At 40.7% G+C, this 72089-nt stretch overlaps 1 protein-coding gene across 2 annotated transcripts; it reads left to right on the top strand.

Annotated features, from left to right (window-relative positions):
• The first annotated feature begins 39614 nt into the window (after positions 1 to 39614).
• On the top strand, positions 39615 to 49832 carry LOC110691178. Of its 2 annotated transcripts, XM_021868099.1 has the most exons (4): positions 39615 to 40134; positions 45270 to 45407; positions 45594 to 45795; positions 48151 to 49832. In XM_021868099.1, exons 2-4 carry the CDS (start codon positions 45318 to 45320, stop codon positions 48438 to 48440), a joined length of 582 nt encoding a protein of 193 aa, XP_021723791.1. In that variant the 5' UTR covers positions 39615 to 40134; positions 45270 to 45317; the 3' UTR covers positions 48441 to 49832. The 2 variants fall into 2 exon arrangements, with proteins under 2 accessions (XP_021723791.1, XP_021723792.1); XM_021868100.1 differs by lacking the exon at positions 39615 to 40134 and having other exon boundaries at positions 45226 to 45407.
• Positions 49833 to 72089: the final 22257 nt, after the last annotated feature.

Here is a 72089-nt window from a genome sequence, read left to right as displayed (position 1 = left end):
TGGGAGCTCCGCCTCCAACGGTCAAGTTAGTACTTGATTAAGGAGTAATTAATGCGGAAATTAAAGTGATTAGGTCTCTCTAGGTGAGAGTGTTTAATGTGAGTTTTTAGCGTAATCAGCCTGTAACTCTGTGTAATCAATGTGTTTTTTCTGTAATCCCCCCTTAATGAGGATTAAGGGAGGTATTTATAACCTTGGGAAACGTGCCAATCCTAGGTTTAGGTTAACCTAGGGCTGATTGGGCTTCCCTCGGAAGTTGGGCCTGGGTGGCCGGTTTCTCCATTAGGCATGGAGTATGTCACGTGTCATGACATAACAAGTCCAAGGTGGACGAATAAGCGTGTGCCACGTGGCATGCCCTGACAGTTCCATCTGGGGGACACTTGGCAGGACCTGATTGGCCCACGTGGCGCATTCCGATTGGTGGGAGCAAAATCCCCTAATCATTTGCCCCTCACAGGTGGCACGTGACTGGTCACGTGTTACCTGTGACAGGTGCCGCACTGTAACAGGCGACGGCCTGCTAGAGGTGTCAGTCGGCGAAAGGTCGAGAGATTTTCCCGCCCAAATTTTGAATTCTGAAAGTGACCCTTCGCCTTCTCACTTCGCCTATATAAGGGAGAGTTGTCTTGAGTCATTTTCACACTTGAGAACTTTGTGAGAGAACATTCGGACCCCTGAACTTGCTCTGACATTTTGGACCTTTTCTGCCTACCGCCTGTTCTGACAAGCCGACTGCACAGGATTTTCAGCACTTCATCAATCGTCACTCGTTCAGGTAACTGTCGGTTCTCTTACTCTTAATTTTCTTTTTATTTTTTGAAATGGCACCACGGAAGCACACGACACGACCTAGGTTAGTGATCAGCCGGTCACCGGGGACGGCTGAATCTAGGACTAGGAGTGCCGCCTGCCCTTTTCCGGACCCATCTTTGCCCTTTATACAAAGTCCGACTGTATCTGTGTCTATGCAGAGCAGGATGGCCAGAACGAAAAAGACTGCTAGGATCTCAAATTCAGACGGCTCCTCCCACAGGGTGCCGATTAGTGAAACATCTGACCAGGCGCCAGATGTGGAAGTGAAACAAGGCGGCCTGAAAGCCGGCAATTCTGAGGGAGGAGTCATAGTGACCCCTTCCCATTTAACAGTTAACAATTCTGCTCCTTTTCAAAGAGAGGAGGCGGGCCCCTCCGGGAGAGGGGAGGAGTCGTCCTCTTCGGACTCGTCAGAGGGCGATTCCGAGTCTAGCTCTTCTGGCCATGCTTCTCTGGACACAGAAGAGAAAAACAGCCGCCTGCAAGAGGCGAGGCTTTCTCACGCAGTTGAGAAGGGGGACAATTGGGCGGAGCCATCCGCCTCTTACCGAGAGCAAAATACCCCCTACTACTGCACGGTACCTCGGGGCCGGATCACAGTCATGCAAGAGAAAGTGGAGAGCTTTATCGCAAACCACACAATGGGCCCCGACTTTTTAGTGTTTGTGCCGGATCCAGAAGACACATTCGTCTGGCCGGCTGGTACAAGTTATGATAGCGCCTGCTTTGGCTGCTACGAGGCGGCCATCAAGGCAGGGCTGCGCTTCCCATTACATCCGGTTGTTCAGCGGATCTTGGATGGGTATGAGTTGGGGTTATGGCAGTTAGCCCCAAACTCCTGGGTCAACGTACTCGGCTATGTGGCCGGGTGCGAACTGCATGGGGTGGAGCCGAGCTTCGAGGCTTTCGCCCATATGAACTATCTCAGCCGGACCCCTAAGGCAGGCGGTACCGGCTGGTATCAATTGACAAGCCACAGGGGCTACCTCATGACGAGAGGTAAAGCAAACAAGTGGAAGGACTGGCGGAGCACCTTCCTCATCATTGAGAGTTCAGACACTGAGCTGAACAAGCGCTTCAATAGGTGGAACAGGAATCTGCCCCTTCTTGCAGGCGGCCGTAGCATGCCGCCTGTTCCCCCTAAGGCTAAGAAAGAGATCCTTGATAAAGGACTCTTTAAAGTAGAGTCGAGGGTCGACTCTACTTCAGGGGTACGAGAGCAAGTACCCCTGCACTGCGTCCCGAGCTTCAAATGGCTCTACGACGAGTACTTTTTGGCCGCCTGTGGCCTCAGCAGTTGGTGCTCAAGAGGTAGTCGGCCTGTCGAATACTCTGTTGTTCAATACATTTCTTGTTATGACTTTTATTAACTTTGATGTTTGTTTTTGCAGCTGACGCCATGAGCAAAAGTACCGCCTCCAAGACTGCGGCGGCCATGTTGCGGGCCTCCATCATGCAACAAGCTTCAACCGACTCCCCCAAGAAGGGGGCACCCTTGGTGAGCTCCGAACCTTTCACCCTCTTTTTGGAGTTGTGTTTATGCATATACTGACTTTTTTCTTCTATTTTAGACGGGTGCTCCGAGAGCTTCATCTTCCCAACAGCCGGACCCCAAGGCCCGGAGGACGACTGTTGCGAGCTCTCCTGGTTCTGCCAGGAAACATGTGGCGGCTGAGAAACAGCCGGCCACTTCTTCTAAAACTCCAACTGGGCCGCCTAGAAGTATGAAGTTGTCCTTGTAAATTTTAGACTTACTCCCTTTTTTACTAGGTCTAATCCGTTTGTTTATGCTTGATGCAGCCGGCCCTCAGGAGCCTGACTTGGTAGAGGTGGCCAAGTCTATGATCAGGGTCGTTCCTCCAGCTGAAAGGGAGGCGGTCAGGGGTGTCGGCACCCTTGACCTAGACGGGATTGCAGGGGTCCTGAGGGCCGGTATACTTAGCATATTTTTGAGTATTTGAATTCCAGGACGCCTGTTTTCTTTTTGTTTCGAAACTGACGCCTGTTCCTTTGTACTTAGGCCCTGCTCCGAGTGAACGGCCTTCGCAAGCCGCTTGACCGGAAGAACAAAGAGGTAAAGGCTGCAAAAGCTATGGCAGCCTCTGACTGTGATAAGGCAATGTTTCAAATTGCCCAAAATGAAGTTCTGACCATTGATATTCTTTATTATCAGGCGCAGGCTACCGCCGTTGTTCGGGCTCATTTAGAGGCGGCCCAGAAGAGGAATGGCGAGCTGGAGGCGACCATCACCAATCTCAAGGCCGAGCTGAAACCTCTTCGCCTAAAGATGTACTCATACGAAGCCTTGGAGAAATCCTTGGCCAACGTAAAGGAACGCCTGGTGACCCAGGAGAAGAGTCTTACTCAGGAGCTCTCGGAAAAGGCCGAGCAAGAGAAGAAAGAGCTGGTCCGGGAGATGATGGAAGACTCCGCTCAAATCCAGCGCATGACTTGGGGCCGCCTCTTCCCCAATGCCGACTTTGCCTCATGGGAAAAAACGTACCGCTAGTGTTCTGATACATATAATCAAGAGATCCTAGCGGCTGCTGAGGAAGAGGCGTTGGAGGAAGCGTTGGAGGAGGAGGAGCCGGTAGTGGCGCTTGTGCCGCTTGGGGGTAATGCATCAAAAAAGGATGCAGCTGAAGCCGAGTCCAGCAAGAAGAGTGCTGACCAGGCGGCAACTGCTAATATTGAAGATCTGCCCCCTTCTTAAGCTTTATGTATTCTTTCCACGGCCTGCGTGCCGTTTGTTTTGTATTTACCCGGCCAGGGGGCCGGGGCTTTGAATATTTTGCCGGTCTTTAATGACCGGCTTCTTTTTAATGAATTTTTGTTTTGCTTCAAATTTGTCTGAGTATTGAATATTCTAATATCCAATTGTTCACTAGACCGACTGTTTTACATGGCCGATAGTTGCAGACAGGTACGGATAGTTAGTCACGCCGCCTATGCCCCTGGACGACTGGTTGTCTGTTTCCAGGATAGACGATAAGTCGGCCATTTATCCAATCGGTATTCGAACTATTTTAAAGACTGGATCCTTTTTAGGCAGGCGGTCCTGTCATTTGTAAATTTAACCAAGTAGGAAAGGGGTCTGACCAAGTGAACATGATTGTTACTTAGTTGCCAAGGAACTTAGTAGAGGTATCAAGCGGTGGGTACCGGTTGTTCCCCTTTATTCGCCAATGTTTGTTGGCTTTTAACTCATAAGTTGTTAACCTAGCAGGAGTAGTGGTTGAGAGCCTCTGTTTGCTAAAAACAGGCGGACGACTCATACCTTTTAGGCTCCATACTAAGTTTGAGGGGGTGACCATAAGTTAACATAGGAGTTACTTAGTCTCCGTCACACTCTAGATTGAGTGGTAGAGGTACCAGGCGGCGGAGGCCGGCTGATCCCCTTGATTCGCCAATGTTTGTTGGCTATTAACTCAAGAGGTTACCTAGTAGGAATAGGGGTTTGAGTGTCGTTGTTTGCCAAAAAACAGGCGGTCTACTCAAACCTTTTAAGTTCCATACAAAGTTTGAGGGAGTGACTATGAGTTAACGTTGGTGTTACTCAGTCGCCGTCACTCTTGCTTGAGTAGTAGAGGTACCAGGCGGCGGAGGCCGGCTAGACCCTTGATTCTCCAATGTTTGTTGGCTATTAACTCAAGAGGTACCCCCTGCATTTATCCCAAGTAATTCAGGCGGTCATCTGGCTCAGATGTCAACTGCTACCACTGGTTTGGTTAGTGATAGAGTTATCCTTGTCTCAAAAACGGCTACGTGGTTTCCCTTGGGGACAGTCGTATAGGTGCCGTGTAATTAGTTTATAGAGCAATGTTCCACCCAAAAGGGAGCTGCTCTCTGCGACGAATTTCATCCGGAGGGATGCCGCCGGACGCCTGCTATGATGTTGGGACAGGTCGTATTAGTTTTGAAGATTGGATCAGTTGGCTTAGCGCCTGGTCTGATCATTCGGCCTGTGGCCTTGGTAAGTTCTTGGTGAACGTAGGTGCTAAGTAAAAGGAGGGTAGCCGCCTGTTAGGCACAGGGTCGGCCAGGTCCTAATCTTTTTAGCTAAGATTGGAACCAGTCGGCCCTCTTCTATGGAGAGTAGCCGACTATATGTCCAGACGGCATGCCCATATGGTGAGAAAATGGAGAGTAGCCGTCTGTAAAGGTACAGACGGCATGCCCCTCTGAAGATAGAGTGAAAAACTCAATGGAGAGTAGCCGACTGTAAAGGTACAGACGGCATGCCCCTCTTAAGTAAGAATTAAAATTAAACATGGAGAGTAGCCGACTATTTGTTAGTAGGCGTGCCCCTCTTAGTACAAAATTGAATAGTAAGTATGCAAACTTTTATTAAGTAGCTCTTGACTATTTACATCATTCAAAAGAAGTATTTCTTAAGATTGTCTACATTCCAATTTCGAGGCAACGGTCGACCGTCTGGTGTTTCCAGACGGTAGGTACCGTCCCTGACCTCTTCACAGATTCGGTAGGGTCCTTCCCAGTTGGGAGTTAGTTTGCCAGACTCATTAGCCCTACCAACTGCTTCCATTTTTCTAAGTACAAAGTCCCCCACTTTGAGTGGACGCCTGTGTACTTTTTTGTTGTATGATCTAGTCATTCTCAAGCGGTAAATTTCATGGCGCAAGACAGCATTGCCCCTCCTTTCAGGAAGTGAGTCCAATGCCAGGTGCATGGCTTCCCAGTTTGCCTCTTCGTCATATAGCATTACTCGAAGAGTCGGCTCGTAGTGTTCTATTGGAAGAACAGCTTCCGCACCATATGTTAGGAGGAATGGAGTTTCTCCAGTCGCCCCTTTTTCAGTCGTCCTAATGGCCCAGAGAACATGTGGTAATTCATCCGCCCATAGGCCGCCTGCTCGTTCAATCTTTTTCTTGAGACCGTCTGAGATGATTTTATTAAAGGCTTCTACCTGGCCGTTTGCTTGTGGACGGCCGACAGATGCAAAGTAGTTTGCAATTCCTTGGTCACCCAACCAGCTTTTGAGAACAGGCGTCTCAAATTGGGGACCATTATCAAAAACCATAGACATGGGAACCCCGAACCGAGTGATGACATTTTTCCAAATGAATGAAATTACATGTTTCGTCTTGATTCCCTTTACAGCCTCCGCCTCTACCCATTTAGTGAAGTAGTCAACGGCAACAAGTATGTACCTCCTTCCTCCTGTAGCAGGCGTATATGGACCTAGAATATCCATGCCCCACTTAGCAAACGGTAGTGGGCTATGAATGGTAGTGAGGTCAGTAGCCGGACGGTGAATTAGTTTGCCAAACCTTTGGCACTTGTCACATTTTTTCACCATCTCCATTGCATCTGCTTCTAAAGTAGGCCAAAAGTAGCCCTGCCGCCTTGCCCGTTGAGCAAGCGTCCTACCGCCTATATGAGAAGCACAGTAACCAGAGTGAAGATCGTCTAGTATCTCTCGTCCCTTTTCTGGAGTAACACACTTTAAGAAGGGTTGAAGGTACCCTCTTTTGTGAAGTTCTCCCTTTATCATTTCAAAACAGGTGGCTCGTTTTTTCAGTGCTGCCGCCTGTTGATGATCATCCGGCAGTGTACCGTTTGTCAGATATGCCTTGATTGAATCCATCTAGGTTGAGCTTCTGTCTAGGATTCCAATAGGGTCTTCCTCGATGCTTCTCTTCTCCATTACTTCCCAAAAAACAGTTCGAGGAGTATTAGAGGAGGCGGATGATGCTAATTTTGACAGTGCATCCGCCTGGTTGTTTTCTGATCTCGGCACTTGGATCAGATGGAAATCCTCAAGGGAGCCGACTGCTTGTCGTACCGCCTGTAAATACTTGATCATGGCCGGATGGGTTGCTTCGTATTCGCCATTGTACTGACTCACTATCAATTGTGAATCGGAACAGGCGTCTATTTTTCTTGCCCCTGCCGCCTTGCACATGCGGATCCCGGCTAGTAAAGCTTCATATTCTGCCTCATTGTTTGAGGCCTGAAAACTGAAGCGTAAAGCATACTCGTACCTGTCGCCCTCTGGCGACTGACATATGACGCCTGCTCCACAACCATTTGAAGTAGAGCTTCCGTCAACATATACCTTCCAGACTTGGTCTGGAACTTGAGAGTCAGGAGGACGAGTCATCTCAACAATAAAGTCAGCAAAGGCTTGCCCCTTCATTGCTTTTCTAGGCTCGAAAGTAACTTCGAGGCTCTGTATTTCTATGGCCCATTTGATCATTCGGCCTGACGACTCCATGATGGTCAGTGGCCGCTTGATAGGTTGGTCTGTATACACGACGACTCCATGTGCCAAAAAGTAGGGCTTCAATTTTTTAACAGCCATGAAGAGTGCAAGACCAAATTTCTCCACTAGGGGATACCTCAACTCGGCATTTTTCAGTACATGACTGACAAAGTAGACCGGGAGCTGACAGCCGTCTCTTTCAGCAAGGAGAACAACGCTTAACGCATGATCAGAGACGGCCAGGTACATGTAGAGTACTTCTTTGGGCAAAGGGCTGACCAGCCTCGGCAAGGAATGCAAGTGAACTTTCAATTTCTGGAAAGCGGCCTCAGCATCCGGCCCCCATTCAAACCTTGCCTTTTTCTTAATTGCCTGGAAAAAATATAGGCATTTGTCGCCTGATCGGCTTAGAAATCTTCCCAAGGCCGCCAGACAACCTGTTAACTTCTGAACCTCTCGGATGGTACGAGGCGACTGCATGTCAATGACCGCCTGCACCTTCTCAGGGTTCGCCTCTATTCCTCTCTGATTGATAAGGAATCCGAGAAATTTCCCAGACTCTACCCCAAATACACATTTCTTGAGATTGAGCATGACATGGTGCCGCCTGAGTGTGGCGAAAGTTTCTCGGAGGTCCGACAGATGATCATTCTGAAGTTTAGTCTTGACAATCATATCATCAATGTATGCCTCGACATTTCTCCCAATCTGATCAAAGAACACAGTGTTTATCATTCGCTGGAAGGTAGCCGGGGCATTCTTAAGACCAAACGACATGACCATGTAACAGTATAACCCCTGATCAGTGACGAAAGCCGTCTTCTCCTGATCTTTCTTCCACAAAGGAATTTGATGGAAACCAGAGTAGGCGTCCATAAAGCTCATCAAAGCATGGTCGGCTGTTGAGTCGACCAGATTATCAATTTTAGGCAGAGGGTAATTGTCTTTGGGGCACGCCTTGTTTAAGTCTGTGTAGTCTACACACATTCGCCGGGTGCCATTCGGCTTTTTAACAAGCACCACATTTGCAACCTAGTCTTGGAAGTAACATTGCCGAATGAACCCTGCATCAAGTAATTTTTTAACTTCGGCGGCTGCCGCCTGACTTCTTTCTTCGCCATGGTTCCGCTACTTCTGCCGTACTGACTTCTTTTTCGGATCCACGGCCAGTTTATGTACCGCCAGATCAGGACTAATGCCTGGCATTTCATGGACTTCGAATGCAAAGATGTCCTTGTATTCTTTCAATAGTTTGTGAAAGTCGTCACCAAGGTCTCTCAGAGCAGTCGTCCCAACTTTGACTGTTCGATCAGGACGTGAGTCGTCTAAGATTAGGTCCGTATGCTCACCAGCCGGCTGAGGGCGGAACTCATCCGACCGCTCCTCTGCCAATGATTGCTATTTTCTTTCTTTTCTTGCGGCCCCTGTCTGGGATGCCTTTCTCTTCTTGCCGCCTGCTTCTTGAACAGGCGCACTCTCCTTGACTTTGTCAAGGTCTATTTTCCAACCAGTCGACCCAGTGGCCATAACAGTGGGCTTGACATCCGAGAGATAGCACTCTCGGGCCATCCTCTGATCTCCCCTTAGGGAGCCGACTGTTCCGTTATCCCTCTCAAACTTGAGCAACATAAGAGATGGGATTATAACAGCCTTGGAATTATTCAGGGTTGGTCGACCTAGAATCATGTTGTAGGCCGAGAGTTCTTCTACTACCAGGAACCGGACTACCATGTGTCGTCCTTCCCCTTTTTCGCCTAGGCGGATGGGTAAATCCACTCGTCCCAGTGGGTGGACGACTCCTCCTCCAAACCCTACTAAAGGGTGGGAGGCCGGATGTATGCAATCAGTCTGATATTTTAGTTTCGACAGACATTTGCTACTGATGAGATCTGAGGAGCTTTCGGTATCTATGAGGATTCGGCCAACTCTCTGGTTAGCCACTTTACATTCAATAACGATAGGGTCGTCATGCGGCCCTCTTACCCCTCCTAGATCTTCTTCAGTGATGACAATCTTAGGAAATGAATATTTGGACGACCGTTCTTGGTGAACGGAATTTACATCTAACCGCCTGATATTGTCTTTGTTGCCCCTAATAGTGGGGCCGCCTCCTGAGAAGCCTCCTGCAATGGTGTAGACGACTGCATCATCAGTATCGGAGCTGTCGGCCTGTTGATTCTTTTTGGCCGACTGCTTTTTTGAGGAAGTGTTCCCCGTAGATTTCTTGACATAAGTGTCAAGATCACCTTGTTCAGCCAGGCGGTCCAGATACCGCATGAGACTGATGCAATCATTGGTGTGAGGACCAACATCTTCATGATAAGCACAGAATTTATCTTGGTTCCGGTTGTTTGCAGAACCCTTCATGGGGACCGGCTTCTCAATTGAGATCCGTCCCTTGATTTCTTTTAGGATAAACTAGTTATCCTTGTTAAACGCATACTTTGGGGAGTATGGTTTGAATTCTTTTTTCTTTTTCTGGTCCGGCTGTTTAGAGGAATCAGCCGCCCAGACCTCTTTTCTTTTCTCGTCTTTGTTGGACGACTGTTTCTGTCGTCCTTCTCTTTTGTCGGACCTTTTACCGTCCGACTGTTTTCCCGTACTACAAAGATCAGTCGCCTGTATATAGGCTTCCGCTTCAATCAAGGCCTCTTGAAGAGTCGCCACCCTCTTTCGGACCAAGTCAAATTTGAAGGTCGACCCATCCTTGAGACCTCTGAAAAAGTCAGTATAGGCTACCTCATCCGGTAACCCTTGAATCTGTATTCTCATCAGGTTAAACCGCCTGATGTAAGAACGAAGACCCTCCTTCTCGCCCTGCTGAATTGTTCCTAAATCAAGGGTCGTATTCTTCGCAGGGATGTTCATGGCGAAGTTGGAGGTGAATAAGTAAGCAAGCGTGCTGAAGTTATTTACACAACCAGTCGGCAGGTTGCCGAACCATTGTTGTGCGATTCCTTTGAGAGTCACTGGGAAACACTTGCACCAGGTGGGATCATCCAACCCTTGAAGATACATCAGGTTGGTGAAGGCCATAAGATGGTCTTCTGGGTTAGTAGTGCCGTCATAGGCGCCTACTAATACATTTTTCACTTTGGTCGGCTGAGCGGCTTCAGTAATTTCCTTGGAGAAGGCCGACGGCTGTTCACCAAGTCTAAGCAACCGTAGCTGCCAGTCCATAGGTTGGACGTTTTTTGCTGCATGTCCACCAAACGGAGGTGGCTGCAAAAAAAAATGTTGTTGCGGCACAAACGGTAAGTTTGGTACCGCCTGGTCGCTATGAAAGCCGGACTGACGGGAGGTACCGCCTGACTGACTCTCTTGATACGACTTCGTATGCCTCATTGAGGTATTTCGCAGACTGTCTTGGAAGTTTGAAGTAGAGGCCGACTCTGACAATCGGTCACTCTTCTTCTGCTCTAGCAGTAGCCGAGCGTCTGTGAATGTTTGCTTCGACCCGTCCGCCTGAATATGACGAACAGGTTTCCTATTTCCTGTAGGAAAACGGAATTTTGTGAAATCAAGGGCAGGTGGCTCCCGCTTCCTAGATTTAGGATGAGGAGTCGCCTCTCGCCCTTGAACTGGCTTCCTCTTCAGTGAAGTGGAGGGTTTCTTAGCCGACTGCTCCTTGATTAGAGCAGGCGGCTTCTGGTTGATCAACTCCTGAATCTCTCCCTTGAAGTCCCTCATGAAGGTCATGAGTTCGTTCCTTGTGATGGGAGCAGACCCATCAGTCGGCTGCTGCCGAACAGGCGGTGCGCCTGCTGGCTCGTTTCCTGTATGAAGATGTTCCCGTTCCCTCCTTTCGGAATGACGGGTACGTTGGGCCCTTAAGGTCCCGTCTGAAGCTGTGTGAGCTTCAACTTCAAGTTCATCCTCAGTATCGTGGTCCGACTGTACTTGAGGGTCGTCCAGGGGACGCCTCTCTTCAGGAGTCGGTACAGACTTGGATGCCATCTCAGAAGTACTCTCCCCATAGACGGCGCCAAATGTTTCGGGGTTTTCTGATGTTCTGCGGGAGAGTTACAATTCCGAGACTGGAACCGGACGCCTGTACCTGCAAAACAACGGAGACTCCTGGTGGTGGGAGCTCCGCCTCCAACGGTCAAGTTAGTACTTGATTAAGAAGTAATTAATGCGGAAATTAAAGTGATTAGGTCTCTCTAGGTGAGAGTGTTTAATGTGAGTTTTTAGCGTAATCAGCCTGTAACTCTGTGTGTAATCAATGTGTTTTTTCTGTAATCCCCCTTAATGAGGATTAAGGGAGGTATTTATAACCTTGGGAAACGTGCCAATCCTAGGTTTAGGTTAACCTAGGGCTAATTGGGCTTCCCTCGGAAGTTGGGCCTGGGTGGCCGGTTTCTCCATTAGGCATGGAGTATGCCACGTGTCATGACATAACAGGTCCAAGGTGGACGAATAAGCGTGTGCCACGTGGCATGCCCCGACAGTTCCATCTGGGGGACACTTGGCAGGACCTGATTGGCCCACGTGGCGCATTCCGATTGGTGGGAGCAAAATCCCCTAATCAGTTCTTAAGGAAACTGCTTCACCACGCTCTTGCGGTTAAAGCAGAATTCATTCATCGAGGAGTTCCGATTCTAGACGTATCCTGTGACCTCTGTCGTTCGGAACTGGAGGATTTACAACACCTTTTCAGATTGTGCTTTAATGCACGTTCGGTTTGGAGGGGTGGATGCCTTGGCACTCGCTCAGAATTTAATGGTCACCTTTCTCTCTCAGATTGGATCCAAGATTATATCCGACTTTTTATCAGTCAGGATGGTCTTTCTAGTACTCGCTTAGGTACCTTTGTCGGTACGCTTTGGAGCTTGTGGTTATGTCGTAATTCCAGAATTTTTGGGGATTCTTCTGTGTCGCGGCCTTTTGAATCTCTGTTTCAGGAGGTAATGGATAATCATTCAGTTTTTGTCAACTTAGATGCCCCTTCAAGTATCTCTACTATTACGACGACAGATGGCGGAGCCTCTTCTCCGCCTGGGTTTTACCCATGGCTTAGCTTGGCCTGACTCCGCATGGGGGCGCTTTACTATCTCTTCAGATAGATGGATCTTGGTTCAAAGATTCTCGACGAGCAGGAATGGTTTGGTGCTTGGATAATGATGAACCTCTGGATGCTCGGGTTAGGGGAGGTAGTAACTTCGGGGTTTGTTCTTCGGCTTTACATGCGGAAGCATTGGCATGCATGTATGGGCTATAGTGGGCGTTTGAGCAAGGGTTTCTGTCGCTTGTGTTTTTTTACCGATTCCCATCTTTTGGTCTCCCTGCTTTGTGGGGAGGGGCAAGGTTATATCGCTTATATATGGCTCATTCGAAGGATTTTACAATTTGCCTCTAGGTTTCGGGTTTGTCGTATCCATAAGGCGGATTGACAGCGCGTCCACAGAGCTCACCTAATTGCTGGAGAAGCGGCGGCTGACTCTATTTGCTTTAGTATTAATATGTAATTTGTTGTTTGTATCCTTTGTCAAAAAAAAATAATAATAAAAGAAAAGAAAACGGTCGTTGAACTTGTGTTGTGGATATTCATGCATTATCTCTGTATTATTTGGCAAAAATCAAAATTTGATATATATAATGTGATAATATAATAAACCATTGATAACAAAGGATTTAAGAGGTGGAAGTCTTGATATTCATGTACAGCCAAAGTGAAAAACAAATAACACCCATGAAAGCAACAAAACACACAGCTATACTTAGGGCCTGTTCTCATTGACTGAACTCAGCTGAACTGAAATGAACTGAACTGAATTGAGCTGAACTGAACTGAACTAAACTGAATTTCAACGTAAGAGAATAGACCCTTAATAAATCATAGAATAACTAAAAAAAATTAGGGTTTAAAAATATTTATAATTGATTAAAAAAAAAAGATAATAAAATAAATATATATATTTATATAATTTTATCAAATAAAAACATACTCCCTGCATTTTTAAATATTTGCTCCACTTTCGTTTTCCGGCCGTTTTAAAATACTTGCTCCATTTCCTTTTTCGGAAATCTTTTACAATATTTAATTAATTTCACACACTTGGTGGACCCAACATAATATTCTCTCTCCTCCTATTCTTCCATTACTTTTGTCGTTTACAATTTTTTATATTTTCAACTACCCCACTACCTCCATATTTTATTACTTTATCCAATTTCTCCCAAAACTCCGCGCATGAAGAAATGGAGCAAGTATATAAAAAAAGGATGGAGTACAATTAAAATTATACACAAACTCTGATTTGTATTTTATACTTTATAATCACAAAATATATGGGTATTACAAATCAAGTCTCTAACCTTGGAAATTCTAGGGATAACAGTAGAAGAAATATTGCTGCCATGTTCGTCAGCCACCCAAGCATCGCCTTAAATATCAATGCTCTCACCATTGCCCACCTTCCAAATCAACCCATCTCTCAAGATAGACTTTGAACTCCAGATACTCAACCAGGAATAACTTTCGAACTAACCAAGATAGGACCCCCAAAAAATCAGATTTCGGGTAATATTTGTGTGCAATGACTCTACCAAATAATGAAGAAGGGTGCTTCAAAAGTCTCCAAGCTTGTTTCCCAAGGAGAGCTAGATTAAAAAACCCCATATCCCAACCCCATTCCCCCCCAAGCATTTAGGAGAACAAAGCACATCCCACTTAATACAGTGAACCACTTTCTTTTGATCCGAACTTCCCCACCAGAACCTTGCAGTCATGGAACGAATCTCATCAATGACAGAAATCGGAATTTTGTAAACTCCCATTAAATAGGTTAGAATGGCTTGGTTAACTGATTTGATGATCACCTCTTTGCCTGCTCTTGATAAAAGTTTCTCTTTCCACCCTTTCAACTTTTTCCAGAGTCTATCCTTCAAAGCATTACAAATTTCCCTCTTTGTCCTTCCAATAATCGCCGGAATCCCCAAATACTTCACATGTGCCTCCATCTTTTTCAACCCTAAAAGTTCAACAAGTTCCTTTTGCTTCAACTCACATACGCCTTTGCTAAAAGAGACCTCCGATTTCTCATAATTAATTTTTTGTCCGGAAGCTACTTCATATGTGTTGAGAATTTCAACTATTTTTGAGCATTCCCGTCGGTTGGCTTTTGCAAAAAGAAAACCGTCATTAACAAAAAGGAGATGTGAAATACTCGGCCCACTCCTTTTCTTCATAGTGTGAAAATTTTCCAGAGTGCTTTTGTACCAGGGAGACTAATTATAAACAATTCTTTAATATCACACAAGTTTTAATAAAGGTTATTATGTTAAAAATAAGGTTACTAATTTAAAATTAGGATCACTATGTGTAATACTCCTAATTGTAAGGAGTATAACGTCTGTTACATGTAGACTTGGAATATGGGTCATTCAATTTCAGGTTGGGTCAGGTAACATTTAGGTTGGGTCATTTCAGGTTTCAGGTATGATTCGGGTCAGGTATCGGGTCGAGTTTGGGTCAGTTCATTTCAATACGGGTCAGGCCATTTTCGGGTCAAGTATGTTCGGGTCATATTCAAGTTGGGTCAAAATCAGGCCAAGTAATGTTCTAGTAGTTTCATTTTTGGATCAAAATCAAATCAATAATTTTATATTTTGTTATTGTTATAATAAGAACTATCAATTCGGTTTATGAGATTGACTATGGTTGAAGATGATCAATTTGAGTTATTTTTGGCACCAAACATTTTTAATTTAATTATGAAGTAATTTTAGTTCAAGACATTTCGATATCAGGTCTGTTCGGGTTAATTTTTGGTATCAAGTTTGTTTAGTTCAAGTTCGTGTCAGGTCAACTCCATTTTTGGGTCATGTATGAGTTGATGTTATTGGGTCAATTTCGGGTCACGGGTAGGGTCATTCGGGTAGTGTCATCGGGTCTGGGTTAGAATTGTCATATCTAGTTACATGTGTATAACCCTCAAATTCAAAATAATATTATAACGGACTAGGTACACACAAGCTTTTTTGATCCAATCTATTAACTATTACTTAAACATAAGTTGCTGACGTCATCATTGCACACGTGTCGCTCTCTTAATAAAAAATTTCCCGCCTAAATGCAATTATGATGTCATCTCTCTCTCATTTTTTTTCCTATCATATTTTACATTTTTGAAATTTAAATATTAACATTACAAGTAAAACCTATCAGTTTATCATTGGAAATTAAAACAGTTTTGAATAGCACACTAATATATGACCTCATACATTGAAGTATGAATTAGACAACGTTGATCACTATATCATAATTTTGATGAAAATAAAAAAAATTAAAATTACAAAATGTACGTAATTCTTATTTACATTCATCTACAATAGTGATTTATTTTTGAAATGTACAAATTAAAAATAGATTTTATATAAACCGTGCACCGCACGGGTTCTAACCTAGTTAAGCTAATAAATATGGCAACAAAAAAATAACGTTGGACAACTAGTGATATTAACAATTAATATTATATGTGGGCTTGTATGGAAATTTGGCTTTGCTTTGGGCCAAAATGGTTGATCCATGTTTGCCCAAACACTAAATTTCTTTTACGAGTAGTAATTTGTCAGACTTGTCAATTTGCCATTATACTCTATAAACCAAAATAATTATACTCTATAAACCAAAATAATCCCGCTCTATTTGCATTTCCTTGACTGACTGTTGACTCAAGTTCCCCCCCAAACAATCAGTCATACTCGCGATCCGTACACCACCTCTTTTTCTTCCCGCTCTCTCTTCCTTGTTGAGCAAGCTACTACCACTCACGAAACATGGTGATTTTTTTGATAATCTTTGCGATTTAACTCTGTAATTTCGTTTTCGGCAATGATTCTAATCCATTTGTGTTGGTTTTAATTTTAGGTTACTGGGGACAAGGGGAAGAAACAGGTCAGTGGAGAAGAAACTCTTCCTGTGGTAAATTTCTTTTTTCGTTTTAATTTTTCGTTGGATTATTCTGTTTTCATGTTGTTGAAATTAAATAGTTTTGGTGTTATTGATAAGTGAAATGTTTTATGGTTTGATTCCATGTAGTGATATATGTATTTCATTAAATATCAATAGTGTATGATCATGTTGTAATGGTATTCACGACACATTGAAATGCGACATTAAAATATTATGTGTGATTTTATGAGTAGAGACATGTTGTCGTGGTGATTGTGAATTTTATACCGTTCAAAATTGTCAAGTTATGTTAATTTAGTATGCTGGGCTAAAATTGCAAAAAAAAACTAGCTAGGATAAAACCCCGTGCAATAGATGCACGGTTATTCAATTATCATTTAAAATGAATTTTTTTTCTAAGGTGACATGTAAAATAATACGAAGTTTTTTTTGTTTTTTTTGTTTTTTTTTTTTGAGAGCCACATATAAATTGAATTTTAGAAAGTTTGGTTTATATTTTATGTAAAGCAAATGTAGTCATTGCGACAAAATCTTTTCTTAAAGTAATAATTTTCTTTAAGCAACTATTATTGGAGGATTTTTTTTTTAGCAAGTGTTATTTGAGGAAAAATATTTAACACAATGTTGCGAAGTGTCTTTATTGATTTCGCCTTTAGTAATATGTAATAGATTTTGGGCCCTGTTCAACTTTTTAAAATGGGGCTTTCTAGTTCATAAATTTATTACCTAATTTTTATGTGAAATCCTAAAAATTCCAAGAAATCACTTTAAAAGAGTAGCTCTTCTTATATGTTTTGTAGCAAAGTTATCGATGACATTCTCCATATCGACTTCATTTAAAAGATCAAATTTAATAGCCATTAAAGCGAGTGCATTTACTCTTTCTTGTGACATTGTCGAAGTACGATTTTAGCAACTTCAACTTTGAAAAACTCTGTTTTGCGGAAGCAACAGTAATAGGAATTGTTAGGAATATCCTACATGCAATTGTTCCATTTGGGAAGCAAGTATATCGTTTTAAAAAATTCAATAAATCAATTGCTCCCATTTTCACCTTATGTGAAAACTCTCTAAACCATGTTAACTTAACAAATAAATCCTCTCCACAAACATCAGAAACCTCACCTTTCTTAAGAGCATTTTCAAAAGCTAAACAAGAAGATAAAAGTTTCTCATCATCCATTGAATGCAACTTATCAGAATTAAACAAAAAGCCAAAGATATTCTCATACGATTCATAATGTTCAAACCTTTTTTTCCAATGATGCAATAGTTTGATCCACAATGTATATAAAATATTGGATTCTAAATGATTCCTCAGGAGATAATAGTGTTTGATCACAATCTATCTCATCAAATTGTCTTTTTCTACGTATTATACGTCTTTGAGGACATACAAGATCAATGCCAATTTCAATAGCTAATTTTTTTGCAATATCCATGGCCTTTGAAAAACCATTCTCCCTATATTTTTTAAAAAAGGAAATCAACCCTTTAATCTCACCAATGGCGATATCAATCAGAATATCCTGGGATTGTAATTGTGTACTAACAAAATTTACAGCACATAAAATTGCATACCAAATGATTGTAACAAGATGATCATTGTCAGCATCAGCTACTTCAAGTAATGCTTCACATATCTCAGGTATTTGAAATCTGATTGCTTAAATACTTTCAACACGACTTTCCCATCGAGTGGCAGATAATGATTTAAGAGTTAACCTGTAACATTTTCTTTTAAAATATGCCATCTCTTGGTAGAACCAACAAATATAGTATAAATGCATTGGACTACACCAAAGAATTCCTTTGCTTTAGGAGAAGCATTTGTAATGTCACTATAGACACCTAAAAATGTCTCCCCAAAACCAAACCCGATGATAAAAAACCTTTCACCGCCACTATTGGTCAGATTTAGTATTTAATCCCGAGAGTGCGTAAAAAATCGTATTTTATTAAAATCATACTTTTGAACGGTCCATGGATTAATCTTGATGTTTGGTAAAAGCATAGTTTTTATTTCAGCCCAATTTATTTTAAGTCCAAACCTTTTTTTGGCCCAAACCTCTTTATTTAATTATTTTCTTATTTTAGCCCGAATAATAAAAGCCAGAAAAAGCCCGAAATTATCAATCGGCACGTAAAAAGCCGAAAGAAATTAGGGTTAAAAATGAATTTAGACGGAAAAATGGACTGAAATTTCCCGCGCCTCGGCAGACTGCCACCGTGTCACTGGAATCCTTCCCGTCTGACGGTGGGACTTCCCGTGACACGGGAGGTCTACCGTGACACGGGACGTTCCGTGTCCTTTCCGCGTAAACCCTTAACGCGTTTTTCATCCCGTTTTCTGAAAATTTCCAGCGTCACTCCAAAACTGTACCGTGTCCCGGGAAAGTGTACCGTCAGACGGTACAGTCTGACCGTGTTACGGTACAGTCTGACCGTGTCACGAGATACTTTTTTAGGGTTTTTATCATTTTAGGGTTCCGTGTGCTCCCTCAGCACTTTTTTCCTATAAATACCCCCTCATTTCTGATTTACGGGGCACCAAGTAATTCTATTATTTTATTTTCTCTCTTCTATGCTTTAGCCTAAACATTAGCCTACCCTTTTCACTTCAAAATTCCTCCTTCAAGCACTCAAAGGAGTCCATATTTTACTCGAGGATCTGCCCTTAAACCAAGGCGTGAAAGGTAGAACTGTTTGAGGGTTTGACCCCAAAATCAACTTTATTTTATTTTATTTAATTTAGTTATTGTTTTATTATTTCCCTGAAGTTACTAACTCGTTTATTATTTTGCAGTTGCAAACAAATAGAATCAAAGTAAGAGTCATGCTCCTTTTATTTATATTATTTTTCTAGCGATTTTATGTTGTTGGAATTGTGATTAATTGGTTTTAGTATTAATTTTGTTCTATTATATTTATTGATCACCATATTGCATGTTTAAAGGGAATATGTAATTGAAAACCACGCCTAATAAGATAATTTGGACAACCGGTTTAGGATCCTTTTAATCTTATTATTAATTGAAGTGATCACCAATATTTTAGAATTATGTGTGCATTAATATTCAACCAATTTAATTAGCTTAATAATAGTTTGGAGCGAATTGAGTTATTGTTTGTATGCCTTTGAGATCACAGAAATGCTTTTCAATATAAGAATCGAGTAGAGGCCAATACGGGCGAATGTGACTCCATGACTCACTTCGTACCATCATCCCCGATCCTCCTTTCGTGGTTCCGAACCATATGGAGTTAGTAATCTCATGGATTATGAATGGGGTGTAACCTTCACGGGTCAATCGTTGTTGCCTTCGTTGTCCCTTTATTCGTGGTTGCCTTTTATGATCCGTGAACGGTTTACAAGTTCCTTAAAAACTTGTTGGCGGCTCCCTACTTTATTTGTCCCTAATCGTTGTCCCTAATCGTAATGTCAATTACCACTTCCTATGAGTGCCAAGCATATTCACAACATGCTTTAACGTAGTCGCACTTCGAACGACGCCTATAATTTGGCGACTCCACTGGGGAGGACTCTTAATTATTTATCGATGTGAGTGATCGGTATTTAATTAAGATGAGTGGATGAGACTTGAAAGATTCTTGAAAAAATATTACTGTGATTAATTTGGCATTTTTGCATTTGCATAGACGTTTTAACGTCGCATTCAGGTCTGTCCCGTAGGAAAAATTGAATAACTTGGTTGCGCGCGAAGGAAAACAGGGCACCAGTCAGATCTTCTGACTGTCGTGCCACGACAGAATCTGTCGTGTCACGGTACAGTGTACTGTCTGACGGTGCATAGTACCGTGGCACGGGAATTTTTGCCGTGTCACGGCAGTCCTAAAATCTGTCTGGTGGCTTATTTTCTTTTCTCACAGTTGACTTCCTTCGATTTTTTTGAAAAAACGTATGTGTTCTACATACGTCTTAGCTCAGGGGATTTTAGCTCCATCGACCCAAAAACGCTCATGGCAATAAGGGTTCATCCGAGTTATTAAATCCACCCAAACCATGGAGTCGAGTTCGATTTCATCACGAACTCGCGGAGCCGCCTGTTGGCATACACCCTCAAGGGAGGCTGCCTTGCTAACGCGTCCAAACTCTTAACCATGGTACCCTTTTGACACCCAAAGCTTGACCAATAGTTGAACATAGATCTCTAATCTAGGTTGCGAACTTTTTTTTATCATCGTACCTAAATGCTACGTTGTTGTTTGGTGCTAACCCTCATGTGTTTGCTCTTTTGTTTAACCCATGACCGGGGTTTTTATCCTTACATAGTAATTAGTACGGACCTAAAATCGATTAAAATCTGAAAAAAATCACAAAACTGACCTAGAACTGCGCACCATGTCACGGCATGTTCTGCCGCGCCACGGTGAACAGTGCCATGACACGGGGAAGTCTACCGTCTGACGGCAGACTGTACCGTGTCAGGACAGTCTGCACCGTGACACGGTGCCAGGAAAGTGTCCTGTCAGTCTTTTTTTTCGATTTTCGTGCGAATGCTGTGTCCAGTTTTGTGTCGTGTCTAGCTATACGGTCAGAATACGCGTCTATAACCTCACCTAATCACTCACATATCATGTTCACACACTTTTTTTAGTCGTGCACCACTTTTTGACCATATTTTAGGGAAGTCTCGTTTTTGTGTCGTTTTTTTTTTCGGAGTAAGTCGGAGGACTAATAACACGATAACTCCAATGATCCAGTTGTTCAATCAATTGGGACCTGTAATAATTTCGAACAGAGGAGGGCGAAACATTTTGTACAATATTGCCTTTTTCATTTATGTATTGAACCTCACTGAAGAAAAATGACTCATTTAATAAAAGGTTTCGTTTATCAAAAACCCTTATAATATCTTTTTGAAATAGAATGATTAGAAGTGTTACAGATAATAATGATCCGAATAAAAGAGCTGCATAACCCAATACCATCATACTTACATGCATCATCAACCACTGGGATTGGAGAGCGGGTACTAATATTCTGTATCCTCCCATGTTTTTTTTTTAAAAAAAAAAATTAATAAGTAGAGTTTCAAAATTATAGATTTTTAATAAAAAAAAATTTCCTTTTTTTAATCCGGATAGGTTAAGGTTAAGTTTGGTCATTAAAGGTGTGTTTGTTTCGGTGTCACAACACTTGGGCAAGAAGCAGGGGTAGATTGTTACGATTCGAGTCCATACCTCAACAACCTCTTATACCAAAGAGGCGTACAAGGAAACCACATCCATCATCTCCACAAGATCCATCTCCAGTCTACTTTCAACCAATGGCCACTAAGGAAGACATTGAGAACCTCAACAGGACAATCGAAAGATTGTCTGACATGATGCAGACACTCACCACTAGAGTCAGCACTGTAGAGCAAGACAATCAAAACAATGTCACTACCGCCGAAATGAACAAGATCAAGGAACAGATGAGCAAGACTTCTGAAGAGTTCACTTATGTGGAACAACCTGTCGCCTCTTCGTCCATAAGAGAGAAGCTTCCTGAGAAGTTTTCCACTGCTGACATTCCCAAATTTAAGCCTACTGATAATCCACTTTTCCATTTGAAGGCTTTTTCTGCAACTATGGTTCTTAAGGGAGTAGATGTGACACTCTTCCCTACGGTGTTTCCTCTTTCCCTAGAGCATGCCTGTCAACAGTGGTTCTATTCTTTAGAATCCAAACATGTCGCGACCTGGAAGGATGTTGCTGAAAGCTTTATGAATCGGTACAAGTGTAACATCCAGGCCAAGACTTCTGAACGTGAACTCTCCATTCTCAAACAGAAAGAGAATGAAGGCTTCACCACTTACTGAAGCAGGTGGAGAGAAAAAGCTGTGCTCTTGGTGGATCCTCCCAAGGAGAAGGAAATGGTTCGCTTGTTCATTGCCAATCTGACTCATAAATACAAGCAACACTTGAAGTTTCTGCCTCTAAGTACCTTTGAAGCTGTATACGATATTGGAATCAATATCGAAGATGAACTGATGAAGTCTGTTGATAGCAATAATAACAACAGCACTTGGAAAAACAAGAAGAACGACACTCCTTCTTCTTCGTCTTCTAAGGCCAATAATGCTACCAACAATATTAACATCAATGATGTGTTGGTCCTTAATGCTCCTCCTCAAAGATTCCAAAGGAAAAGGAGGGTGTATACGCCTTTGGGAATGACTTATGATGCTGCTTATGACCGTTTGCATGGTCAGGGACTGATTATGCCAATCGGACCATTTCCAGAACCTCGACATGAGAATAGGACCGCTAGCTATGACCCCAATGCTTATTGCAAGTTTCATCAAGGCAAGGGTCATAACACCAAGAAGTGTTGGAGGCTGAAGGATGCAATCCAAGATCTGATCGATGCTAATCAACTTCCTGTTCCTCCAGGGGGCAAGAAGCCTAACATTCAAACAGGTCCTCTTTCTGATGCTTTGGCTATCATGGGAGATGAAGTCTCCTTTGATCCGTCGATACTCATTCAACCTGTGAATGAACCTCTACCGGAAGTTGTATTTATCTCAAGTACTGAAGAAGTGAATGGAATTTGGGATAGTGATGATGAAGACGTCTATCTCAAGGATATAGCCTATTCATCTCTTGGAACCAGTAAAGACGTTTGGGGGGACTTTGAGGTCAAGGTTCTCACTAGAATTTGACGGTTGCAACAAACTAATCCACCTCCACCTCCACCACAATCACATCCGATATTTGATCCCATCGACCCTGTGAACAGCGATGTGGTCAAACAACTGCAAAAGACCAAGGTGGAGATGAATGTATGGAAGCTTTTGGCCACTTCCCACGAGCATCGAAAGGCTGTGATGAATGCTCTGGTGAAGATAGGAGTTGATGATGACATGACTTCTCAAGGACTGGTCAACTTTCTCACTACTGAGTTGCCAAGTACTAGAAATCTGATTTCGTTTTCTGATAAGGATCTGCCCCCGTAAGAGGATCAACATAATAAGGCCTTACACCTCACTGTGGTGTGTAGTCAAATGAATGTTCCCGTGAGCCTAGTTGATAATGGCTCTGCAATCAATGTGTGCCCACTCTGTACTGCAAAGAATTTGGGCATAAAGAATGAAGAATTGACTCCCTCCACTCAAGGGATTCGCGCTTATGATAATACTCGCCGTCAAGCCGGGGGTTCTATCATACTGAATATAACTACTGGGGCCATTGAACGTCGCACCAAATTTTAGGTGGTGGACATGGCCTCTTTCAATCTGTTGTTAGGACGCCCTTGGCTTTATGAGCTAAAGGCGATTCCGTCATCGCTACACAAGAAAGTGAAAGCCATAGTTGGAGGGGTTCCGATTACTATCGATGCTTCTCCTATGCGCATTCAAGTTATTGATACTCCTATCGTCCATGTTGAACATGACGAAGAAGATGAAGACCTTTGAGGGTTTTCATTAAATGATGTTCTCGTGATCGAAGAGGAGGAAATGTGCCATCTCGACTTCAATCCCGATTCAAACACCAGTATCAATGCCATTCTGAAGAAGCAAGGTCATTTCTCTGGAATGACCCTTGGACTCAAGAATAAAATGGCTGAATCTTGGGGCCATCCTTTTGCGCTCAAGAAGGATACTTTCGGCTTGGGATTCAAGCCAACAAAAGAAGATCTGAAACAAGCTGCATTGTAGATGAAGGCTCGCAATAACGCTCGAATCACGAAGACGGAAATGGCCATGGATCCGTATCCGTTCACCCTCAATGGCCAGTACATCAAAGAAGGGGAAGACTTCCCATGCTATGAATTCCCTGAACCATTTATCCATGATGGGATCCGTGAACCAAGATTCGAGGTGTTCCTCGATTATGACTTCGTTGACGAAAACGAAGAGCTCTTCACAATCGAGCAGCCAGCTAGCCTGAACTCTGATGATCTAGGAATCAACCTTCTTTTTGGAATGGAGAAAAATGAGCCCAACACGATCCGCAATGATAACTCCGAGCTCGTTCAAGCTGTCATAGCGAACAAGGATTTTGACCCCTCTGAGTTGATCGTCCAAGCTGACAACATTTCAAGAGGATGGCGCAAGACATTGAGAATCACTACGCCGAGTGGAGAGAAGATGGAAATAACCGCTGGCGAGGGTCCTATGTTTGATGAGTCTAAGTCGTCTGGGTCCGAGTCCGAGTCTGAGTCTAAGTCTGTAGACAAGTCCTTAGAGTCTGAGGCCGACCCTCTTTCTGTTATAGAGTTCAACCCTAAGTCTCTTGTTGAGTCCTCTCTTTCTAGTCCTAATAATTCTGGTGAGGTCGCAGCCGACCTTGCCTCTCTTGATGTATTAGCCAGTGAATTCAATAAAATGAGTACCTTTGCTTACGATACGTGCCATTCTCCTAGCCCTGATCAATATTGCTTTGCTAATGATAAAAATGACAAAGAAATAATAAAAGCAATGGAAGAACACGAAAATAAAACAACAGTTATTGAAGATACAGAAACAGTTAACATTTCCAATGATACGACTATTAAAGAAGTAAATATTGGATTAACACTAAGTCAAGATGAACGCAAAGACCTAATTAACTTGCTTAGTGAATTTGTTGATGTATTTGCTTGGTCATACCAAGATATGCCAGGAATTGACAGGGATATAGCTCAGCATACGATACCACTCATTCCAGGTATGAAGCCTGTCAAACAAAAGCTGCGCCGAATGAAACCAGATGTGGCTCTCAAAATCAAGGAAGAAATCAGGAAGCAATTGGCCGCAGGTTTCATCAGAGTATCCAAGTATCCGGAATGGATAGCAAATGTGGTTCCAGTTCCAAAGAAGGATGGAAGGGTCAGAATGTGTGTTGATTACAGGGATCTCAATAAAGCAAGACCAAAAGATGGGTTCCCTCTACCTCACATTGACATTCTGGTCGATAATACAGCAAACCATGCACTCCTATCATTCATGGATGGTTACGCCGGATATAATCAGGTATTGATGGCCGAAGAAGACATGGAGAAAACCACATTCATCACGCAATGGGGTACATATTGCTATACGGTAATGCCATTCGGGTTGAAAAACGCGGGTGCCACCTACCAAAGAGCAGCTACAGCATTATTACATGACATGATGCACAAAGAGGTGGAGGTCTATGTCGATGATATGATAGTTAAGTCTAAAGATCGCCCAGGCCATATTGTTGCACTTCGCAAGTTTTTGAAAGACTCCGTAAGTACAACATGAGATTAAATCCAGCAAAATGTGCATTCGGAGTCACGTCAGGCAAATTACTTGGATATGTGATCAGTTCTCGAGGGATTGAAATAGATCCTTCAAAAAGCAAAAGAGATCATGGCCATGCCACCACCAAAAAATGAGAAGGAGATTCGAGGCTTCATTGGAAGGTTGCATTATATAAGTAGGTTCATATCAAAGCTCACATCGATATGTGAACCTATATTCAAGAAGCTTAAGAAGAATGTCCCAGTCACATGGGATGATGAATGCCAAAAGGCTTTCGACAAGATCAAAGAGTATTTGGCAAACCCACCTGTGCTAGCGCCAGCAATACCTGACTTTCCTCTTCGACTCTACCTTACGGTCACAAGAGAAACGATGGGGGCAATGCTAGCACAAGAGGTCGAAAGCAAGGAGAATGCAATCTATTACTTGAGCAAGAAACTTCAAGGATATGAGACGCGATACACACCACTCGAGAAGTTGTGTCTCGCACTTGTATGGGCCGCACAGAAACTAAGACATTACATGCTCACTCATATAGTGCATGTCGTGTCCAAGATGGATCCTCTCAAATACTTGTTCGAGAAAGCAACACTCAACGGAAGATTATCAAGGTGGATAGTCAATCTAGCTCAATTTGACTTGAGATTTGTGCCACAAAAAGCCATCAAAGGTTCTGCAGTTTCTGATTTCTTAGCAGACTTCCCGCTAGAAGAAACTGAAAAAGAAGAAGATGAGTACGATTTCCCTGACGAATATTTACTCATGACCAAAGATGATAGTTGGACGCTCTATTTCGATGGAGCTTCAAACCAAAAGGGATGTGGTGTAGGATTCTTTCTCGTATCACCCAATGAAGAGCACATCCCAATTTCCATGAAGCTCGACTTTGATGTCACCAACAATGCCGCAGAATATGAAGCATGCATTTTGGGGTTAGAAATAGCTGTCGCCTTGGGAATTAAGAAACTCATAATCTACGGTGATTCTTCACTAATCATTAACCAAATCTCCAAGAGATGGAAAGTGAGAAGTGAAAGTCTCACTACGTATCAAGCTCATTTAGAAACTTTCACGGAGCAACTAGATGAAGTGGAGTATACGTATTTACCAAGAGAAGAAAACGAATTCGCCGACGCACTAGCTAAATTAGCATCAATGGTGAGAATTCCAACTGATACAATCAAAATGCCACTGACCATAAAAAGAAGATACGAGTCGGCTTATGTTCATGCACTTGACGATGAACAAGAACCACAAGAAGAAGATGAAGAGCCATGGTATACGGACATCCTTAATTATGTGACAAGAGGAGAATACCCTCCTAATACTGATAAAAGGGCACGCCGTGCTTTGAGGCTCCTAGCCTCACAGTATGTGCTCATCAGGGGAGAACTCCACAAGAGAACTGCAATGGGAAGAAATCTCTTATGCATAGCCAAGAAAGAAGCACATTAAACCATGGAAAACCTTCATGCTGGTATATGTTGAACTCACATGAATGCAACGATGTTAGTCCAAAAGATTTAACGACAAGGTTACTATTGGACTACTATGGAGAGATATTGTCACGAATACGTCAAGAAATGTATGAAGTGTCAAATCTATGCAAACTTACAGCATATTCCACCTTCGCTTCTCTACACGTATACTTTTCCATGGCCTTTCTCCCCTTGGGGCATTGACATCATTGGAAAAATAACACCACCAGGAAAAGGGGGGCATGAATTCATTCTCGTAGCAATCGACTACTTCACCAAATGGGTCGAGGCTGCCTCATATGCCAAGCTGACGGCAAAACACGTAGCTCAATTCATTGAGAAAAATATCATATGCCGCTATGGGGTACCACATGAGATGATCAGTGATAATGGAACACATTTCCAAGCCGAATGCGTGGAATTATTAAATAAATATCATATCAAACATCACCGATCATCACCTTACAGACTACAAACAAACGGAGCAGTCGATTATCACTGGTCTTGCTTGATGAAAAACGCTTGGCAGCTTTGTATCATGTCCAAACCTACCAACAGCGTATGGCACGACATTTTAATAAAAAAGTCAAGACCAGAAATATCAAAGAGGGTAACCTAGTGCTTAAGGCACTTCGTAAAAATGTGTTAGATCCAAGAGGAAAATTCAGACCGAACTGGTCAGGCCCGTACATTGTTAAAGCCATCCTGTCTGGCGGAGCGGCACAATTGGTAGACATGGATGGTAACGGCTTCCATAATTTAACCAACTTGGATCAACTCAAGAAATTCAATGCCTAGTCGCATGGGTTCATGACCCAATAGAGCTACGTTTGGTCTGATTCCTTTTTAGGATACGTAGGCAACCCCTCAAGGGGGCCCGACCACTTTAAAATAAAAAAAAATCCGCCCTCTGTTGATCAAATACGCGCGTTAGTTCAGCACTGCGTCACGACAAAAAAAAAGGAATTTCCGCGACACGGGACATCCTACCGTGTCACAGTACTGTTCACCGTGACACGGTGGGGCTGAACGAAAAAAAAAGGAAAGAGAAACTCCCGTGACACGGGAATTTATCCCGTCTGACGGGAGAAGTTCCCGTGCCACGTCACCCTCTGTCAGCAAAAAAAAAAATTGTCGTGACGCGGGAATTTTTACCGTGTCACGGGACCCTTTCGCCGTGACACGGTGGAATTTCAGTTTTTTCCATTTTACTTTTGGAATATTGGCGCATTCGTTGCGAATGAATTGTTCGAGTTTTTATTTTCGTTCTTCCATTGCGTCCGACTTCTTGACTCGGATAAATAAGTAATAAATAAAAGTCATTGTAATTTTTATTTTAAGGCTGAAATAAAGGTGCTATTATTAAAATAAATGCGACTACAAGTATTGGCATCATATGCCTTATTTTAAATAATAATTATAAATCATAAAATGCAAAGCACTATTGATCTAATCTCTCTTCTCTTTAGGAACATCCTTCTCTTGCTCAATTAGGTCGGCCTTCACCATTAATGTGTCTTTTGTAGCCCGAACGTCACATCCCTAGTCGAACTTTCACCCCTTTCACCTCTCTTGAACTTTTTTGGTTGTTTCTCCCTATACACCATTTTTTCTTTACCCTTCCCTTTCAGATAATTCTTCTTTCTTGGCATGATAGGAGTCTTAAACTCAATTCCTTGTGTTCTCGGACCTAGACGATCTTTAGGAGGAGCTTTCTTATTTCCAAGACGACTCTTCACATCAGACTTGCGTTATCCGAATCGTTCCCTCCTACTTCTAGGGTTCAACCATGCCTTGTATGCACTAGATAAAGGAGGAGGAGCTTGGTCACTTGCAGAAAAATTCCACAAAGGTCTTCTAATCCAATAAGCCTCGTACTTGTGAACGTTACTCTCATGCAACGATACTTCACGAGGACTATCGTTATAGCGTGGGATTACTTGTTCAAGTCCATACTGCCGCATCAGTCGAGAAGGACAGTAAAAGGTCAGTTTAGAGATACTTGGAACACGTCAATATGGAGTTTCATTCGTGCCAAACATCCTAGTAATCCTCCACCAAGGCACCACCCAACGAATGGAAAATTCCCTCTTTGCAAAGAAATTTTTCCAATCTTCATACGACATGTTCGCAGAGTAATTCTTTTTCCTACGGACTAGGTCGTTAGGGCCATATTTTTCAATATCGTCGGGGGCTTCAAATAATTTCAAACGCTCCATCAACCAAATCTGCAAAACAAAAAAAAAAAAAAATATTGCAGATTCCCGTGACACGCCAGTTTTAACCGTGTCACGGCTGACACCCACCGTGACACGGTGCCTGTTTTGTGTCACGGGGGCTATTCGGAGCGTGTTTTTACCTGCAGTAGTACCAGAGAGCCCTTCTTGATGGCTTTCTGGTCAGCTTTTGCCTCGTCAAGACCACAAAATGTTTCTCCAAGGCACGTCGGCATAGGAGATCTTCCGGATTCAACATGCTCAAGTACAGACGCTAGACAAGCATGTCCTACCCTACCGTTTGCAAATAGTAACTTGCTAAACATGCAAAAAATATATGCCCTTCTACGGTATACATGATAAGACTCAAAGATAGGGCGATTAAAATATAAATTAGCAAGTTTTTCTATGTCTACTTCATTACCACAAACAATTCTATTTAAATCTGGATCTATTAGATTCAGATGGCGTTCAAAATCTTGGTAATAATATTCACGTAGGGTAGGCATGGCAATAAGATTTCTACCAGGAAATCCAAAGATTGCACCAAATACCTCCGGCAGAGGACATATTTCATCATAATCAAACTTGAAACAGTGTGTTTCTGGACTCCAATAATCTAATGCTGCCCTAAGAAAATCGTGTTCAATAGCTACGTGTCGCAGGGCTAGCAAACCCCTGACATGAAACAATTCTAACTCTCTTTTTTCAGCATTGGTCAAAGAATATGATGAATAATTTGAAATATGAAATTCTGAGACATGATTATTAAAATATGAAATTCTAAATTATTTTGTGTTTCGTAATTATGAATATCATGAATAATTTGGTCTTATTTATAGCAAAAGCTCAATAATACGCGTCCCGTGACACGGGAAGTTCTACCGTGTCACGGGAACCTTTGCCGTGACACGGCAAGCCCTGCCGTGACACGGTACACAGTGCTGTGTCACGGCACTTCACGCGTTCTCCTTTTTTCATCTTTTCCCGCATCTATCCGGATTTTTTATAATATTTTATCTTCACCGTTTATTTTTCAGTTTTTTTTTTTTTCTGAGAGTTTTATTTCTAATAAAATTCTCACCTTTTATATTCTTAATTTTATCTTAATTTTATTTATTTTAAGATTTTATTTCTTTATCATATTATTTATATTTTGTCTTGGGGAAAGTACTTTCATTTATTTTTATTTTTTATCATTTGGGGAGGGTAATTTTATTTATTTATCATTTTATTTTTATTTTTATTTCTCTTCTTTTGGGGAAAGTAATTTTATTTTGCTTGTCTTTTTATTTCTCTTTCTTTTGGGGAAGGTCGGTACCCTCCATTACTCCACTTATGTTTTTTCGTCGTGTCGTTAATAAATACACAATCACACACAAGGAGTCTCAAACACCCACTAACACACAATAATAAATACATAGCCGTAAATAATGTACAAAGAGTCATAATACATAAATATGTCAAGTGTCATCATAGTATGTACAAACAAAAACCCTCGGTCAAAAGTCCCTAGAGCCAGAATCAGTCTCATCTCCACCCTGTGCATGTGGTCCATCCTGTGCATATGGGAACGGCAAACCGAAGAGTCCCTCGACCATCCGAGTACGGGGAGTAGCGTCCCTACTAGTCCCCGTAGCCCCAACAGTAGCCAAGCTCAAGGCAAGACCCGTCCAACCGGAAAACGGAGTAGACTGGTCCAGAGACACTGGAATCGTCAGTGAAGGCATCGTCCCATACAGCGGAACTGAGAATAAGCCCGACACCGGTGGAGGAATCCCGGACAATGGAGCTGAAAACGAACCAGGATCCAAGGGAGTCAAAACAGACCAAAACTCAGGCCGCGGAGGCTGCGAAAATGACTGTCGCACCCCCTGACTCTGGCCCGGAAAGCGCTGGGAAGACTGAGGCTGCTGTTACTAAGCCTCCTGAGTAGTCTGAGGCTCTCGCTGAGAATGAGAACGCCGGCGAATCTCAGGAGATCGTCTACCACGACCAAGCTCCTCCTCGTCCGAGCCTCTAGGCCTCGAGCACGAGCGGGACCTCCGTCGATCCTGAAAGATACAAAATCAAAAGGTATCAACAATGCAAAATAAAACAAACAGTAGAAGTAAAAAATGAATGATACCTCAAGAACATCGCTAGAGCTTCGACAACTCGCACCACGCCGAAGCTTGATGATGCAATACTTCAGGGCGTCAACCAGCTTCATGAGTCCCATCATCTCCGGGAGGTTAGGCCGAGGATAAAACAAAGAAAAGTCAGTAACAAGCAGTGTTAAAAAGGTGAATAATGCATCGAAAAAACTCACCGGCTCAAAGACCTCGGGCAGAGACTCCTGCGCCTGTCTGTAACCCTCTGGCGCGTCAGCAATATGGTCCTCTGTGATACCAATCGGCCTTGGATAGCGAACAGACTGAGGAGGAATCTCGATCCTCCCCACAGGGCGAACAATCGTCTGAAAATTTGATCGAATAATCAAGTTATTCGACTATTTAAAACAGAGATTAATAAAGAAGATCCTCTAAAGAAATCATACCTCAGGAAGACGGGGTGGAGGAGCCAGAGAGGGAAGCAAATCCCGCGCATAGTCACTCTCCATGTGTACAAGCTCCTGCCATGGAAAAGTATAGCGCTCTCCCCTATTGATCAACTCTCTGATCAAGCGTGAGTCCAGCATCGACTCTGGTGGAGATGAGGGCACCACAAAGCGATCGCCGCTATGCTGACGAACGACTTGCTCCCCCAAATACCAGACAAAGCGTCCGGTACCAACCAAAATAGTGTGGTGCGCAGAAAGACGCAAGGCCTCAGGTAGATCAGCCATCCCGACCCAAGGACGATATTGGACATCAATGGCAACCTGAAAACCATAAAAAGTCGGCGTGAAACAACAGAAACAACGTCAGAGGGAAAATAACAGCAACAAAACTGATTCTTACGCCGACAGACTCCATTGCAGGGACAGACTCCACGCATTGCAGGGACAGACTCCACCCGTGACTCTCCTCGATCACGCCAGCTGGCCCCGACAGGGAAATCATGGACCACTCCACGACGCCGGCGAGGAGCCAAGCCTGGTAAGTACTCGTAGAACCATAGCTGCGATGAAAAGTAATCTTTAGCACATGAGTCGAACAAGTTAAAGTGAAACAAAAAGGGAAAAGATCATCACCTGTACGACTCTCCAAAGACCATAGACGGTGATGGGAGATTCGTCATTAAGCTGCCGACAGCCATGACGTAGCGATAAGAAGAGATCGGCGTATCCAAGGCTGGCCCAGCTATAGGATCCTATCTCATGGATCCTGACCAGAGCGGGGAGGTAGCAAAGGAGTACACGTGAACTCCTATCGAGAGAAAGGGTAATAGAAATCAGGATCAGGATGAAAATCCGCACTCGCTGCTCAGCCGTCGTATCTTCCATGTCAAAGCGACGAGCTAAACCTGAAGCCAGCTCCAATCGTCCGCTCCTAGGACCACCTCGAGACACTGGTCGGGACCTGATGTACTGAACGATCGGACCCAACAAATTAGCTGTCTCAGCCGATTCCCAAGAAAGATTAGCCCGGTCGGTGAAGCGCAACCCGCTGATCATACTGAAGTCTAGGGGGGTCACCGTCATCTCCCCCCAAGAAAAATGAAAAGTGTTGGTAGTATCCCAAAAATACTCCAACAATGCGCGAACGACCGTCGCACCGCAACCCCGGGGGCTGCGAAACCCTACAACCGCCGTATAGAAATCTACTAAACCACCCGATTCCCATAGGGCGCTCGTAGCAGGATCCCTCGTAATGATCTGGTGAAGTCGAGGGATCAAATCGCCGGCTCCAGAACCGTGGTGGCGAAGCTTGCCATCGACTATGCGGGAGAGTGAGCGATGAGAGACATGGTTTTCACGGTAAAAAACCAACTGGTCTGGAGTCTACGGAGGTGGAACCCACCTACCTCTACTCGCGGATGCCCGAGGCTTGGACTCTAAAACATCGTCGTCCATACCCTCAGGAATGGTGGGAGTGTCCTTCCGAAAAGCCCGACGCCGGCCGAGGGTAGAAAGATCGCAATCTCGTCGCCTAGGCATGCTATTATAAAAATCTAAATACTTAGCATCATTTCCTAAGATATTTAGTTATTTATTGAATTATACGCTAAATTTTTACTTCCAGGCTAAAAATTGGCAAAATTATGGTATTTAGTTTCTCCATGACAAACTAATATTACAGTATTCCTAGCCGCATGATACTATGTTCTCCTTGACAATATAGTACATATGCAAAATCTCCAAATTGATTTTTAAGGGTTTTTTCAAGAAATTACTTATGTGAGGCAAATTCAAGACAAAAATCAAAGGAGACTTACATGGATGCTTGTAGAGGGTCGAAAATGAGAAAGATGGCAAGAAATTACAGCAAAATCGGCGAAAATTCAAACTCCAAAAGCTCGAAAAAAACTCCGGCCACCAGCGGACCGCCGCGACACGGTCAGCACAATCCGTGACACGGCAAAGCTGTCCCGTGTCACGGTACGCTCAAAACTCGACGGAGCTCTGGAGATCTCGACGACAGCTCCGGCGGAAGACATCGACAGAAGCAGCGAACAACAGCAGCAAAAAACCGCAGCAAAAATAAAAAAAATAAAAAAAGGAAAAAAGATCTGCACAATCGCCGTGTCACGCGTTTCCGATTACCGTGTCATGGTAAGCTTCGACGGCCGTCGGTTTTTCTTAAACGTGGCGCGGCGTGGTGTGTGCGTAAAGCAAGAAGTCAAAATGGAGAAATATAGAGGAGATGTGAAATGGCGAAGATGTGAAGCAAAAATGTGATTTTAAATCAAAAAGTAACCGTGCAACGGACCCCGTTCCCCGTGCCACGGTGACCGTTATTGTGTAACGGTACAATTCCACGTGGCACGCTGGAATTTGCGGGTCAAAAGCTTAAAAATCCACGCGTTGAATGATTCAAAAAGCAAAAAAAAAAAGGGAAACTGTTCTCGTGACACGGGATTTTGTCCCGTCAGACGGGAGTTATTCCCGTGTCACGGCGAGGGTTTGACGTGGCACGGCAGGATCTGCACATTGTCAGCGAATATTCCTGGTGTTTTTGACTAGTTTGACTGATTTTTCGAGATTATTGAGCAGTTAGTTTTTGCTAGAATTACGCGGAAAATTCTAAATATACTTAAAGGGAACTAAAATTACCATTTTACCCCTTGCAAGCGTCAAAGTCTATTTTTCGGCATTTTAAGCATTTAATATGGTAAGATAATCGGCTTAAAATTGTGAATCATATGCGGCCAACGTTCGGGGATAATCGAACCATCATACACTTACCAATTTCAGCAATAGTCGGCTTTCCTCAGGCTTGGAAGGCGTTATCGGTGGATTTTTCTTCAAGTATAGAAAACCGCCAAGTCGGCTTTCCTCAAGCATGGAAAGAGTTATCGGTGGATTTTTCTTCAAGTATAGAAAACCGCCAAGTCGACTTTCCTCAGGCTTGGAAAGCGTTATCGGTGGATTTTTCTTCAAGTATAGAAAACCGCCAAGTTGGCTTTCCTCAGGCTTGGAAAGCGTTATCGGTGGATTTTTCTTCAAGTATAGAAAACCGCCAAGTCGGCTTTCCTCAGCCATGGAAAGCGTTATCGGTGGATTTTCTTCAAGTATAGAAAACCACGAAATTCCTTTGTCGGCTTTCCTCAGGCATGGAAGGCATTATCGGTGGATTTCTTCAGGCATAGAAAGACACCAAGTTCTTTTGTCGACTTTCCTCAGGCATGGAAAGCATTATCCGGTAGCTTTCTTCAGGCTTAGAAAACTACCAAATTCTTCAGTCGGCTTTCCTCAAGCATGGAAAGCGTTTCAACAAATGTCACTCGGTGGATTCCTTCAAGCTTAGGAAGCTGCCAAATTCGTTTGTCACCGATACACTGGTACCAGATATGTATTCTATCCCGTTACTCTTTTATCTGTGGAATTAACATTTTTTTGCAGGTATCGACGTATGCAGAATGGTTTAGGATCGCCAAACGTCTTAAATCATTCTCCGTCCCTATCGGCTACTTTGACTATCGTTTTCGAAACTGACGTTTCTACAAACTCAGTCAAAGTGGGGGCTTTTATAGACACCAAAAAATGTCTCCCCAAAACCAAACCCGATGATAAATGACCATTCACCGCCACTATTGGTCGGGTTTAGTATTTAATCCCGAAAGTGCGTAAAAAATCGTATTTTATTCAAATCATACTTTTGAACGGTCCATGGATTAGTCTTGATGTTTGGTAAAAGCATAGTTTGAATTTCAGCCCAATTTATTTTAAGTCCAAACCTTTTTTTGGCCCAAACCTCTTTATTTAATTATTTTCTTATTTTAGCCCGAATAATAAAAGCCAGAAAAAGCCCGAAATTATCAATTGGCACTTAAAAAGCCGAAATAAATTAGGGTTAAAAATGAATTTAGACGGAAAAATGGACTTGAAGTTCCCGTGCCACGGCAGACTGCCACCGTGTCACGGGAATCCTTCCCGTCTGACGGTGGGACTTCCCGTGACACGGGAGGTCTACCGTGACACGGGTCGTTCCGTGTCCTTTCCGCGTAAACCCTTAACGTGTTTTTCATCCCGTTTTCTGAAAATTTCCCGCGTCACTCCAAAACTGTACCATGTCACGAGAAAGTGTATCGTCTGACGGTACAGTCTGATCGTGTCACGGGATACTTTTTTAGGGTTTTTATCATTTTAGGGTTTCGTGTGCTCCCTCAGCACATTTTTCTTATAAATACCCCCTCATTTCTGATATACGGGGCACCGAGTAATTCTATTATTTTATTTTCTCTCTTCTATGCTTTAGCCTAAACACTAGCCTACCCTTTTATTCGAGGATCTGTCCTTAAACCAAGGCCTGAAAGGTAGAACTGTTTGAGGGTTTGGCCCCAAAATCAAATTTATTTTATTTTATTTAATTTAGTTATTGTTTTATTATTTCCTTGAAGTTACTAACTCGTTTATTATTTTATAGTTGCAAACAAACAGAATCAAAGTAAGATTGATGCTCCTTTTATTTATATTATTTTTCTAGCAATTTTATGTTGTTGGAATTGTGATTAATTGGTTTTATTATTAATTTTGTTCTATTATATTTATTAATCACCATATTGCATGTTTAAAGGGAATATGTAATTGAAAACCACGCCTAATAAGATAATTTGGACAACCGGTTTAGGATCCTTTTAATCTTATTGTTAATTGAAGTGATCACCAATATTTTAGAATTATGTGTGCATTAATATTCCACCAATTTAATTAGCTTAATAATAGTTTGGAGCGAATTGAATTATTGTTTGTATGCCTTTGAGATCACAGGAATTCTTTACAATATAAGAATCGAGTAGAGGCCAATACGGGCGAATGTGACTCCATGACTCACTTCATACCATCATCCCCGATCCTCCTTTCGTGGTTCCGACCCATATGGAGTTAGTAATCTCATGGATTATGAATGGGGTGTAGGGATGGCAATTTAAACCGAGTTCGATTCGAATCCGATCCGATCCGAAGGAAAAAATCCAATTCGAATCCGTTTAAAATTAGTCCGAATCCGAATCCGATAAATTAGATCTGAATCCGAATAGGAGGTGGATCGGAATTGGACTCTACACAAAGTCCGACGGAGTCCGATCCGAGTCCGAATCCAAGAGTTTAAGCATATGCTCTATAACTTGGGACAATTATTTGCTTGTTTTGTAGCAAAATTTTGTTATGTAACTTATAATTGAAATATGTTATGTTTATACTTTAATTAGTATGACAATGCAAGCAATTATAGGTATATGACATTACAAAAAGTAAAAAATAAAAAAATATTCGGATCATTTCGAAGGTCCGAAAAAACGGACCGAATTCGGATCCGAAAATTACGAGTCGGATCGGATTCGGACTTGGATTCGGATCCGAGTCCAGGGTCCGTTTACTAAATGGATCGGATTCTGACTTAGCCACATCCGACCCGAATTCGATCCGTTGCCATTCCTAATGGGGTGTAACCTTCACGGGTCAATCGTTGTTGCCTTCGTTGTCCCTTTATTCGTGGTTGCCTTTTATGATCCGTGAACGGTTTACAAGTTCCTTAAAAACTTGTTGGCGGCTCCCTACTTTATTTGTCCCTAATCGTTGTCCCTAATCGTAATGTCAATTCCCACTTCCTACGAGTGCCAAGCATATTCACAACATGCTTTAACGTAAGCGCACTTCAAGCGACGCCTATAGTCACACAAAACTAAATTAAGACTATGACAACCACATGGAGAATAAAAAGCTCTAGGATTCAAATCCAATAGTCTCTTTTGCACACCTTGATGTTTACCTTTTATGTTAGAACCATTATCATATCCTTGTCCCCTAATATTATCTATGTCAAGATCATGAGATATTAACACATTTTCTAACACTTTAAACAGTCATAGACCAGTAGTATCATTGACTTGTAAGAACTCAATAAAAATTTTATTCACTTTATAAGAATTTGAACATTTGTCAACACACCTTAAAATTAAAGTCATTTTTTCTTGATGACTAGCATCAGGTGTACAATCCAACATCAAAGAAAAATATTTTGCTTCTTTTATTTTCTTCATGATAGCATTATTGATTTTAGAAGCAAATAAGAGTATAAATTCATTCTGAATGTCATGGCTACGATAATGATGATTAATAATCCCATTCTCAATACGATGAACATGCTCAATAATCACAGGATCAAATTCAGCACATTTCAATCAAACCTAAAAAATTTTCATTGCTATTTTGATATAACCTTTCGTGTTTCCAAGGAAATGCAAGGTTATTTTTACCAAGGAACTTCACAATAATAATTCTAATAATGACAATTTTCTACTACTCCTTTTCTTTTTGAAATTGGTCTTAGGCAACTTTGTCTATTGTCTCATTATTTTTCAATCTATTTGTTAGTTCACACCAAGCACCCATGTTCAAAACGTGATCAACACTTGTTTCATGTTCTTTAAGTCTATGACTAACATGTGACCAATCATTATATCCTTCATTTACCAACTTGCCTTTCCCGATACCCTTTTTGAAGATTTTACAACAAAAACAAAATACTTTGTCAATATCTTTAAAAAAACAAGCCAATCTCTATCACAAGTTTCACCATTAAGCAAATACCTAGTATATAAATTTGAAGTAAATCTCCTAGATACTTTGTCTGTAGGGCCTTTCACTATGGTTAAGTCTCTTTTAGGGCCATTGAGAGCCAAAATATCAATCGATATCTGATCAAGAGCTTCCCATATCCTTGGATCATATATGTCACGAGAAACAAAATCATTTTCTTCAACATTGTGAATATTATGGTCTGAATTTTCTTCCACATTGTCATTAATCACATCTACATTATCATTGTCAACATTAACATTATCACCACCAACATTATCATTTTTTTCTTTTAACTCAGAATTAATAGGATTATCATTTGACTGTAGCACTATTACAAAAAAACTTATCTAAAGCACCTTTTTCTGATTGAATGAATTGATCTTCCTTCTTTTTTTTTATTGCGTTTTTATGCCCAGATGGATACTTTCGAAACATATTAAATACAATTACACAAAATATTTGATAGAGAGGAAAAATATCATCGGTAAAAAGCTTGTAACAAGCCAACGATTGAATTCGACAGATCCGAGATCGCTAATTGCTGTGTATAATCCAATACTCCATCAAAACCATTCATCAACCGTTGTAATCAATATAAAAAAATGAAAATAAAAACTTATCAATAATTTATACATAATAATTGCTAAAATTTAACAAAAAAATTAAAAAGCATAATATTATCAAACATTAACATATTTAACAGGAAAAAAAACATATGTAACACATACCGTACTCCGTAGGCGTATCCATATCCATTGTCGATTCCAAAGAGGTTTGTGATGAAATTCTTTCCAATTACTAGATTTAACTGTTGAAATTATGAATAATATGGGCAAAATTATTTTGGAAGATGAAATATTTGTGGGTTAATTGAATAATTGAAAATACTAATAAAAAGTAAATTAAAAATGTTGAAAAGAAGATGTTTTAATAGTTAAGTGTAAAATAAGGCTTGAAACTGGATCTCATACACAAAGCATAAGTGTTCTAACCACTACTCCAACTATAATCTTATGATATTATATCCAACTTAATTAGATATATCTGAATTTTGGGGCCCACTCCGGCCTAGAACCGCCCCTGATTTTGTATAAAGTTCTGATGGGATGAAGATTTAAGCCCTAAATTAATTACCGGTGAAGAAAACTGAATTCAACGTCTAGTACAACGCTAGATCTTGAATTCAATGAGGATCCAACTTTACTTGGTGATTTGAAGCACTATATTTATTAATATATCCCAAGGTTAGTGCTTAGTATTGCAATGTAAAGAGGTTGAAATTTATTTCTTAATAGACTTTTGAGAGGTTGCTCATATTGCAAGAGCATGTTTATATTGAAAGTCTATCTACATGAGTAAGAAGTTTGGCCGCTTCACCAACTTAAGCAAATTGACTAATTTGTATTAAAGTGACAATACAAGGCAAAATTGACTAATTTGTGCTTCACCCTGGCTGCTGTGGGGAGAGCACGAGTAAGATAGTTAATTATCTCAATTTCATTGAGATGTTGCTCACGCCCGGTAGGGCAGCATTGCCCGGTGTGCTTTGTGAAAGTACATGTCCGTTGGATATTAACTACTCTTCATATAAATTCTATAAATAGGAGTTTATATGACATACATGATGGATGAGAAAAAGAGATTATCATATAACTTGCTTATTTTGAGAGAATTTATCTATAGTATTTTCTCTTAATTGGGTTTACAAACACTTGTTCATAAACTTCTTGTAGATTGATTTTGATAAACAACCAAAATCAATTGTCTCTTCTTTGTATCCCAATAGTTATATCGTGTTAACCCTGTTGCTTTGTAGATGATCGATAATAAACTATTAGGAAAGCGGCTATGATATGTGCCTAGAAGAAATATCCGGTCCCTCTTGCTAAATTTTGTTCTAACATGTTCTTCATTTTCTTGATTCAGGTTGGAAGTTCATCGCAAGGAGGAGGTTTGGGAAGCAAATGGGCTCAACTTGGTCGTCAGCTGCAAGGGACCAGGATTAGTTCGTCTCTTTAGTCGGCTCAGAGCAGGATACCTGGAATCAAAATTTCCATCCAGCCGTTACAGCAGTTAGAGTTTCACATTACCATTGGGGTAAGTTACATAATTTTGTTAATTCAATTTGTCTCATAATAATCGCAATAGTAGATCTTGATGGTGATGCCTTTACAATGTATTTTTTGTGAGCATATAATCTTATACTGCAAGCAGCTTAAGTATCCTTACGACCTACAACATTAGTATGATAAATAGTAGTATTTTAATACTTACTTTTGGGCCAATATTTTTAATTATATAGTTGTTTTATTCCAAATTATGACCATAATTCAAAACTAAGTTTAAGCTTTGAGCAAAATGTGAAAATCAACATTCAAATCATCAAGATAAACATTCTCAAATTCTGTTTTTATCAAAATTTGATTCCAAGAGAAAGATCAAATGGAGTATGGAGGCGTAAGATCGTTTCTTCAAGGTCCTAACCCTACATAATGAGCTTGAATTCTATATATACACTGACTCCTATCAACCTAACGGAACAAAAGATAAAAGAAAACAGTTGGAACAGTACCAAAAATAAAGAACTCTAATTAAACAACTCAACCATACATCTACCCCTAATAAAATATAAACATATATACTTATCTCTAATTCTACACCCCCCTTTAAGTTGGACTTGGGATAAAGTCACAAGTCCTCACTTGGCACTAAGAAAATCATTCTGCTGAGAATGTAATGATTTTGTAAGAATGTCAGCAGGAAGGGTGGACTTCACATAAGAAGTGGAGATGAACCCGCATCTATATTCTCTCTAATACAGTAGCAATCAAGTTTGAGATGCTTTGTTCTTTCATGATAAGCTTGATTCTCTGCGATATATTGTGCAGATTTGTTATCACAAAACAAAGTGATAAGCCGAGGAACATCAATATTTAGATCTTCAAAGATCCCTGTAACCCATGCCAATTCAGTAGTAGTTTGGGACGTGCTTCGAAGCTCAGCCTCACATGATGACTTAGATACAACATTTTGTTTCTTGGTCTTCCAAGAGATTAAGGAAGTTCCCAAAAATACATAGAACCCTGTAAAAGACCTGCCACAATGAGCGCAACTCCCCGAATATGCATCACTGTAACCAAGTAAAATGTATTCGTTTTGTCTAGGATAGAACAATCCTAAATCTGTTGTCCCTTTGAGATATCGGACCACATGTAAAACAACATTTAAGTGAGGTTTTCTAGGACAACTAACATACTGACTTAATTGCTGAACTGAGATGGTTAAGTCAGGTCTCATTTTTTTTTATTGCCTCAAATTCTTCTTCCATAGCATTTACCCATTCTGCATCTGTAGCTGTTTCCTTGTAACTGCATGACTCTTTCACTCTCATAACATTATTCAATGAAACTTATTAATCTAAAATATAGTAGTTCAGATTATCCAAATCTGCAAACATCAAATTTGCATTTCCTTCACCATCATTCTGCTGTCTTTTCTTATTCTTCAGATATTCATTCTCATATTCTTTGAATTTCAAAGAAACTCTACTGCTTTTGGATGGTCTCAAAATTGGTTCTGCTTGTTCGTCTGGTATTGCAGTATCTTGAAAGTCCCCTTGTACATTCTCTGTCATTTCTTGCTCAAGTTATTGTTCTTGATTGGTGTGTTCTATTTCTTTAATTTCCGCATTTAATCTCTCTTCACGACGTGAATCACCAAATTCGGGAATTGGTGTATCATTCTCATCATCAAATGAAAGTTCAAGAAGAACTATCATATTGTTGGCCAATTTAGCAAGCTCTTTTGCAGATTGCTTGAAAAGGAAAATATTTTCCTTAAAGAACACATCTCTTGCCAAAAATATTCTTCATGAATCTAGTTCAAGAATGTTGTACGCCTTCTGCAGGATAACCTAAAAATATACATTTTACACCTTTAGGTGCAAATTTGTCTCCTTTTCTAAGAACATTTGGAGCATAGCAAAGACATCTTACAACTCTCAAATGTTCATAACTTGGAGCTTTCTTCATTAACTTTTGGTATAGAGTTTTCCATCCTAAGACAGAAGATGGTAATAAATTAATAATGTGTGGCAGCCAAAACACACTCGCCCTAGAGATTGTTTGGTATCCTTGCATGTATTTTGATTGCCCTAGTTGTCTAGATCAAATGTCTATGTTTTCTTTCCACTCTCCCATTTTGTTGCGTCACCCCTACTACGCTCCTTTGATTGACAAATCCCATTCATCTTAAATATCTCATTACATTCACTCTGAAACATCTCTGTCCCATTATCACTTCTTATCACTTTCACTTTAGTTTTGAACTGATTCTCTCTACATATGCTAGAAAATCTCTCAAAACTCCTTTCACTTGCTCTTTATTGGACAACATGTATGTCCAAGTTGTTCTAGAGTTATCATCTAAGATTGTGAGAAAATAAGAAGCCCCTGTAATTGCTTGAGTTCTATAAGGCCCCATAGATCTACATGGACCACATCAAAAATTTCATTTGCAATAGAAGCACTAGGAGTAAAAGGCAATTTATGATGCTTTGCTAAAGAAGAAGTATCACAAAAATACTCATTTAAACTCTTACAGTCACAAAAGGTTAAGTGTCTCATCTTAGACAGAGAAGTATGGCCTAATCTTTCATGGATTAATTCTAAATTGTTCTTGAATTTACAATTCAAAACTTTTCTAGTGCATACATCTCCATCTAGAACTTTATTTTCATCATTCAGCTTCTCTAACCTCTCCGAATCTCCAACTATCATCAGTTTATATAATCCTCCTTTCTCCTTCCCATATCCAAGGATTCATCCTCTAGAAGGGTCCTGAAACAAACATCCACCATCAGTAAACAACACCTTTACGTTTCCATTTCTTACTAATTTGCTTACTGAAAGAAGATTATGCTTAAGCTCTTGCATGTATAAGACATTTTTAAGCTTTATCTCAGGACTCAAAACAATTGTTCTAATTTGTTTCATTGTTCTTGCATTCCCATCAGGCATCCCAATAGTCACTTCTTTTCTCAAATTTCTAAGTTCAACAAAAAAATCTTTGCTACTGGCCACATGGTCAGAAGCTCCTAAATCAATTATCCAAGAATTCTGATCATGCATGTCATAGTAAGAACATGCATTTAAGTTGGATGTTATACCTGCAAAATTGCACGTGTTCTTGATTCCCGAGCTGCTTCCAGGTTGATGCTTCTGACTCATTGCTCTTAGGACCTCCTGCACTACTTCACTTACTCTCTGCATCAGGTTTAACACCTTTGCTATGGTTATCATCAGAACTCTCAATCTCCAGTCGGTTATCTAGGGCTCCATTTTCAATAGTAGCATTCACGTTTCCTACATATTTCCCACTCTTCACTCCCTTAGATTTGAGCTTTGTGTACCATTAAGCATTCATCTATAGTATGTCTTGTGAACTTGCAATGTTCACATTTCTTCCTACTCTTCTCCTCCTTACTCTCTCTCTTTTGATATCCATTGCTTCCAAAATTGCTTCTTTGATGAGGATAACTCATGTGTTGCTTTCCTGCAAGTAATGCATGCACTTGCTTCCATTCCAGACTCCATCAAACCAGATATTTCTTTCTGTTTTTCCACTTGCAAGACTAATTGATAAGCCTTGTTCAGAGTGGGTAAAGGGTACATTCCTATGATATTCTGTTTTTGAACATCATATCCTGCATTCAACCCCATGAAAAATTCAATTACTCTATTTTTCTCTTCTCTCTCAACCATCTTCCTCACTACATCACACGTACACTTTCCCATAGCACTAAAATTGCATACAGGAAATCCTTCTATGTTTCCTATTTTATCCCAGTATTCTTTCAGTTTCCCCATATACTCAGACACAGTTAAATTGTAATGTTCTTAGTCACTTAATTCTTTCTTCAACATGTGGACTGACCATACATTTCACTCAACTCATCCCAAAATTATTTAGCAGAGTTGACTAAGAGCATTTGTTCAACTATAGTGGTTGTTACAGTAGTAGACAACCAACATCTAACCATATAATCATTCCTCACCCACTTATTATAATCTGATAAAGTTATTCTTCGATCCGAGGGCCATCTTGACGCTTCTCCACCAGTTGTTTTTTTTCCATTGAAAATAATCACACCTAGAGGTGTGTCAAAGCTATCTAAGCTCCCAAGATAATAAGGGTCAGCATATGGATCTTTACCAGAGAGGATTAAAAATAGGCGAAATTTCTGAGTATTAAATAAGAAAAAAAAGTGTTTGATTTCGGATCAAAACATATCACACCTGATTTTGGCTCTTTAGAATTCAAATCATCAAAATAAACATTCTCAAATTCTGTATCTATCAGAATTTGATTCCAGGAAAAAGATCAAATGGAGTATGGAGGCGTAAGATCGTTTCTTCAAGGTCCTAACCCTACATAATGACCTTGCATTCTATATATACACTGAGTCCTATCAATCTAATGGAACAAAAGTCAAAATAAAACAGTTGGAACAGTGCCAAAAATAAAGAACTCTAATTAAACTACTCAACCATACATCTACCCCTAATAAAACAGAAACATATATACTAATCTCTAATTCTACTCAAAACCGTATTGATCTCAAGTTGAGCTTAAACCTGTTTGAGCTTGGCTCAAAGATTTAGCACCCTTAATTAGAATCTTGTGGCTTAGACCACATGTAATGTTGTTTTAGCATTATGAGCAAGTTTATTGGATGGTAAGGAGCTGCCAAAGATTGAGTTAGTGAAGTGTTAAGAGCTATGGACGGAGAGGATATGGTGCAACATGAAGCTAGTTGGAAGAAGAAACAAGCTTTCATTTGTTGGGCATGTCTTAGAGTCGGGTGGGTTGAGTTACATACTAACGAGGTGGCCTAGGGCAACCCTGGCATTGCAGGGGCTTGTGGAAGTATACAAGGTCGCAGTGAAGAGGTCCATGAAATGTATGCTATGCATTGCGGTTCCTGCACTTGTACGAAGGCTAAGCGTTGTATTATTTCCTCTCTCAGCCTCATCATTTTGCAATACAACTTACACCCTATGAAGTTAGGAATTTTTTATTTGTGTTAAACTAGCTTATATATATATATATATATATATATATATATATATATATATATATCAATGCTATATATGCTTAGTAATTTTTATATCAAGTACACTTGTTCTATCAGTGAATGATGTTCCTTGAATTTCTTCTAAAAAAAATTGCAGTTTGCTAAAACGTTTGAGCGATTATATGGTATTGATCGTGATTGTTCCATGAGCATTAATTTGAAGAACTACTACATTCATTGGCTTGCCCTTCACCCCGAACCGTCAACTGACCTTCAGCTACCATATGATGGCGAGGTATGAATCTAAAACTTGTGAGTTTTCTTTTTTATGAAGTCGATAACCTTAAATTATTACAAAGTTTCTTAGGTGAATTATAGGTGCTAATTCAAATTTTGTGTCAAAATCATGAAAAAGGGCATGTTTAAGGGCAAGTTTCTCATAAGTCGAAGCTCTATGAAATTTCTTAAATATATTTTGCAGATTCCTCCTGAAGATCCAGAGTTATACAATGAATTGAGCCTCAGATGGGCATCGTTTACAGATTCATCAGTTTCTGAATGGAGAAAGGAGCGTTGGGATCGTCATGGCATAAAGAATCCAATATATGATCAATATTTCTACTTCCATAATGCCTGCAAAATCCATGAGTTCGTCGACATTAAAAACAAAATGGATGAAATTGGTAAATTCTCTATCTAAATTCTTATTTTAATTTTATTAAAGGTGTTGTGTTATTTAAAATCTATGTTATTATTGTTAAAATTAATCGGAAGTAAAGACTTCATTTCTGCAAAAATTCCTCGGTCAGTGTGTGATAATATTGATTGAAAAACGAGAAGATTTATTTGGGGCGGAGATGAGGAGAAAAGTAAAATTCACTTGCTCTCATGGGATACACTACAACTGCCTAGAGAGAAAGAGGGGCTAGGCATTCGTTCGGCTAGACAATCTAACTTAGCGTTTCTTACAAAACTTGGGTGGAGAGTTTTAAATGAACCTGCTTCTCTATGGTCTAGAGTGCTCAGACACAAATATTGCAGAGGTCGATGTGACATCGACATGTTTGTTCCAACTTCAAACATGTCTAATGTGTGGGGTGGAATAACTGATAATGTGAATTGGTTGAGGAAGGGGTCGGCAGTAGCCATTGGAAATGGATGGAGGTTCCACTCTTTTTGGGGATCACGTTTGGGCAACTGATAGGCCTCTTAGGGAGCTTGCTGTTGGTATAATTCCAACTGACATCGAAGGAGCAATTGTTCTGAAATGAATTGCTGCTCACAACAGATGCTCTGAAATGAATTGCTGCTCACAAGTAGTCCAAGACCCTAACATGGGTGATGTTTGTTACTGGAAGGGTGCCAAGTCAGGTGGTTTTTCTGTCAAACCTGCAATGCAGTTAATTAAGGATGATGATATGGTAACTAAAGACCCTGAGTGGAATCTAGCTTGGAAAACACCAGTTCAACAAAGGATTAGAGCTTTCTTGTGGCAGATTTTTCATGATAAAGTTCTATGCAATGCCAATAAGAAGCTCAGACACCTGATAAATGATCCAAGGTGTAAGAGATGTTACATAGATGCTGATGAAACACTGTTACACCTCCTTAGGGATTGCCCTGCTGCCAAGGCTATTCTGCTCAAGGAAGGATGAGTTCCTTCCTTTCTCATCATTGATGATCAGAGTAACTTATTCTTTAGCCTCGTTCTAAGTAAGGGTTTTAGATTATTCCTTAGTTGATTAATTAATAATGCTTCTTAAGCCTAAATCAACTACCAAAAATACCTGAATACAAACACGCAAAATCCTTGATGGTGAGGACCTTAAAACAGAAATATTTCCTGAATTCAGACCTTATGACAGCCAAGGTGTCACCAAATGCAAGCTACACGTGGAGATCGATCTTGTCTGCGAGAGATGTGGTTAAGATGGGAGCTCGGAAGTTGGTGGGGAGTAGAGGCTCTATTGACATTTGGAGAGACCCGTGGGTTCCTAATTTTCCCAATTTCATGAACTTGCTGAGGCCTCAATATGATGTCAATGCCCTTACTTGTCAAATAGCTTTTGGATGAAGGAGGATGGAATGACACTATGCTGAACAACTTTTTTGTGGAATGGTAAAGAACTGAGATTAAAAAGATCCCTTTGGGGGAAGATCCTTGGGTTTGGCATCTGACCAAAATTGGAGAATGCTCAGTCAGGAGTGCCTATTTTGCTCTGCTGAAGGCTGGCAAATCTGCTGCCACATCGTCCTCTTCTTCCCTCTGTACAGACATATGGTCTGTACAGACATATGGAAGTATCTCTGGAAGGCACATGTCCCCCCAAGGTCAAGAACTTTGGTTGGCGAGCTCTCCATGGTAGTTTACCTGTTCGTAGTAACCTCAAGAAGCGGGGTATTTGCGATTCTGATGTGTCCTTTTTGTGGTGAAGAATAAGAAACATTGATGCATTCTCTTTTCTCTTGTTCTTCTGCCAAGGCTATTTGGTACAATTCTCCCCTCCGTTTAGCAATTAATAATGTGGCTTGTTTATCCTTTAAAACCTACTGCCCAAATATTCTAAAAGATAATAAAAAAAAGTGAGTGGTGGGACATTTTTTGGTCTCTTCTATGGGGGTGTTTGGCTTAAGAGGAATGCTTGGTGCTTTGAAAAAAAGAGTATTCTGACTAATGTGGTGATTCAACGTGCTGTAAATCTGGTTGGCGAATATGAGAAGGCAAATGAGATTAGTTTAACACGCCTGAGCTCGTATCTCAAGGCTGCTCAGACTTGGGAAGCCCCTCCTTTGGGGGTGTGCAAAATTAATTCTGATGTGGCTTTCTTTAGCAACGCTTCCGCGGGTCTGGGGGGTGTGGTTAGAGACCACATTGGAAAAGGTGGGAAGAGTATGATGTTGATGTTGGTGAGGCGTTAGCTGCAAGGCATTCTCTTTCAAATCAAGCAGAAAATACAAGTTTATGACAGTACCTTATGATTTCTTTAACTTATTTGTGACTTTATACTAATTTCATGATATTTTCTTAACTTTCTTAGGGCAGTACCTGAGGTGTCATTGTGTCTCGCACGCTGGATCCGACTGGCGAGAAGACAAAGCCAGCACCTTGACTAGTCAGCTGACTACAAGGCTAGGCTTTACACCGCAGCTCATTGGTAGATTGGTGAAGGGCCGATGGTGCCTATACGAATGGAAGTTCAAGCTATCATCAGCGCTTGAACTATCAAGCTTCCCCTATAAGAAAAGGCATATCGGAGGCTTCTCGGATGATGTAATACATCTTATTTTAGATGATTACTGGAATTTGACAGATGCCAAGAGTATTTGATGATGACGCTCAACGCTTCTCATAACAATTACTGCCTATTATTTCGCCCATAACATGACCAGCTTCTGCTGCCAAACAATTGCGGCATCACTAAGAATGCAATCATGTGCTCCTTAACATGTGCTGCCAAGCAACTCCATTTGAGTGACCTTGCTGCAAGTTAAAACTTGTATTGGTTTGCAAATCTGTATATATGTGCTCCTTAATTGTCATGCCATTTGCTGAATAGAACAGGAGAGTACTGGTTTGCAAATCTGTATATATGTGCTCCTTAAACACCAGCATTACTGCTTCTGGTACGGGCAGTACTGATGCTACTTGGGTTTGCCCCCTAATGGAGTTGTGAAAGTGAATACCACCCCTACCACTATTTCGACCAGTTTTTCGGCCAATTTTTGAGTCAAGATTTTAAAATAAAAAAATGAAACTACAAAAAAATGAATGCTTTTCTCCACCCAGTAACTAAATACTCTCTACAAGTCTTGATTATAAATTAGAATGCAAACTATCGGATTGGAAATCAATATCAATCATAGTTTAACATGGCAATCACAACTTTAAAATGAGTTAAACATCACATAATATCACCAAGTAGCAGATTTAAACCCACTTGATATAATATTATAGTTGCTTACTTCCCTTTTCCCATAATTTGCATAAAATGCAGCAAGCTTAGTGCTCAAATATGCACTTCAATGAAGGACATTAGAATATAATGTTCGAAAAAGAAGAACTTTGCCTGCTTTTGCGGATTTGGAGTTGGTGGGAGATTATGGGACCGCTTAATGTTAGAATTGATCGTTGTTGACATGGAGGAAATAGATACGCCCAGATTTAGCTCTTTAATCTTTTTAGATCTACTCTTTTAGGCTTTGTACTAATACTTTTGTGCTAGATCAGGTGAAAATGAGGTTGGAATTTACGATCTATTTTCGACCACCACCTCGGTTGGGGGAGAAGTAAGCTTATCCTTAACTCTCTCACTTGCTTGTCCCTAAAACTTAGCCGACTAATGCTTCAAGGTCAGGTTGGTTCCCCAATCCTTCTAGCGCCAATTGTTTTGGGTGTACTCCGATGGGAATATCCTAACCATTAACTGCACGGCTGGAGTCTCAGGCTGCCTGTTGGGGTCTCGAGCTGGACTGCGGAAACTCCGTCAGCACCACTGGAAGACCTACTAGAGAGAGAACGTAAACTGCCCTCGGGGGTGGTTTTGAGGAACCCCCCTCCGATGGATAACTAAGTGTTTGCCTTTTAGGAGAGTATAAAGCTTAATATACTTAGAGAGAGAGGGAGAGATATTGATCAACCCCCTTTATGTGGCATATGTGGGGGTATTTATAGTGTATGATAACCCTTATTTCAGTGGTCAGCCCGTGGCCGACTTATTCTGGTGGGGCTGGTAGTTGGGAGCCTATGATCGACTCACCCTGGTTAGCTGGCAGTCATGAGCCTGGTGCCGACTCACCCTGATTGAGTTGGCAGCCAGGAGCCTGTGACCGACTCACCCTGGTCGGACTGGCAGCCGGGAGCCTGGAGCCGACTTATCCTGGTCGAGCTGGCAGCCGGGAGCCTGTGACTAACTCAACGGGCTCAAAATGGTACTCGAGGTGCACCATCCCCTACAGGGGCTGAGAGCGGGAGATATTTTAGTAGGAACTACCCTATACACCTTGTATCGCTTGTAAACGTTTGCGAAACGGAGTCTTTTAAGGAGGATTTTTAGGAAGTAAGGCACGATCTGTATATCATGTAAACAATATTTGTAACAAACAAAAATACCTTACAGCTTAATGGTGCTGTATTAATTATAAGTTGTCGCAGATAGCCTAATGAACAAATGCAATGGCGAAAGCAACTAGTATTTTTCATGATAGGAATATAAGATTAGGCTAAATACAACAAATAAGTTGCCAATGGGCGCTGCAGGAAGGTTGAGGATAAAATCATTGGTGTTAGTATGCATTTGCAGCTAGTATAACCTATCAAGGGGAAAAATGCACACTAGTCAAATTGCAATCCTTATTTGGCTTGAACCAGTGCTCAAGTGAATCAATTCAGCACAAAATAGTGCCTAATCATGGTTCGCATACAGGATAATACACTTGGCAGCAGTGGCAGATCTAGAAATTTTGAAATGGGGGTGCAAAATTTTTTAAACTTTACAGCGTAGGAAATAAAGAATAATGTATTTTACTTGTCGGTTATATATTTTATTTACATACATCCTCCGTTCCTTTTGTATTAGTACGAATCTAAAAAATAAACAAACGACTATATTTTTCCTTACGTATAAATCACAATTTGTGGTTACAAAAAGCGATGTACATAGTGTTAAGGTTCAAACATTACAATATTTATAAAACAATGCAATATATAGAGTAATTAATTTATATAGATAAAATATTTATAATTTTTTTTTTATTTTTTTGTAAAAATTACGAAGGTCGTGTTACTTTTAGCTCAATAAGAATAATTTTATTCCTTTTTATCGTTCCGCGTTTCCTATATTTCTTATCATACAATATCTCATGACCTTACTTTAAGAACAATTTCTTTAAGTGCCTTGACTTTTATACTTTGTTAGGCATAATCAAGCACCTAGTGCGCCGTAAAACAAAGTTCCATCTTTTCCTTTAATTCATGCTTGAATTACTACATCAATGAGTCCCCTCATTTATGTATGAAGCGAAAAGATATGTTGGTTGACAATTTGAGTTTGCAACTCAATACTTCATGTTTTATCAAAACTACCTAGTATTTCGAATACATGATGTCCAACCGTCCATTCAGATTTTGTTATTAAATTCATTTAAGAGAACTGTATTTTAGAAATGCTTTTCCTTTTTTTGAGAACCATTCTCAAAGATTTCCTTTATCAATCATGAAAACAATATAATTTGATTTAGAATACTACAAATATAAGTGCAAAGTATAACCATTTATCAAGAACATAATAAGTTTGAAATTTAAAAGCATTCATGCAAACTTCAATCTCATTAAATGTCTTATTCACGCATAAAAATTATATTTGGCGAAAATAAGGTGTTTCCAAGATCCAAAGAAACAATGAGTGGTTAATCATACTTTGGCTTGTATTAACACTCAATCTTCTAAGGTAAGCAACTCTTTGCTATTGGCTCCAAGCCACTCTTAGTTAGATAATTGTCGCATCTAATGCATCTTGACGATTTATCTCTTTTGCCACAGTATGTGAGGACTCCTCACTCATACCGATGAGTTCAACCAAAACCAACATGCACACCCGCGTGCCTTACATTCCTTGGAGTAGTGATGGTACCTCGCTTTGGCGTAGCCCACCATCACCCTCGTTCGGTTGGTAAGTGGTGCTTTGGAAAGACAAGTTTTACTCAATATTATTAGGGACCTAGGATTTCTCTGTTGGTTGATTTAAGTGAACTTAATTAATCATCACAACATAATGAAAACCTAAACATGCATCTACCATATCATTCATATGAAAAGCATAAACATAAATATGTAAAGCATAATAGTTTGATGCATATTGGAAACTAGCATGACCCCTTGAATTCTTTAAGTCTTCAAAAGGTCTTATTTTGCATTTAATGGCTTCGTCTTCCAAGAAACTCCGTCTTCTTAGACTTTATCAAAATTATGCAACTACTAGTATCTACGATTAGGCTCGTTAGTCCACTCAAGGATGAAAAGCTATACATGTATCTTGCCATTTTAGACCACTCCTTAAGTGTCGTCCTCCTTGTTGAAAGGGACTGTAATCAGATCCCAGTCTATTTCATCAGCTACGTACTGCATAGTGCCGAGCTTAGTTACCCACCCATAGAGATGTTTGGCCTTGAGTTGTTCATGGCATCAAAGAAGCTACGACCGTATTTTCTAGCCCACTTAATTATGGTCTATACAGATCAGCCGTTGAAGAAGCCATTTGCAACTTTGGAAGCTAGTGGCCAAATGCTTAAGTGCGCCTTGGAGCTTAGGGGTTTTGATATCACATTCGAACCTAGAAAAGCGATCAAGGGGCAAGCCTTTGCCAACTTTCTGGCAGAAATGACTAGGCCGGATTTACAGCCGGTATGGATCAGATATAGAAGTTCTATGTGGACGGAAGCGCAACAGCGACCAGATGTGGTGATGGAATCATTTGTCAATCTCCCGAGGGAGATAAGTTCGAGTATGCGCTGAGATTTCAATTTCAAGCCTCCAATAACGAGGCCGAGTATGCAGCACTCCTGGCTGGCCTTAGAATGAGTAAGGCGGCAGGAGCAACAAAGATTGATGTGAGATCGGATTCCCAGCTGATAGTCAGCCAAGTGAATGGTGACTTTGAGGCTAGGAAGCCGGCCATGATGAAGTATTTGAATATGGTTAAAGAAGAGGCCGAGGGCCTAGAGCACTTCACCCTGCAACAAGTTCCCCGTTCGTCTAATCATCAAGTTGACGCCCTCTCCAAATTAGCAACCTCGGCATCATGTGATACTCCCAGATCAGTGTTTTGGGAAGTAAAGGAAAAGAGGGGTATTGAAGCCGAGCTAGTACAAATGATTAATAGAAGCTCAACTTGGATGGACAGAATTATTTCCTAACTAAGGGGCGGATTGCTCCCGGTCGATCCAAAAGAGAGCTAGGTGATGAAAAACAGAGTGGCCTAGTTTGAGATGAAGAACGAGGAGTTATTCAAGAAAGATTTTGTTAAGCCTTATCTGAAGTGTATTACCCCGGAAAAGGGGCATGATGTGCTTGACGACCTCCACCAGGGGCATTGTGGTTCGCATATTGGAGGACGAGCCTTGGCCGAAAAGGCCACCAACCTAGGGTACTACTGGCCAAGCTAAAATGCAGATGCCATGAAAATGGTGAAGATGTGTGATAAATGCCAGAAGTTTGCAACCCTAATTCATCGCCCGACTAATATTTTATCGACCATAAGAAGTCCTCTCCCCTTTGCAAAATGGGGCATGAACATCTTGGGTCCGTATACGCCATCATATGGTCAAAGGCAATATGTATTAGTAGTGATCGACTACTACACAATGTGGGTCGAAGCTGAGGTCATCCAAGGGATAAAGTGGACGGACGTATCAACCTTCATATGGAAGAATATAATCACTCGCTATGGAGTGCCGTAGTTTATGGTGTTCGATAATGGACCCCATTTCGAAATGCGCCAACTCAAAGAATGGTTAGGGGATCAGAGCATCACTCATTGTTTTGCCTCGGTCGAGCCAATGGCCAAGTTGAGTCCTATAACAAATTGATTTCCAATGGTATCAAGCGTAAGTTTGAGAAAGTAGAGCGACTTGTGTGTAGATGAGTTGGTAAATGTTTTATGGTCCATACGAACAACAACAAAAAGTTCTACAGGAGAAACCACATTCTTTTTGGTCTATGGTGCCTATAGACACCTAAAAATGTCTCCCCCAAACCAAACCCGATGACGAAAAATCTTTCACCGCCATCATTGGTCTGATTTAGTATTTAATCCCGAGAGTGCTTAATAAATCGTATTTAATTAAATTCAGTTTTTAATAGTCCATGGATCAGTCTTGATGTTTAGTTAAAGCATAGTTTATTTTTCATTTTGGCCCAAACTTTTTTATTTTGTTTATGTTATTTATTATTTTGGCCCAAACCTTTTTATTTTATTATTTCGGTGCAATTAATAAATAATAAATCAGAAATGGCCCTAAATTATCAATCAACACTTAAAAAGGCTGAACGAAATTAGGGCAAAAATGTATTTAGACGGAAAAATGGACACAGAGTTTCCTGCGTCACGGCAAAAAGCACCGCGTCACGGGGTTCAATGCCGAGCCACGGTGTGCATTCTCGTGACATGGTACCAGTGCTTTGCTACGGGGCAGCTTCGTGTCCTTTCTGCATAAACCCTTCACGCGTTTTATCTCCTGTAACCTAATTATTTCTAACGTCACTTAGTTTTCCCCCATGTCACGGGATTTTCCCCCGTCTGATGGTGCATGTCACCGTGTCGCGGTGTTTTTTTTTTGGGTTTTTTTTATTATTATCTTTTTAGGGTTTCGTGTGTTCCCTCTACTCATTTTCCCTATAATTACCCCCTCATTTCTGATGTACGGGGTATTAATTAACTCTCTTTCTCTCTCTTCTATACTCGAGCCTAAACACTAGCCTACACTTCTTCTTTCAAAATTCCCTCTTCAAGCACTCCAAGGAGTCCATACTTTATTCGAGGTTCTATCTTTACGACAAGGCGTGAAAGGTAGAACTGTTTGAGGATTTGGCCCCAAATCAACTCTATTTAATTTAATTATTGTTTTATTATTTTTCCTTGATGTTACTAAGTCGTTTATTATTTTATAGTTACAAGCAAACAAAATCAAAGTATGAATTATGTTCCTTTTATTTCTATTATATTTCTAACGATTTTATATTGTTGGATTTATTGTTAAATTGCTTCCAATATTAATGCTTATTTTATTTTATTTTTTTATCACTATATTTCATGTTTAAAGGGAATATATAATTGAAAATCACGCCTAATAAGATAATTTGGACAACCAATTTAGGTTCTTTTTTAATCTTGTTGTTTAATCAAGTGGTCACATTATTTTGGAATTATATGTTCCATTAATATTCCACCAATTTAGCCTAATAATAGATTGGAGTGAATTGAATCTTTGTTTGTATGCCTTTAAGATCCCAGGAATCACTTTTCACAATAAGAATCAAGTAGAGGCCAATACGGGCGAATGTGACTCCGTGACTCACTTCGTACCATCATCCCCGATCCTACTTTCGTGGTTCCGAACCATATTGAGTTAGTAATCTCATGTATTATGAATGGGGTGTAATCTTCAAAGGTCAATTGTTTTTTTCTATCGTTGTCCCTTAATTGTGGTTGCCTTTAATGATCTGTGAACGGTTTACAAGTTTCTTAAAAACTTGTTGGTGGCTCCCTACTTTCCTTGTCCCTAATCGTATTATGTCAATTCCCACTTCCTATGAGTGCCAAGCATATTCACAGATGCTTTAACGTAGGTGCACTTCGAACGATGCCTACAATTTGGCGACTCCACTGGGAGGATTCTTGGTTATTTATCGATTTGAGTGATCGGTATTTAATTAAGATGAGTGGATGAGACTTGAAAGATTGTTGAAAAATATTCCTGTTATTTATCGATTTGAGTGATCGGTATTTAATTAAGATGAGTGGATGAGACTGGAAAGATTGTTGAAAAATATTCCAATGATTAATTTGGCATTTTTGCATAAGCATAGACTTTTTAACATCGCATTTAGGTCTGTCCCGTAGGAAAAATTGAATAACTTGATTGCGAACGAAGGAAAACAGGGCACCAGTCAGATTTTTTGACTGTCGCGCCACGACTGATACTGTCGTGTCACGGCGCCGTAAACCATCACACGGTGTGCAACTCCGTGACACGGTACACTCTTCCATGTCACGACACTCCTTAAATCAATCTAGTGGCTTATTTTCTCTTCTTATAGTTAACTTCCTTCGGTTTTTCTGAAAAAAACGTGTGTGTTCTACATACGTCTTAGCCCCGAGGGATTTAAGCTCTATCAACCTTAAAACGCTCATGGAAATAAGGGTTCATCCGAGTCATTAAATCCACCCAAACCATGGAGTCGAATTCGATATTATCACGAACTCGCGGAGCCGCCCGTTGGTATACACCCTCAAGGGAGGCTGCCTTGCTAACGCGTTCAAACTCTTAACCATGGAACCCTTTTGAATACCAAAGCTTGACCAATAGTTGAATATAGATCTTGACCTTAGCTTGCGAACTATTTTTTACATCATCGTGAATATGTATGGTAGGATACCATCCGACTTACTCATTTTGTTTAACCTATGACCGAGGGTTTTTATTTCCGCATAGTAATTAGTACGGACTTAAAATTTATTAAAACCTTGAAATTACGCAAATTTAGGCCTTGAATTGTGCACCGTGTCACGACAGATATGTCGCGCCACGGTGTGCAATGCCGTGACACGATAGTAAGCACCGTGACATGATGCCCAGGAGGTTTGTCCATTCAGTGTTTTTTGGTCTTTGTGCGTGCTTATGTGGTTCATATGTCTGGTTTGTTGTCATATCTAGCTGTACGGTCATAACACGAGTCCATAACCTCACTTAATCACTCACACGTCATGTCAAGTTCACACAATTTTCCTTTAGTCGTGCAGCATTTTATGACTGTACATTAGGATGGTCTAATGTCGTTTTTTGTTTTGTTTTTTTTTCGGAGTAAGTCGGATGGTATCCTACCATACATATTTTTGTAGAAAATAAAGAAAATTTCGAAAAAATTTTTTGTTTTTTTTTCTTCTCCAGATTGGTCAAGGTTAAGTCTAGTCATTAAAGGTGTGTTTGCTTCGATGTCACAACACTTGGTCAAGAAGCAGGGGTAGATTGTTACGAATCGAGTTAATACCTCAACAACCTCTTATACCAAAGAGGCGTACAAGGAAACCATCACAATCATCTCCACAAAGTCCGTCGCCAGTCTACTTTAAAACAATGGCTACTAAGGAGGATATTGAGAACATTAACAGGACCATTGAGATGTTGTCTAACATGATGCAAACACTCACCACCAGGGTCAAGCAAGACAATCAAAACAATGTCACTGCCGCGGAAATGGACAAGATTAAAGAACAGATGAGTAAGATCTCTGAAGAGTTTACCTATGTGGAGGAGCCTGTCTCCTCTTCGTCCATAAGGGACAAGCTTCCCGAAATTTTTTCCACTTCTGACATTCCCAAGTTCAAGCCTACTGATAATCTGCTGTTCCACTTGAAGGCTTTTTCTGGGACCATGGCTCTTGAGGGATTAGATGTGACACTCTTCCCTACTGTGTTCCCTCTTTCCTTGGATCATGCCTGTCAGAAGTGGTTCTACTCTCTAGAATTCAAACATGTTGCGGCTTGGGAGGATTTTACTGAAAGCTTCACGAACCGTTACAAGTGTAACATCCAAGCCAAGACTTTTGAACGTGAACTCTCCATTCTTAAACAGAAGGAGAATGAAGGCTTCACTACTTATCTAAGCAGGTGGAGAGAAACAACTGCACTCTTTGTTAATCCTCTCAAGGAGAAAGAAATGGTTCGCCTATTTATTGTAAATCTGACTCATAAGTACAAGCAGCACTTGAATTTTCTGCCTTTGAATACAGTTGAAGCTATGTACGATATTGGGATCAATATAGAAGATGAACTGATGAAGGCTGTTGGTAGTAACGACAATAATAACACTTGGAAAAACAAGAAGAGCGACACTCCTTCTTCTTCGTCTTCCAAGCCCAATAATGCTACCAACAACGTCAATGTCAATGATGTGTTAGCTCTTAACGCTCCCACTCAAATATTCCAAAGGCAAAGGAGGGTTTACACGCCTTTGGAAATGAGCTACGATGCTGCTTTTGATCGCTTGCATAGTCAAAGACTGATTATGCCAATTAGACCCTTTCCAAAACCTCGACCAGAGAACAGAATTGCTAGCTATGACCCCAATACTCATTGCAAGTTTCATCAAGGCAAAGGTCATATTAGTGAAAAGTGTTGGAGGTTGAAGGATGCAATTTAAGACCTGATTGATGCTAATCAACTTCCTTTCCCTCCAGGGAGAAAGAAGCTCAATATTTAAACAGGTTCCCTTTCTGATGCTTTGGCTATCATGAGAGATGAAGTCTCCTTTAATCCGTCAATACTCATTCAACCTATGAATGAACCTCTACCGGAAATTGTATTTGTTTCAAACTGTGAAGAAGTGAATGGAATTTGGGATAGTGACGGCAAAGATGTCTATCTCAAAGATATAGGTTGTTCATCTCTTGGCACTAGTGAAGATGTTTGGGGAGACGTTGAGGTCAAGGTTCTCACCAGGAATGGAGGGTTGCAATAGAATAGTCCACCTCCACCTCCACCGCAATCACAACCAATAGTTGATCCCATCGACTTGGTTAACAACGATGTGAGCAAACAATTACAAAACACTAAGGTGGAAATGAATGTATGTAAGCTTTTGGCCACCTCTCACGAGCATCAAAAGGCTGTGATGAATGCTCTGGTGAAAATAGGAGTTGATAATGATATGACTCCTTAAGGACTGGTTAGCTTTCTCACTACTGAATTGCCAAGTACCAATATTCTGATTTCCTTCTCTAACAAGGATCTGCCCCCGGAAGGGAACCAACATAACAAGGACTTACAACTCATTGTGGTGTGTAGGCAGATGAATGTTCCTATGAGCCTGGTTGATAATGGCTCCGTAATCAATGTATGCCCACTCCGCACCGCAAAGAAGTTGGGCATAAAAGATGAAGAATTTATCCCCTCTACTCAAGGGATTCGTGCATACGATAATACTCGCCATCAAGCCGTGGGTACTATCTTGCTAAATATAACTACTGGAGCCATTGAGCGTAGCACCAAATTTCAGGTGGTGGACATTAAGGCTTCTTTCAATATGCTGTTAGGTCGTCCTTGGCTTCATGAGCTAGAGGCGATCCCATCGTTGTTGCACCAAAGGGTGAAAGCTATAGTTCGAGGGGAACAAATTACCATTAATGCCTTCCCCATGCACATTCAAGTTATTAATACTCCCATCGCCCATGTCGAACATGATGAGGAAGATGAAAATCTCTTGGGGTTTTTCGTTGGATGATGTTCTCATGATCGAAGAAGAAGAGAAGTGTCACCTCGACTTTGATCCTTATTCGAACACCAATGTTAATGCCATTATGAAGAAGCAAGGGCATTTCCCTGGAATGACCCTCGGAGTAAAAAAAAAATGGATGAACTTTGGGGCCATCCTGGTGCATGCACCTAAGAAGGATACCTTTGGATTGGGATTCAAGCCAACAAAATAATATATGAAACAAGCTCTCCTAATAATGAAGGTTCGCAATAATGCTCAAACCATGAAGACGAAAATGGCCATGGACCTATACCCCTTCACTCTCAACGGTCAGTACATAAAAGAAGGGGAAAACTTCCCATGCTATGAATTCCTTGAGCCTTTAATACACAATGGGAATTTGAGCCAAGTTTTGAGATGTTCCTTGATTGTGACATCATCGACGAAAGCGATGAGTTCTTCACAACTGAGCAACCAGCCAGTCTAAGCTCTGATGATATGAACATTAATCTTCTTTTTGGACTAAAAAAGAATGAACCCAAGCCTATCTGTGTAGGGAATAATTTCAAGCTTTAATCCCACTAGCTCAAACCCCACTGTGATCATACACTAAAGTACGGTGGCGTCCAAAATGGAAGAAGATAGAGCAAAAGAGTCGCCAACAAGTTTTAGGAACTTGTAAACCGTTCATAGGATGAAGGTTACACCCCTTAACGATCCAAGAGATCGTCAACTCCACAAGGTCAAGAACCAAATAAGGGTTCGGGGATGAAGGTACAAATCAAACCTAAAAGAGATTGAACCTGCCCTAATAATAGGCCTCTACTTTATTCTGATCATATTCATGTGCGCTTTCTGACTAACATGCAATCAAAAGGATTAACCCTAAACATGTTTATCTATGTTGGTTGAATATAATGCACAAATAAATCTATTATTGGTGATCACTTGAAATTATAATCAAATTAACCCTAACAAGATTATTAAATATCTTATTAAGCGTGATTACAAGTACCAATTTCCTTTGAACATGCATAAAAGGCGTGGTCAAGCAATAAAATAATAAATATATATCATCAAGCAACGTAATAAGTAATCAATATCATCATAAATTATAACAATTATAATTATAAAATCATAATCATGTTAATATTAAAGCATAACAATAATAGCAAGATCCTAGGCATTATACTCACAAGATTAATAACAAAACCTAGCATGTCACTAAGCAATAAAAATCAAAGCTTTAACCCGAACATGATACTAACAATCATAAATATTAGGAAGAACATAGGAAGCATGACAACAATCATACTAAGCATATTTGATATTATAACCTTTTCCGTAAACATGATACTAGGAATATCATAATAACAATATAAACATGATTTCTACATCATATTATCAATTAAAACCATTAAAGCACTTACTTTGATGCCTCGTACCTCTTTCTAATAACAAAATACACACATTAGTAACTTCAAGGAAAATAATAAACAAAACAATTAAATTAAATAATTGAAAGAGAGATTTGGGACCAAACCCTCAGAAATTAAAACATTTCACGTCTAGGGCGAAGGTAACTTCGAATATGGCTAGGTGTTTCTAGATCTTGAAAATGCGGAATTTTGTATGAAAAAGACAAGGTTTAGAGAAAGAAAGAAAGAGATGAATGATTGAATTAATGAATGATTGAATGCTAATTAAAACTGATTGTAGATGAGAACTCGTGAATGATGAGACTTGATGAATGAAAACGGAGTTTTTAATACGCTATTTATAGAGAAAATCAGCCAAAAAGATAAAATTAACAAAACAGAGTCTGACGCACAAAAAACAGAGCTGGCGCAAACCCTTGCTAACTGGCGCTAGGCACCAACACTGGCGCCAATGGCTAGCGCCTGGCGCCAGGCCTGGTTCTTGGCGCCAAAGCATGGGGTCAGGCGCCAAGCATGGTTTTAACGCGTTTTCGAAAATCAGATAAATTTGCCGTACTGGAGGATAAAATCATATAATTTCCTCGAAAATGCTATTTGATTTTGATTAAAACTTTGAAAAGTAAAAAAAAAAGTCAATTTATCAATGCTAATTGAATTAGGAATGAAAAGAACCTTCTAGAAGAATCCAGAAGACTAAACCATTCCTAATTGCATTAGGAATGATAAATCAAATTAGGCCCTCCCCTAGATCATTGGGCCGTATATAAAGCTCAAACCGGGCCCAGTTTAGTAAATTGGCCATAATTTCCTCAATATTCATCGGAATTGGGCTTATAATATATCGTTGGAAAGCTCTTGTCAAGCCCCATCCAACGACACTACTATTGGAACCATATCATGGACCAACAAAACTGGATTGGCTGTTTTCTTAAAATAAATTTTCAAAAACAGAGAGAAAAGACATGAAATTAAAACTATGCGCAACACTAAACCTTCCACACTTTCACTTCATTCGATTTTGATTTGACGTGAAAGGTACTCATCATTGGGTTTGGTTTTGGGGAGACACAAATGGGTGTCTACAGAAGCCCCCACTTTGAATGACTTTGGAGAAACACAAGTTTCGAAAACAAAAGTCAAAGTAGCGATAGGGACGGAGAATGACTCAGAACATTATGCGATCCTAAATAACTCTTGTAACGCCGATACCTGCAAACTAACGTTAGTTAAACAGATAAAAGAGTTAAGAAACGCGTATATTTCACCGTCGAGCACACGTCTTTGAAAGTAACCGATTTGCTGTCGTTTTACTGTTGTTTTGATGACCTCGTACAAGCTAGAGAATGCCATCTCGCTTGAAAACCGCTACGCCTGTAACTGCTTCCAATTTGGAAGATTGCTTCGCCTGAAACGATCCTCCTCCGCTATGATAATATTCCACGTCGAAGGGAACAATATCGAAGATTATTTCTTCTTGAAACAATCCTCATCCGCATTGGTAATATTCCACGTCCAGGGGAATACTATCGAAGATTATTTTTCTTGAAACAATCCTCATCCGCATTGATAATATTCCACGCCAAGGGAATACTATCGAAGATTATTTGTCTTGAAACAATCTCCATCCGCATTATGACCATCTTCCATGCCTAAGGGAACATGATCGAAGACAACTTCGCCTGAAATTACCTCCAGTTGTTTGTGACAACTCTCCGCAAGATAGGGAATGCCGTCAAAGATATCCTCACTTGAATTCATCCTCATTCGATGTGATAATTTTCCAAAGGAAATTACCGAAGACCCACGCCTATCGATCTTCAAAAGTTCGCCTGAACTTTGCTTCCGCTATGCCTGTATGTCGGCGCTTCTGTTTCTTGGATCCTGTACGTCGGTGCCCTTTTGCTTTTGAACCTATATGTTAGTGCTTTTTGTTAGTGAGCCAATGCATAGGCGCTTTAAGCTAAGTGAGACGACCGCTGATCTGATCGATCACTTTACGTAATCAAGCCGATTACTAAATCATGTCAAATTTCTTAGAGGGGCTCACTGGCGTACCAAGGAACCCAAAAATATGTTGCAGAAAGGTAGAACAATCCCACCAAGTGGCTGGGTGTTCTGGCGCCGCTGAAAAGCTATCAGCGCCACACAATTAGCCTTAGCGCCAGGCGCCAAGCCTAATTTTAGACGCCAATGCTCAGAGTTTGGCGCCAGCACGGGGATTTCCTTAAATACCCCTTTCTTCTCCATTTCACTGCTTGCTCGTCGCGAAACTACTCGAAAAAACCCGAAAGCTTCAATTCCTCGGTTCTTGCTCGTTTCTCAACCGAATTTACTCAAATTTGTTGCAATTAAAGCTCTGTTCATCTATTTTCCCGATCTATGTAAGTTTTCATCAAACTCACATCGGTTTTTATGAATTTTTGGCATGTTTATTCACGAATTTCATGTAAATTCAAAATTTATAATGCTTAATTTGCTTTGTTTGTCAAGTTTTATGTCATGAAATTGCTTGATTATGTTTATATATTTCCTTGGGAGTAATTTGAGACTTGTTTGACTCAATTTGGTGAAGAAATGAGCAATTTGCCATTGTTGGACCTCTTAAGGTCATTAAGAACAATTTGACTTGTTCTTGATATTTTTGCTAGTAATTCTTGTCCAATTTGTCACAATAATTACTATAGTGTTGCAAGAAATTGTGTGATTGCTTGAAAAATGTCGTATATGCTCAATTTGAATTTGTGCTCTATTTTAGTACTACGTACTCTTTTTTTTTATTTTTATTTTGCGAACATAGTATCATGCGGCTAGGCGAACCTTAGATACTATAGAACCTTAATTTATGATGTTTTTTCACAATGTAGCATGGCTAGACAGTACGGCTCGGGTTCACGGTCCCGAAACACCTGACGGGAGCATGAGCCCATAGAGGATGACGTCACACTTTCCACTTCGCTTGGTCGGCTCCCTGAGTGGGATGAGCGGACCCTGTTCTTCGCCTTTGTCCACCACATTTCTGACAGGGTGAGATGGGGCATCACGATCGGGAGGACGCGCTATCACGGTTCTGGCTGTAATGGTTTGGGCGATTTGTACAAGATGTACATCGACGGGGATCTTGAGACGAGACTCCTATGGGAGTCTTGTGGACTGACCATCTTGTTCGAGACCTCTGAGGCTATGGTTGCCTCCAGCAAGGCTCACCATGTAGTGCGTGCTTTGGTGGAGTTCTTCTGGGACACCACCAACACTTTCCATTTCCCTAGGGCGGGATGATGGTCACCCCTACGGACTTCAGTCTCATTACAGGACTAGAGTTCAACTCTGTGCCACTGCCGTTCGACAGTAGGATCGACGTCTTTTCTGCGGAGGTCGAGGAGCTGTTGGGGCCGATCGCTATTCGGGCCCGAGCTGAGGTCGAGACGACTCAGTTTAGTGCTAGGGGAATTCGACGCTCGACACTGGAAGCGGCTTTTGATGACGATGCGACCACCCAAGAGCAGAGGGTGCGCATCTTTGCGCTGATGTTGTTGTCAGGGACGTTCTCTCCTGACAAGGGTAGTAGGGCGTTGCTTTATTACCTTCCTGCTGTCCGCGATCTTCACCGGATCGGGACTTATGACTGGGTCAGCTTGGCCTACGCTGACTTTGTTCGTGAACCGAGGGACTCGTGTTGACACCGGTTCTTTGGGACGAATGTTGCTTTGTCTGCCTTTTGGAAGGTCGTAGAAGTAAACATTATTCCTTATAAAGTTTAGCTCTACATATTAGTTAGCATTTACTCACACTTTTTAATCCTTGTAGATATGGTTCTACGATTACTTCCCCTCTGCTGCGCCGGCGAGACCATCGCCGCGCGGATTTCCAGTGAGCGCCTCTTGGGGCGGCCACCATGTGGATATGTCTACTACACATGTCCGGAACTGGATCATCGCGGTACGACTTCTTATTATTTATTTGCTTTTTTCGCGATACTTTAAGTATACTCTCGCCTGATTGATGTTCTTCGTAGGGGCCTGAGGTGGTATACCGGCCATGGGGCGGCTGGACAGTCCCTGGGTTAGCCGCACGTATTTTGCTGAGCGTCGCTATTTCCTAGGGACTTATGGAGCGATCACGTATTTAGGAGAGAGGGTTGCTAGACACCATTCCTCTGATGTCTTCGTCGTCCCTGCTCCTCCACCACCTCATATGTTCAACGACGCGCGGTTGTTGAGCATGTCTGAGGGAGTTGGCACCCCTTGGCGGTCTTACGTGATCCTTGGGCGGTGCTATGCTGAGGAGCTACTACCGTTGTTAGCTCCAGCCCCCATACCGGCTGAGGATGTGAGGGTAAGATTTTTAAGCTTTTACTTTCCATTAAGTAGCCCCCAAGTAATGTTGTATTGACTTTTTGCTTTTTCAGGACGGTGTTACTGAGTTCGTGTCACCCCGTATGTCCATCCACTACCAGGGGACGTATGGGCCGATTGAGGAGATGATTCCTCCTGCTCCCGAGGGCGAGCGCTTCGTAGAGCGGTCGATTCCTCTCCACCAGACTCGAGTAAGCCTAGTTATTCACAATTTTTGTCCATATATCATGTATATTTACTAACTTATTTTTCTGACCATTTTCACACGAGGTGGTTTCGGCAATGGCACGATGTAGAGCCAGCTCGTCCGGATGAGGAATGCGGCGCGACCACTTGCCGTCTGGATGACGTTATCCGAGAGGTAGTCTTTCTTTATATATTTTTTGCATTACCGCTTCAATTTTGCCTTGTTTTTTTATTTAATTCTTTTTACAGGGCAAGCCTATTGCTTCTCACACCCGCACGAGACCCGAGGTGTGGAGGGATCCGGCGAAGTCTAGCTCGAGACGTCGTCGTACTTCGTCAGGGGGTAGAGGTGGTCGCTCTGAGGCTTCTCGTGCTGACGTTGCAGAGGGCCCAGGATCTTTTTCTGAGGGTGGTCATGCTGCACCGGTAAGAGAGGCTACCTCGACTTTCATAGGTGGTGGGATGTACGAGGTAGGCTCGTCATCGCCGCAGCCTCGGCCTCAGGTTGATCCTGGGTGGAGTGGACCTACATTGAGTCTTCCTCCTCCTGTGGAGACTGGAGCTGGAGCTATAGCTGGTGGAGAGGTGACTCCTCGTATGGCGCAATTTTACGATATGATGGGCATACGTCCTCTGGCGCCGTAGTTTGTTCCTGTGCATATTTTATTTTGACTTTTCATAGAACTTTGCCTTAGACTCACTATTTTTAGACACATTTTGTATATTTATGCTATTTTGAGTTTATTTTGTTTGCTATTATTATGTGTGTGTTTGTGTATGCAAGGGAAGTGTGACGAACAATTTTGCGCAAAAATTCTGTCATTTTTATTATTGATGGAGGGTATCCGACTCTCTCCCCCAAAAGCAAAAATAAAAAAAAAGGAAAAATCAACTAAAAGCTTGTGTGTATAAAAATTTGGAAAATAAATTCAAAAATAATATAATTAATATAATAGCTATATTAATTAACTTAAAAAAGGATAAAAAAGATGTTTAGAAAATATAAACGGGGCCGTAAAGTCATTAGCCGACTGGAGTTTAAGATAAAAATGCGATTTAAGCAGGCGCGTCGGACGTGGCAACTTGGCGCCAGCTGGCGCCATGCAATGGCGCGTAGCGCCAGGCGCTATACCTAGCGTGTGGTGCTAAGCGCTGGCGGCTGGCGCCAATTACGGGGTTTGACGCCAATTGACGCTGATTCCGTATTTCGTACTGATTAAAACTTCTTGCAATTTGCGTATAAATAGCCCCTTGCCCAGCCGATTCTTCTCATAATTCCAACAAGTAAAATAATTCTTTGCCTTAGAAAAATATAATCATGTCTTTAGCCACCAAAACTTTCACCCAACACACTCATGAATGGTGTCGATCTCTTATTACTAGAGAAAGAAAAGAATTAGATTTGTTCCACTTGGGGGGAATTTATGGCATCAAAGGGGTAGATCTTGACATAGATTTCTTACATACCGCTCTAGAATTTTGGAATGTTGATACTCATTGCTTTAGAATAGGGTATGATGAGATTAGCCCTTTGCCAGAGGAATTTGGTGCTATTTTAGGCTTCCCTGCAATAGACCTCATAGTAATCCCTAGAGTAGATGCGTATTATTATAAGGATTTTGAGCGCTTCTTTAATTTAAAAGAAAGGTATTTATCAAAAATAGTAGATGGCAACATAGTGAATTTGAAAGAATTTGCACGCCATTATTTTGATAAACCTCTTTCTGAATCATTTCATATATATAGAAGAAGGGCGTTCTTATTTTGCATGCTTAATCAATTTTTTCTTAGTAGTGGTAAAAATAATGAAGGTCAATCAATTATAACCACCGCATTTGAACAAATTGAATCAGGGAGGAATCCAATGCCATTAATAGTTGGAGAGACTATGATTAGTCTTGATGAACTGAAAAGGGACATAAAAGCACCTTTACGCGGGTCTCCAATTTTATTAAAGGTAGAAAAATAATATTTTTAATTACAGAAATAAAAAAAAATATTTTTGTATTGTAATAATAATTTATTTGCATCGCAATTTTTTTTTTTTACAGATGTGGCTAATGGAAAGGCTAGGATTAATTAGCCCCCCGGACGATATTGAGAAGTATACTCCCAATTTCTTTGTGAGGAGGAAGAAACGCTTTCCTAAAATTGGGCGCCATGGGTGGAGAAAGGTCTTCGAATCTCGCAATTTTGCTATCACGTGGGTCGTGCCATGGTGGAAAATAGAAAGGATGGTTGGTGTCAACAAGCAACCTTTCTGTCGGCTTCCAAGCTTGTCTCGTGTGACTTATTTTTATCCCTGCAGGGTAAAAAGACAATACGACTTGCTTCAGAATATTCCTTCCGGGGATCTTCGTCCTCCCTATGAGTACCCTGTTTCTCAAGAAGTGGACATATTTGATGCTTACTGGAGTGCTAGACCTTTATGGGAAGTGGTTACCCAAAAGGTTCCTCCTTCTTTGCCCAATGATGTGAAGAAGTGGTTGCTGAAGAAGCCTTCGAAGGATTCGAAAAAGATCAGGGTAAAACTGATGTGAAGAGTCGTCTAGGTGACAGGGTGATTCCTGCCAAGGAACGCTTAGGTGCAAGAATTGAATTAAAAACACCTGCGGCGCCTAGGAAGAAAGGTGTCACCAAAGATAAAGAGAAAAGGAAAGCTGACACCACAGATAAAAAGACTTGGGTGAAAAAGAAACATGGAGTATTAGCTGAAGGGTAGACTATCTATTCTATGATTGAATGTAGGTCCTCTAAAGGGTGCCTACTAGCTAAAGTTATGGATGAGGAGGAGGAAACAGATAAGAATTGGAAAAGGGCTAGAAAGGAAAAGAAAGATTAGGAGCATTGCTTAGCTTCAAATTATTAGACTTAGTTTATTCTTTTTATTTAAAGTTTAATTTATTTCAGCTTTATTTAAATTCCATCAATAATGTAATTTTATTTTATTAATGAAATTTCAGCTTTTAATTAAATTATTTACTTTAAATTTATTTTATTAAAGCAATGAAAAACTGAAAAAAATAATTTTCAAGAAATTCTTCGAGTACGGAAGTCGGAAATTTTCCGAAAAAACAACGAAATTTGCCCAAAATTTATTTTGAAATTGGCGCCAATTATTTGCAATTGGCGCTTGTCATTAAACTCTGGCGCCAGACGCCAATTTCATCGGCTGGCGCTGATGATTGTTGGTTGGCGCCAGGTTCTTCTCTGCGACGCCGATAATTCGCCGATCTTCTGTTGAATTTTTAATTAATTCTGGAAAGCGGATATGTCGAAAAATAAAGTGGCTGCACCCGTAAAGGGTTTCCTACGTATCCTTTCTTAAGGAATCAGGCCGAACGTAGCTCTCTTGAGTATTCTACTCAAGTAATTATGGGTAGTATTTCTTAAGTTGGTCAAGATTTGTCATGTTTCATAATTCATTGCCATCCATATCAGTTAGTTTTGCTGCACCTCCTGATAGGATTGTTTTGACAATGTAGGGTCTAGACCAATTAGGTCTAAATTTACCCCTTGGATCTAAAATATTTTTCCTAAGTGCTTTTAACACCAAGTCTCCTACTTTTATATTTCTTGTCTTGACCTTCTTATTAAAATGCCTAGCCATACGAGTCTGGTAACACTGAGTGTGATGTAGAGCTTCTAGTCGTTTCTCGTCGAGTAGAATCAATTCTTCATATCTTGCCCTAGTCCATTCAACTTCATCGAGTTTACTTTCTAACGCAATGCGTATAGATGGTATTTCTAGTTTGACAGGTTGTACGACATCCATTCCATATACCAAGGAAAATGGTGTATTTCCTGTTGATGTACGGATTGACGTGCGGTAACCTCACAATGCGAAGTGAAGTTTGTCAGGCCAATCTTTATAATTTTCGGTCTTTTTCAAGATGATAGTCTTTAAATTTTTATTAGCTGCCTCGACTGCTTCGTTTGCTTGAGGTCTATAAGGAGAAGAATGATGATGTTGAATGCCGTATTTTTATAGCAATTCTTCACATTCGGCTTGAAAGTGAGTTCCATTGTCACTTATCATTTCATGTGGGACTCCGTATCGACAAATAATATTTCTCTCGATGAAGAGTGCTACATGTTTTGCAGTGAGTTTAGCGTATGATTGCGCTTCGACCCATTTTGTGAAGTAATCGATTGCTACTAGGATGTATTCGTGGCCTCCTGTTCTTGGGGGAGTGATTTTACCAATGATGTCAATTCCCCATGTAGAGAATGGCCATGGCGATGTGTAGGTGTAGAGAAAAGATGGAGGAACATGTTGTAAATTGGCATAGATTTGGCATTTAGGGCATCTTTTTACGCATTGATGCCAATCCCTATTCATTGTAGTCCAATAATATCCTTCTCGCATTATTTTCTGGACTAACATTTTACCATTTATATGAGTTCCACAGATTCCTTCGTGGACTATCCTCATTGCTCTTTGTGCATCCTTTTTTCCTACACATAAGAGAGCTCGACCCTTAGGTACCTTTTTATGTAGCTCGTTGTCTATGAGTACATATTAGGAAGCCAAAAGCCTTAATGCTCGTTTTGCTCTTTTGTCAGCATGAGGAGGGTATTCTCCTTTTGTGACAAAATTGAGTATGTCCGCGTACCACGGTTTTTGTCCTAGTTGGGAGTCCATAGCAAACGCTTGGTGTGTGCGTTGAGTGTAAGTAACATGCTTGGACTCTTCTGTAAGACCATGGGACTTAGTACCTAAACTCGATCATCGACTCAAATAAGTATTATTGACAACAAAATTTAACCGAATTAATTAGAAAATTGATTAATTAGACCATAAGTGATGACTCAAACAAAAATCCGAACTGTCGGCCAAACGACAGGACAGGCGTCGCACCGTGAAGCTTGGCGCCAGACGACAGGGCTGTCGTCAGGCACTACACTCCATAGTGTGGCGCTACAGCTCAGACCTAGGCGCCAATATTGGAGCTTCGGTCTGGGACTGTTTTCGGTGTTATTAGTCAATTGGGGTATGCCTAAAGTCGTTCTAGGTCAATTCTGATTAAAATATTAGACTTTATTGACTCAAATTAATTAATTAATTAATTAAATAGGCAAAGTTCTTTAAGTCATTAATTTATTTAGTCTGAACACAAGTCAAACAAACGGTTAAGGGAAACATAGAATATATATGCACAAAAAATAATGCACAATTAGTCAAGTAGGCACAATATGATGCAATGCGTTTGCAACCTAACCATGGCTCTAGTTCTCTAAAGTTCAGGATATGGGTTAGTCAATAGAGGGTCCATGGTTAATTTTCTGGATGCACCGTGCGGAAGACTAACCGTGAAGGGTTGGCGCGAGTGGATAGAACACCGCGAGTTTAGAAAAACTCACTTCCATGGTTTGGTGAATTCAACATCTCGGATGTACCCTTTGTTGCACGGAGCGTTCAATCGGGTAGATGGAGCATGAATTCCTAGAGGGTTATGTCCATATGTAGAACACATATGGGTTTTAGAAAAGTGAGGAAAAATTCAATCAGGAAGTAGGATCGAGCAAACAATACGAAAAACCGGTCGAAATTAGAATGCATATTTCTGGCTCGGTATTGGGGGAAATTGGCGCCAGCAAATAGAGACTGGCGCCAGCTTTTAACTGTAGCGCCTAGCACAAATACTGGCGTATGGCGCTACGACTAAAATGCTGGCGCCAAGCTCTGGCCCCTGACGCTACTTCCCACATGCCTCAGCAGCTTTCTGTGCTCGATAAAATTTTCCAATTTCGCGCGGTGTTATTTCAGTCCTAGTTGCGAAAGATATTTCTCAAATTTCCTACGTGTAAAATCCTATGTTTTTTACTCATTACGGATGGTCTTTCCAATGAGATCTTTTTTATGCATATGACAATAATGTTAATCAAAATTACGCACATGAAATACTTAGAACTTTTCTAGTCTTATCCACTCATTCTAAATCATTGCCGAAACAAATTCAGGAATTAAAATATAAATCCTCCCCAGTGGAGTCGCAAAAAAACTGTACGGAATAATTTCAAGCTTTAATCCCATTAGCTCGAACCCCACAGTGATCATACACTAAAGTACGGTGGCGTACAAAAGGGAAGAAGATAGAGCAAAAGAGTCGCCAACAAGTTTTAGGAACTCATTAACCGTTCATAGGATGAAGGTTACACCCCTTAACGATCCAAGAGATTGTCAACTCCATAAGGTCTAGAATTAAATAAGGGTTCGGGGATGAAGGTACAAATCCAACCTAAAAGAGATTGAACCTGCCTTAATAATAGGCCTCTACTTTATTCTGATCATATTCATGTGCGCTTTTTGACTAACATGCAATCAAAAGGATTAACCCTAAACCTGTTTATCTATGTTGGTTGAATATAATGCAAAAATAAATCTATTATTGGCGATCACTTGAAATTATAATCAAATGAACCCTAACAAGATTATTAAATATCTTATTAAGCGTGATTACAAGTACACATTCCCTTTAAACATGCATAAAAGGCGTTATCAAGCAATAAAATAATAAATATATATCACCAAGCAACGTAATAAATAATCAATATCATCATAAATTATTACAATTATAATCATAAAATCATAATCATATTAATATTAAAGCATAACAATAATAGCAAGATCCTAGGCATTATACTAACAAGATTAATAACAAACCCTAGCATGTCACTAAGCAATAAAAATCAAAGCTTTAACCCTAACATGATACTAACAATCATAAATATTAGGAAGAACATAGGAAGCATCACAACAATCATACTAAGCATATTTGATATTATAACCTTTTCCCTAAACATGATACTAGGAATATCATAATAACAATATAAACATGATTTCTACATCATAATATCAATTAAAACCATTAAAGCGCTTACTTTGATGCCTCGTACCTCTTTCTAATAACAAAATACACACATTAGTAACTATAAGGAAAATAATAAACAAAACAATTAAATTAAATAATTGAAAGAGAGATTTGGGACCAAACCCTCAGAAATTAAAACCTTTCACGTCTTTGGCGA

Source organism: Chenopodium quinoa, unplaced genomic scaffold, assembly GCF_001683475.1.
Source record: "Chenopodium quinoa cultivar QQ74 unplaced genomic scaffold, ASM168347v1, whole genome shotgun sequence".
NCBI classification, from domain to species: Eukaryota; Viridiplantae; Streptophyta; class Magnoliopsida; order Caryophyllales; family Amaranthaceae; genus Chenopodium; species Chenopodium quinoa.
Note: the sequence above shows the minus strand (reverse complement) of the source record. Positions and strands in the feature narration are given on the sequence as shown.

Bases quoted from the DNA above. Each gene is read 5' to 3' on its own strand.
- LOC110691178 (XM_021868099.1), top strand. From the start codon at position 45,318: ATGAGCATTAATTTGAAGAACTACTACATTCATTGGCTTGCCCTTCAC. The intron at 45,408-45,593 runs GTATGAATCTAA...TATATTTTGCAG, and splicing joins AGCTACCATATGATGGCGAG to ATTCCTCCTGAAGATCCAGA. The intron at 45,796-48,150 runs GTAAATTCTCTA...TAACTTTCTTAG, and splicing joins AAACAAAATGGATGAAATTG to GGCAGTACCTGAGGTGTCAT.